The sequence below is a fragment of the Pagrus major genome, chromosome 4, assembly GCF_040436345.1.
Source record: "Pagrus major chromosome 4, Pma_NU_1.0".
Taxonomy (NCBI): Eukaryota; Metazoa; Chordata; class Actinopteri; order Spariformes; family Sparidae; genus Pagrus; species Pagrus major.
In genome coordinates this window covers 34,257,001-34,329,089 of record NC_133218.1, presented here as the reverse complement: position 1 = coordinate 34,329,089, position 72,089 = coordinate 34,257,001, and the positions used below count along the sequence as shown (strand labels likewise).

General features: G+C 41.1%; 1 protein-coding gene across 1 annotated transcript; it reads right to left on the bottom strand.

The window, feature by feature from the left end:
• Positions 1-25,877: 25,877 nt before the first annotated feature.
• tox3 (TOX high mobility group box family member 3) lies at positions 25,878-67,159 on the bottom strand. Its single transcript, XM_073463763.1, has 7 exons — positions 66,658-67,159; positions 44,962-45,027; positions 36,376-36,627; positions 29,125-29,388; positions 28,806-29,036; positions 28,542-28,622; positions 25,878-28,321 (listed from the first exon to the last, which is right to left on the bottom strand). The coding sequence occupies exons 1-7, from the start codon at positions 66,757-66,759 to the stop codon at positions 27,461-27,463; spliced, it is 1,857 nt and encodes a 618-aa protein (XP_073319864.1). The 5' UTR covers positions 66,760-67,159; the 3' UTR covers positions 25,878-27,460.
• Positions 67,160-72,089: the final 4,930 nt, after the last annotated feature.

Genomic DNA, 72,089 nt, shown 5'->3' with positions numbered 1-72,089 from the left:
TGCAAGACAAAAATCAACATTGCTAGTAAGTTATTATAATGAAAGGTTAAGTAGGAAAACAAACCATGATGGAGTCAGTGCTTAATTCAAAAGTGAAATGCTTAATGTTTATTTTTTTCAAACTAAATGATCCTCAACAGGATCACTCTGTGGGTTGGTCTTAATATTTCACAAAATCCTACTGTGCACACTGTTACTGTGTGCTGCTGCTCACTTCAGATACAAAAGATGGTCTTAAACCCTCCTTTTCAGGACGCTGGTGTCGAACAATGACAGACCACACTCCTGCTCTCCACATCCTGTGTAAATGGATCAGACTGAAAAAAACAAAAAAAAAAAACAAGATGTTGTCTGGCACCACCTTAAACAAGCCACATGGCAATATCATGAATGGAGCAGAGCAGACATTTCTCTAATTGGCATGCTGTTGTATAAGAAATAATTGGCTCATTTTAGTCAGTTGAGTGATGACTGGAAAATGTGCCCTTAAAGAGTATCCATTCTGTTCTTTGGGGACTAATCTGGGAAGCATTCATATTTATTGTCTGTGCTCAGATAGACATGGATTTCCTTGTCTCATGCGTCAAGGGTATGAAAGGAAGGGATGATTAATGATGCAAGTTTCTCTTTTAAGTGCCATTATGGGGCGTCATTCACCACCGCTATAACCTCGAGCAGCGCAGCTCTTTATTCAGTCCGAGCCGCCTCTGTTAAGAAGACAAAATTCAATCACTCCCCTCTCAAGAAGTGAAAGGGACAGGCTGGAAACAACATGGCTGTGTTTTGAAAGCTGGTTTGAAATCTGATGTTTGGAAGGAATGTGGGAACAAAATGCTCTTTGGGAAGCTTCTTTAAGCCTTCAGTGGATTTATCTGTTGTAAATATTGGTATTGTAATGATACTTTTTTTGAATGATAAGATGTTTTGTCAGTTTGTTTTGGATGTATTTGAAGGATGTCAAGTGTGAAGTAGCACTTGCGTCTCCTTTTTGTGATGATAAATTATATATAAAGCGTTCTCTCTTCCTCGTGTAGCACATAGTTTCTTTGTCGCCCTGCAGCACTCTCTCGCACAGTAAATAATGGACAAATGATGCAGGTTTTTCCACACAATAGCTCTGCTACTGTAAATAAATGCAATTCTACACTTGTTACACATTAATCTCCACATCGCCTACAAATGACTGTACATCCATTTGCAGATTTATTTGTATAAGCATCAAGGTAACATGATTACTGATGGAAAAATAGTTTGGATTGTTGCAGGGATTTAATCTTTCTGCTGAACATCTTGTGTCAGGTCAGTCCTAAATGTAGAATTTTATCTTGGGTAGGGACGCACTGACACTTTTATCCCACTCCCAACAGGGGATTTAGTTTCATGGCTCTGTCTTGAGCAGGTGCAAAAAAAAAAAAAAAAAAAAAAAAGGTCTGGTAACACACACATACAGGACAATATAATACATCTCTGTGCATGTACACTGCCTCTGTGTAGGAGGGAGTTGCCAGAGACCAGAGGGTTCAGTGGCCTTCTGTTTATCTGCTTATATGTCGGCGCTTCGATCCCAGCTGAGATACACTTTATAGTCTGTTCAGTAAATGTCACGAAAAAGGCTTTTGTGGTTTTGCCTTTCACCGGGCGAAAGACAAAGTACAGTTCTGTGGCACACAATTATTGTTGTGGCTGAAACAAAAGATAAAGGGCAGATTAATAAACCTCTGCGGAAGTGCTGTTACCGTAGAGGCTAATTAATCTGCCCTTTATCTTCTCATGTACAGTGTTTGAACTTGTTTACGGGTTGAGGATATTCTCACTGTGATGACAAGCAACATGCTGTTATTTAGTCGTACTGCACTTTGTTTTTGTGTGTCTTGGAACAATGTGCTGTTTCTCAGGGTGAGTGAAGCTACAACATAAAGCAGAATTTAAAAGCACAACAAATGCAAACACGTTCTCGCTCCCAGCTCGTCAAATTCAACAGCTTGGTCAGTGGCCTTAAGCTTCAAACTATGACACTCTACCTACATCTCCAGCATCCGATTAGGTCAAGTTAGCACTGATACATTATGCAACGTCCGGTAAGACTTTCAAAATATAGGCTCCTCGGTCGAGTTTGCAACAATACGTTAATCACATAACCGGAATATACTTTCAAAATAAACCGTGCCGAATGCTTCAAATGTTATTACCCTCGTCAAACGATTGGGGTTTGATCAGGTTTAGGCAAAATAAAGTACTTTGTTAAAAAAACATAGGTTAGAAAAAGATCTTTGGGTCAAAATAACCAACGAAAGTGACGTAACTCACGTCACCTTACCTCCATCACTTATGTCATTTACCTACCTTCACTTTCTGATATTACAGAAATTAAAAACAACTCACTCTGGACTCTGAGTCATAAATGGACTGCAAACTTCAGTCTCTGGAGGGAAAGTCTTATTAATAAGCCATCCAACCCCCTCGTTACCTCCTGACTCAGACTTTCTGGTAGTTTGTACCACTGCACTAGAGCGGCGCTTCAAGAAAGAGTAAAACTAGAATAGTACTCAGTAGAGCGCATACCTTTGCCAAGGTCTAACAGTTCCCTTTAATTTAATCAAGCCTAAGCCAATATCAAACTCAACAGCTCTGTATCACTCTAAATTTAAAACCACCTATAACTGCTTAACCATAATTTAAGATGACCAGATCTAGGATCAGCATCAAATTGTACTCACCCGTGTAATCCTGCTGACAAACCAACCAAGAAAAAAAAAAAAACAGACATTGGTGAAAACATAACCTCCCCAGCAGAGGTTACAAAGCAGAGCCGAGGTTACAACCACGGCTGTACAAATCGCAATATTATTGAAATGGAAATATAACCAGATGTCATTATAATGAAGTACTGCAGTGCTGCAGAGATGCAGACTGCAAATATTGTTCTCCAGGTGTAAGAAAACATGTATATTTGATAAATTAAATGAAAATTGCAAGTCAAAAATAATCATTCCCACCAATCTTGAGTCATATCCCCATGTCATTGTTTATTTATTCTATTTTGTTGCCGTAATTTGCAGCTCTAGTTACAACTAGCGCATTTTATTCATTCAAAATATCTTATGGATCATGCCTGTTTGATGAGGTTGACAAACATTCGGTTGGTTGGATGGTCAGAACAAGGTGTCCTGGGAACGCTGGCCAGAATATCCATCAAATCACTGTTGATATTCATGTCCTCCGGAGGATAATTATGAATGTTTTCTGTCACCTCTCTGACCTTTGGAACCACTTTCAGGTCAGAATAATTTCCCCTTGACTAACACTGAGTACACTGAAGGCTGGATTTCATTACAACATTGTTGTAGAAATTCAGGGTTAAGAGACTGAATCCTAATGATTCTGGTGAAACTAAAAGTTTTTTTTTTAGCCCGACCATCAGGCCAAAGGCTCCACTTGTAAACACGAAATATAAAAACTAATGGGCAGATTGCTTTGATAATCACTGAATGTATTTATTCCCCATAGCCCTTTCATTGTTATTCACAGTAAGGGCATAGCACACGTATAGTGCTTGTTTGCAGAACATATATATTCACTTTATCCTATATGTTAATGATGTAATTCAGTAAGGATGTGACCTATCAAGCAGTAACTGCATTATTACTATCTAATGGTTGCGGTTGCTGTGGCTTTAAGCTTTTCGAAACTGTTAAAGAGCATCAACTCCGGTCCCTAAAATCTTAACAAACATGGTCTTGTGTTGCCAGGCAACAGACAAATGTATCAATGGATTTAAGCATACCCAGACACACTATTATAAATGGAGGGACTTGTTTGGCATGACATCAGCTCAGTCACGACGGTTCCCAGTGCTGTATCCTTAAGTTCTCTCCTTAAGCAGAGCAGGCAGAGCAAAATGTATTGCAAATAGGGTGTTATGTAGTGTGCTCATCTCTCTGTTTACACCTCAGGCAACACAACATTTGCTTTTTTAGTGTGCGGCTGCAGTAAACATGTTCACTCGCCCCAGTTTTGCAATCCAATACCCGTTAATAGATGTAAGAGGTGGCATAAGGTGCTGAAATAATTTGGACGTGTTAAGAACGGGTCGAGCAACTCGGTGACCGATGTGGGAGAATGGTCAGAATTCTTTTGTCCTCTGAAGTTATGTGCCGTGCTTTCATTAAGCGCTTCTGTTCCTTTCTTCACTTGTCCCAGTAAATCTAATTTGACCAACTGTGATCGTTACAGAGACTCATGAAAACAGTCAGAGGCAGGGTCAGGACCTAATGAAAAGGATTTGTACTGGCATTTTCCCACTCCAGACACAAGTTAACATCTAAATAACACACTGATACACTCTGCAAAAGATAGAAGTTCAAGTTCAATCTGCTTTTCATACAGTGGAGCAATTCGGTTAGATTTCCTTAACAAAAAGTCTAGAGGCTTGAAAGATAATGTTGTGATGTTTAGCACCCTATGCAGTCTAGCAGTCATGCAGAAAGCCAGTAAGGGCAGAGAGTCTGAGTGAGTCAATAAGTAGCTATCTGGATTCAAGAGGTAGAATTTATTTGTCATAAGAATCTAACATTACGCTGCATATATTTCACTAAAATCATAAATGGAATAACTTCATAATACTCCTTTATTTTGGGCCTCTGTTGTCAGATTGGATCAAGTTATAATTTGCCATAATTGCGGCTTAAAATAACACCAGCCAGGAGAGACTTCCTGTTTCACTGTGTAATTCATGAACAAGAGGAAATGTGGATAAAACCATGAGCTGTAATCTACCGTATATTGTTACCACCAAATATAGCTGCCAAAGCACATGAAGCTAAATAATTACTATGTGGATGAATTCAAATGGAGATTGAAAATAAAATTATATATTACCTAGAACAGGTGTGAAATGCAATTCCAAAACCTTGCCTTGCTCATACAAGACAATATGTAATATATAGACCTGTACTTACCATTTACAGCATATTAGCAGGCACCATTTTTTGAGTGTCCTTACATTGTTTTGAGGTGCATGTGTGACTTAACTCTGCAATCCAGTTGGTAAAATAAATTACCAAAAGTTAAAGTGAAGCAAATATAAGTACATTATTAAAGAAACAGTAGTAACTAGCTAATGTTAGGAAGAGCTCAGTTAGCCGGCCGTGCAGGTAAGTGGCACTATTAGCTGACTAGAGTCTTCACGGACAGCTGCTTTGGATCACTGATGGACATCAGACCGGGACTGAACACAGCCTCCGATGTCAGTTGGATGGGATGGAGGTGATTTACAGCTGTGAAAACACTTCCTTTCTTGACATTTTGTGAGAGAACTTGCCTCTCCGAGCAGAACATACAAGAGCTATACAATTGGACTAGCGTTTTCTTGCATTATGAAGGGGTATTAAGAGACAGGACAGGCTAAGGCTAGCTGGTTAGCATGCTAACTTCCGTTGACATCTCTCCAAAACAATACATAGAAGACTTTGACAAAGTGTCAACACTGTTGTTTCTTCACATTCTTTGTTGACAATGTTAGTTTGTTTCTTGAATGTTTTAAACTCAAATTTGATCCATATCGCTTATATTTTAACTTTAAATGTTGAGAAAGTAAACAGTTCCTGCATCGTGTTTCAAAGTCATGATGACTTTCTCAATATTTAGCCGAGATAGTTTCACTGAACATGACCGACTGCTGTGAGTGGCTAAACATCTTTTTTTTAAAAAAAAAAAAAAAAAGTTTTACGATTTAATTGCTACAAGTGGACCTCCTATGATGAAAGCAGATAGTTTGAGAAGGAATAGAAAAACAATGCACATTGTCAGAGTGTTTTGCAGATACATTCAGTGTGAACATTATGCAATGCGGCAGAAATGTTCATAAGAAACATTTCGCTTTGATTAAAAAGTAATCCAGGCTTTACATTTCCCTGAGAGTGTATCTGCTGTTGTACATTAGTCACAGAGAAAAACACAATATTCCAGGAGAGACCAAATTACTTCTCAGGATAATTAATCTGTCACTTTTTAGACAGCAGTCTAAACATTTGATTTTAGACTCACAGTTATGGTGCAATGAGAGCTACAGCTGTACAATGTTGACTAAACAAAGCTGACTAGAACAGATTTGTAAATGTATGTATCAGCCATCCCTTTAAAAAGAGCACTGCAGTCATATGGTCCTTTTATAACTTTTATCATTTACACTAAATAGGCATCTATTTACCTTCAGTGCAGTGAAGAGAAAAAGCAGGGGCCGGTGAAGCAATGGAAATGAGGTTTTCCATAAACATTGGTTACAGTGAACTATTTAGTAGCTGAGGAGGAAGGTATGAGCACGGTGTTCAGAGGTGTACACTGTGGGCGCAAAGTCCTACAAACACCATGTCATCAATCCAGAACAGATGAGTTGCACAGCTGAGAGAAAACTTAAGCAACTAATAATGTGATGACATGCTCACATCAGATTTTGATATATTAGACCCAGAGGGACAGTAAATCAAATATCACATTTTTCACAGTCTTGTCTGGCAGTTACTGCAAAATCAGCTGTTAACCCTTAACAGTGTTAATTTTTGTGAATATAATTATTTGTATACGTTTATCAATATCAATGAATCATTAGCTCGTGTGCCGCCGTTTCCTGAAATTAACGATAACCCGTCTTGTCTCCGATGTTCTGTCATTTCCCCGAAGCAGATGGACAGTGAGCCCAGGGAGAGCCAGTGAAGCATGCAGGAGTCGGGCCTCATGATACAGTAGAAACATGCAGTAGGGAGAAAGAGGAGCAGAGAGCGAACAGAGAGGGCTCGGGCTCAGCACGTGTTCTTGCTATTCTCTTGCTCCAGATGTGCAGTCTCGCTCTTTCAGCATTTTTTACCTAAATCCCGCAAATTAGAAAAAACAAGGATTCCATTCACCACCGTTCAGCTCATAATGGGAGCTCGGCTCATGAGGCAACGATTCATGCATTCATCACTGAGGTTTTTGAATGTTTACATTTTCTTTTCTGTCTGTTTCTCACTGTTGGGAAAAGCTTGCAGCTTGTAGTTCATTTTATTTTTATGACCTTTAGCTTTTTCCTCAAGTCTTGTGCTAACTTTTGCACATTGCAGCAATGTTGCAATGGAATTAGAGAAAAAAAGAAAAGAAAAGAGTTTGTACATCCAAAATGTTATATAGTGCATTGCTCTGCAGAGACATGAAGCACGAGTAGATGAGATAAAATCATGCTAGATGGAGCCAGATTAGATTGAATGACACAAACAAGAGATGACAAAATAAAAGTTTGACGAGATTACGGTTGATTAAATGAGATCAAGTGTATACTTGTGAGAGCAATGTTCACAGACCAGACTTTGCAATGTGCAAGTGTTACGATTTTAGTAATTGTATTTTACAGTAATAATCCTTCACATTTCATTCCTGGTTGATCTGTTACATCTACAGTTATTGGTGGTAAACGTAGTTTAGTATCACTTTTCCTTAAAAACATTATTATGATTGTGGAATATTAATTTACAACATGTTGTCGGCTCCAAAATGATCTCTTCTAGCAAGGTTTGTCAGCCAATAGTATAACACTGTTATTATCATGTGTTCTCGTCAGCATCAAGTCTTGGTAGTTTGTGGAAAATGTTTTTAATGTACAGAATGTGTCCAGCATACTGTACTGCCTAACATTAGCTGTTTACCTTAGTCAGCTAACGTCGGCAACATTAGGTTGTGGTAACCAACTGAGGGGGCAGATGATTCAAACAACAGCGGCGTTGTGACGAGAACGCAATGGTAGGGGATGAGGGAATGCCACATTTACTGGCTGAATGTTATCAATAACACTTTCAATAAATGACCCTGATGACTCTGCAGCTGACCCCATATGTACTGTTGGATGTGCTACACGCATAAAATATCCAGCAAGTAGTAACACCTGTCTGTGCCGTCCAATAGGAGCTCGGTTTTGATGAAAAAGAAGAATCTGTTGAGGAAAAAAAAGCTAAATCTGTGAAGTACGCATGTAATGTGAGAGGGATCACTCACAGCGACAAGCCAACAGAGAATTGCCACCTGACTGCTTTTTCCACTCAGGTCTACAGAGCTTTTTAGCCTCTTTTAGCTCATTGTTTTGGTATAATTGCCTGCAACTTCACCGTTTTGGTTCATGTCTGATCGCTATTGCTGAATACGAGCAGCCCAGCAGCAAACAGCATCAGCAAAAGAGCCAGTTATTTCCCTCAGGGGTTTGTAGAGACTTATTAAGATGCATTGTAATCATCGATCGATGTGTCAGTGCTAACTTGTACGACAGATACATTGGGTTTTCCCGCGACTGCTTCACAATAAAAGCCACCCTTTGTTTCACCAGTTGAATGCTTTTAATGTTAAAATATTAGTTTTAGGAAAGTTGGCTCTGGTGTGGTGCTAGAAGAATAAAAAGCAGTGAGACTGTGAGAGATTAAACTGTAAAGAGTAATGCTGGATCACATTAGTGCATCTTCTCCTGTGAATCCACTGCGCGTCAGTAGACCGTTTGAATCCAGCACAGGAATGGTGGACCCTGCCAGTAATAGAATGACCACAAATAGTGTTGGGTTTTATTTGATGAAATCAGTTTAATGGTTGTTTGATTCAGGTAAAATGTATGATTCTTAAAAGTTTCATGAAATTAAACCCAACTAACCACTTTAAATGATTGAAGCAGTTATCAGCACTTTCACATGAGGATGTTCAGGTAACAAATTAATCAACAGATTATCTAATGTTGTCACAAAATGGGTGTTCTATCAACATGCCGGGATGTCCTACAGGACTGCTTTCGTGTAAATTGGCATCTTGCTCGTCTTTGTTAATTGAACACCTCTCTACGAGCCAGCAGAGCCAAGCTCAGCCTTTCCATCAAACTAACCACATCACAAACAGAAAACTTCTTGCGAAAGATCAAATGAGTGATGTAACGTGACAATAAAGACATTGCCCACCCTTTGTTTTTTCCTCGCTGCCCTACTTTCTGTCAAACGGTACCGAGGGAGACTAGAGGTAGTGTTGCAGTAATTCAAGCTCTTATCCACGAGTGAGGAGGGGAAGAGGAAACACTTTGAACTCAGCAGGAACAGCAAACAGATGCTAATGAACATGATGTTCTAGTACAGGCCTCTGGCAACAGGATTAAAACAATTTTAAAGGGAAGTGAAGAGGGGAAGATATTCACATGAGCAAGGATGAACACTGACAACACTGTACCAGTGATGACTCATACCAGGGCTGGTTAGTGTAACCATCAAAATAGTTTTCCTTATTAACTGCTCTCGTCAACAGTGAAACCAATTACAGTTATTCTTAGAGATTTTTTCCACAATTTAAAAATGAAATAGACGTCATTGTATTGCTGCAAGCAATAATACTTTTGAGGTCAGTCAGTGAATACAGGCTAAATCAAAATTAAGCTTCGGGTTTCAGGTCACTCCAACTTTTCAAGTACTTAATGACCTTTTTTTAATTTTTTTCTCAGTGCATTTCCAACAAGGACAAAATCTTATTAGTTTCAAATGGTCTTTTATCTCAAGCCTTGAGAAATAAATGGAAAATATTAAGTTGTAACATTATCATGTCAAATGTGAATGTGTAAAAGCATTTTGATTTAATCTGTGCATGGCCCGAGGAAAGAATCGCACTTTTTTTAATTTATCCACCTTGTTTTCCTGACATGATGTCGAGTGTCATAGTTGTGTCTATTATTATAGCGAGTTTACCGTCCCTGCCTCCCGCCACAGTCCCTATAACAGGAGAGCCAGGTTGTAATTGGTTATTTGACCAGCGTAGTTTATCTGCAATGGACTGTGATGGATGCCACAGTGAAATATGAGGCATAAAAAATTACATATACGAAGACAGCCAGCCAGCTAGTTGTGGTACAAAAGGTTGGAAAATGTCATAAGCTGCGTCTTGGTGTAGCAATAACAAGCAGTAGCATGGCACAAACAGAGGCATGAATAATGTATTTACATTTACGCACACATGCCCCTCACACACACACACACACACACACACACACACACACACACACACACACACACTCACACACGAGAACAAATCACGTCAAATGAATGCTTGATTATAATGTATGAAATGTTTCTGATCAGTCAGCTGAAAAACTAATTTCATTTTCTCATTAGAAGTCTCTGCCTCAGGCTCATTCTCATGTCAGTGTTTATTACTCTGAAAACAGAAAATTAAAATCATCAGCTTGGTCAGAATCTGAGCTGTGAATCACTATTTATGACTGAGGGAGAGACAGAGAGGCAGAGAAAAATATTAAAGACTGGACAACAATTGAAGGAAACCCATCTCATTTTACTGAGGCGGAGGAGTTATTGCCCGCATGACCTTTTCCTTCTCAGGAGATTTGTTGCTATGCAGTCGTCCATCATGTTTCTAATTTGGCATAAGGTACAGGAGGTTAAAGAAGAGTTTCCATTAAGTTAGTAATATTTTGGCAAGTTAATAGAAGGGTTTTAATGATGAATTGATAACAAGAGTAAGAACCATTTTTATGACCTGAGAAAATATTTCCATTTTTGTACCAGAGAGACTTTCAAATGCAATTTAATGTTTGTACATCACAGCACATAGTTTAGACTCAGCCATTATAAACACAACCAATCCACCTCTGGTGACTGTGTAACTGTAACATATTGTCAGGGGAGTAGACTCATTGCAGAAGAAAATACGCTAGTTTATCCCAAAGCAAGACCAATAAATACAGAACCACGGATATGATCAACAGCAGGAGAGGAACAGAATGTTTTAGAATATTAAAGCTGCTGCAAGTGATATGTTTTTATTAAATATAAGTGTTAAATTGCTCTGTATTCCAAAGGTTTGGTCAGTAACCCATGTCTCTCCTCCCTGCGCTCATGCAGTAAAAGAGAAAAGACATTTTCTGGTATCCCTGCCCACTTTATCCAATCAGGACATAGAACTCCATAAAGAGGCGGTCCATCACATAATGTTGATGTAACCACTGAGTACTTGTTTTGTTTGTTATCAGAGATATACTTAAAGCTGTTCTAATTAATCTATTTTATATCTGCAATAGATTAAATATGTAATGTAATATGTGAAGTGAAGAGGTCTCTCATAGTAACGAAGCTACAGAGAACCCAACCAGCCAATTCGCCATAGTAAAATGTTGGCGACCACCGAGAGGGAGTTTCAGCGTTTGTAAATCTGAAAATATTTTTAACAAACGTCGTGACATTTTCCAGCCATCTCTGCAAGATACAAACAGCATATTTTTGACCAGCTTTGAGACATTTTCCAGCCATATTAATGGCAAAAAAGGATATTTTTGACGAGACATCAGGATAATTTCCAGTAGTGTTGTGCCGACAGAACCACGAAAGCCAAAACATGATCTTTTGTCTAACCCTAACTAATTAGTTGTTGTGCCTAAACCTAACTAGATCGTAAGTACGGCATTGTCACAACATAAAATTGAAAAGTAAACGTAAAGAAACCAGGTATTTGCCTTATTTTAACCAAGTAGTTTTCTTGCCTAAACCTAACTAAACTGTACGATGAAGGTCTGGTACGTGTGTCGCTGTTATGAAGTGACAGCCATGTTAGGTATGAGGATGTGTTGAGCAAAGGCCACAGGTTGAATTCATGTTTATCGTGACAAACGCAGGTATTTTAAGCCAAAACATGATCATTTCCTGACCCTAACCAGCTGGATTTTATGCCTAAATCAGACCAGACCTTAAGCATTGTCACACCATAAAATTGAAATCGTGATCCTAAAGAAACTTTAAGTTGCAATATTAAGAAATGTAACATTTCAGCTCATCTTAATGGAGTGTGGTAGCCTTTTGAGCTTAGTCTGCAATCTTCAGCAGCTAAAGGAGATGGTGGAGACCAAAATAGAGCTTAAAACAAAGTGAATGTTGGACTTCAATTCATCTGTGGCCAGAAAAACACCTTCAAATTGATATTAATGTTTCTTCATGTCGGCTCGATGAGTAAATTAGCAACCCTTTGCTTACAAGTTCTTCCTCGGCTATAACGTGCCAGTGTTGTGTTTACAACTTAGAGTTAAAAAGCTAAATCAAAAATAGTCCTAAGTGCCTAAAAAAAATAAAAAAATGTTACATGTATAATTTTCGATGTGTTTTTCATAGATTCCCCAAAGGCAGCAAACCTTGGCTGATGTTTTTATTCCCTCCCCTTGGATCTCAGTTCAGTGTAAGACATGCTCCAGTCTCCATTCGTGCCAAGCGGCGTGCCGCAGTGATGTGAACTTCTGCAACAGTTTGAACACACATTCGACAGGCATATGGTGTCTTCTTTTATGGCTCTCAGATTTTTCTCCAGACACCACAAGCCTCCCAAATAATTTTGATCTGATTAAGTAAAGATCAAGCCATGTGTTCCTCCCACGGGGGTTGATTAATCAGAGTATTTGTTTTTAACAAGGTTTATCTGACCTTACACATCAAAACACAGGCTGTACATGTGCACTTTTTATTACTAAGTAAGTATCAGGCTGCAGAGTTAGACTACAGGCTACAGAGGAAACCTGAACCTAATTTAACTAATACCAAACATTTTCCTTTCCCTGTTGTTTATCTTATTCTGTGTTGACATTGTGTTAGCTGTAGGCTGCAAAAATGACATTTATACAATGAATCAAATGAACCGGTCATGAATCAACTTAGTTCTGTCTCAGTTACTGTAGTTAAAAGAATCAGGGTCGTCTCCATGAAGCGATGTGTCTGCACTGCCCTCCTCTGAAATATACAGTGGGCTGATGTTATTGACTGCAGCACATTGGCAAATTTCTTTAGCAAATCACTTCTGTTGTAAGTTGAACAATGCTCATATAACTTTAACCTATAGATTGTTACACTTACTAAAGACAGCTAATGTGTTGGACTTGAAGGCACAGTTTGTAACTTCTACCGCTGAGGGCGTCTCTCCATCAAAACAATGAAAACAAAAGACATAGGTTGATGACTTGTGATGTAGCGTTGCATCATGTTGTCTTCATTGTTGTAATGTCATGTGACACAGGCAGAAGTGCTCATGGACGAGGTGATGTATTCAAGTCTTTTTATACTTGTGTTTAGTCACTACCTCTGACTTCCATCCTCAAATTCTGACGTACCATCTCATGTCTTCCTGACAGTTATAGCAGCAGGCGACTACATGAAAAAAACCTTTACCTTTAATAAAACCACGTATTTCTCTGGGTTTGAACATTGCTGGAAAATTTTAGTAAAGGTCGTAACACAAATCATCAAAATATACAATATAGGTCTAGTTGTTTTAATGTGGAAATGTTACATAGTACATCTTTAATGTATGAATGTTACATATTCGATTTTTAACAATTTTTAATGGGGAAATGTTACATATAAATCTATAACTATTGTTAATGTGGAAAAATTACTTACTATATCTTCTTTATCTTTAATGTGGAAATGTTACATACTTTATCTTTAACCATTTTTAACATGGAAATGTTACATATTATATCTTTAACTATCTAAAGTGGAATTGTTAGATATACATCTTTAACTATTGTTAATGTGGAAATGTTACAAACTATATCTTTGATTATTTTGAATGTGAACATCCGATATGTTACATCTTTAATGTGGAAATGTTGTCTAAAAAGTCTAACTTGGTCTAAGTCTATATTGGCTGTTGTCACCTAATATTTCCTGTGCGCAGTGTTACTGGCTTACTGAAGCAAAGCACAAGTTGTACTCACATTAGACAAACATCTGGTCCGAGCCAGTTTGCTGTAATCATCTTTTTTCTCACCAACCAAACAAATGGTCAGTGAAATGTAAATCCAAACAGGTATGAACAGCTTTTCACAGCCTTTCTGCCGGCTTTGATCATTATTAATCTAATGATGTTGGTCATTTCTGATGAAATGTAAAATAAAGAGTGAATGCTTAAAATATTTCAGCTATGTCTGTCAATACTTTTAGCCTTGACTTGTCAACCACAGGATTTTCTTTCACAAATTCCTAAGGCATGAGCGTACACTATATGCTAGAGACTCTTAAGACCCGATTTGTTGTGGCTTCTTTGTATCGGGGTGCAGCCAGCCGAACCTTTGCTATAAACAGACTTTATTCCACATCACAGAAACATGTGTCCTGACCTTTCCACCAAGACCTTTCATTTATTTTCTAATACAGTTTCCCTTGTGAGTTACTCTGTTCTCATAGTCATAGAAAAGGTCAAAGCAAGCACTCATGTCTGATGTCTGCTTGCTGAATTAGCTGTATCACCTTTAATTTCTCCAGAATCAGACCTCACCACACTGCCCACTCTCATTTGATTGTACATTCAGTATTCATGCTGTATAGTGCGTAGGGGACTGTGCATATGAATGTGAAAATACGGTGGCAAAATATCTTAGTTTAATACTTACAGAGGGTCTGCCCGGATTAAGCTGCGATGTGTTAAAAGCTCACAAATATCAAGACATTTGTATTCTTGCAGTGAGTGGGCGCCAGAAACAGTCGTTCTGTATCACTCTTACACACAAAAGGACTGCAGAGAGGAGCATCCCTTCTACAAATTTCAAATCCAAAAACACAGGCATTGGTATCGTACCCAAAAAAACGAATGAGGGCTGTGATTTTCCATTAATCAACCGTGGCAGAGCAAGCTCATTTGTATTGTTACGGAGTGAAATTCTGAATTTAGGACATTGTGAAGAAATGACCCCTTTATGCATGAGAACAGCCTCGGAGAGAGGAGGCGGAGGGGGGTTGGGGCCTGTCAAAGCCATGTTGATCGATGATGCTGCCTCAGATTATGAACACAGAATTAGCACATTAGGACTTGTATGATAAATAGACCGACCACCAGCCAGTCCCCCAAATCACCTCAAAGAGCAGCTATCGGGCAATTTGACTACACCCGCAGCTTCAGCTGATTCCAGGCAGACAGCGTGTGTTTGCATAGATCCTCTAGTTAATCCCCCCTAATGGTAACCCAACTGTCTATAGTGTCGAGTCAGGCAGCACTGGATCCTAAGTGTGAGGACTGAGTCTAACTGCATGCAATACAACTGTGAATGTCTGGTTATAGTGGCAACATTCTGCAGCAAGATAATTACACTGAAATGAAAAATCACCACAGTTAGTGGATAGTTAGTAGATGAAACCATCTTGACTGTGCTGATCTTTTAGGTAATGGGCAGCCAGAGATTTCAGAAGTGGAGGAAGCTATCTTATTAGCTGGGTGAAGTCAAACGTTATTGTCAGCTAGGAAGTGGTTGAATGCTAACGTTAGCTAACGAGTCATCAAGTATGTAGTTTTACCCCAAAATAATTTCCCTCCAGATTTTCATTGTCCAATAACTTTTCAGTTGCTACTGAACCAGTAAGTGATGAAATTATAACAACTTGTCAGAATGCCTACGTGTATACCAAGGCCGTTATCATGGAGTCACCCCCCTCCCCCGGAAAAAATTAAAATATGAAAACTAATTTCTTGCCATTGTAAAATAAAATATATAAAAATACATATGGGATACTTTTGATTTTTTACCATATTGTCTAATAGTGCATTGTACAGTATTATATCACTCTATTTTATTTTGTTTAGCTTTTCTTGTTTAATTGTATGTAAGGGCAGAGATTATGGATTAATAAAGTACAACTATAACCACAACCATATTGATCTATCGATCCATAGAAAGATCTTTCAGCCTTTCTTTGTTAATTTCAGTAGAAACAGGTAAGCTTTATTGCCCTTTTGTTTCACACTCACGACTTGCACTAGCTGCTTGCAGCACAATCAAACTCAGAAGACCCTCCCACTTCCTCCCAGACACCCGCCAAAAGCCCAACCCCAGCGGCTGTCCCATATTGTGGCCAAGGTTAAGCAAATTGTTTTTTTTATTTACATACTTGCAAGTAAACTTAGATTGGCAAGAGAGGTGTTTGCTCTGCTGTTCCCTCATCTCTAATAATAAATAATAATAAATGTCATATGTGGTTGCCTGTTGTAGAATAGCAATGTATTTATATTTTTTTATATCAGACTATATATTGCATATGCATTTTGAGCATATCTGAATATTGGGGGGGATGTGCGGCCTTGGTTTATACGACATCATCAACATCATCCCAGCATTCAAGCTTCCCATCCTGGGCCCGACGTCAGAGGAAAATGGCTGCCTTGTGAATCGGGTCAATGGGGGAGTAACTGGCTCAGCTCAGAGAAACACTGTGTGACTGGTGCTATCACTTCCCAGCTGGCTAGAGTATTAGCTGCTTTAGCATGCCAGCTACAGTGTTGCGGCCAGGCCTTTAGGTGATTAGCCTATTACTGTTGAGGTGGCGAGAGAAATGGGTTACTTATCTTACAAGCTTACAAGGTAATTGACAATACTTTTATTGAGTCGCTGTTAATTTAGCTTCAAAGTACTTCACAGCTATGGCTCAGACACATTGTGTCCCCTTTTTAGCCTCATTAGAGCTCCTCTCAGGGCTCTGCAGAATTGGTTTGATTGACATCTCGCTCGTTTATTAGTTTTGTTGCAGCTGTTAGGGCGTACACCTTTATAATTCTTCATTGTACATGTAGTTTGGTGACCTCAGGTAGCCTAATTTTTAGCATAAATCCACTCAATGTCAACCTAAACACAGATCCCATCAGCCAGAATAGGCCCAAGTGAAAACACCTCTGTGACAGGAAACAGTTAACATATTATTATTCTAAAAGTCTCACTTTATACAGACACAGTTTAGCCCGTGGAGGTCTTTTCCAAACATCTCTCAATCAACAGCTCAACATTTGTTCGGTGTAGTTTCCACACAGTATGTGACTGTGTTTAGCTGTAGCTACAACACTGTTTACTTCCTAGAGTTAATGAGCCACAACAACCGAAGTTTGTCTGACATGATTGGATGAATCGAGTCTCTCTGGGCTGTTGTCAACAGTATTGCTGCGGTAAGCTTGCCCAAGACACACACAGTCTCGCAGCAAAACACAGAAAATGTTTTATGAGAGGAGATAGTACTACTTCAGAGTGCAGAATGAGGATAATTGGCTGCACAACCCACAACTGACAGTGATACTGGGTGAGATAAGGCTGCAAATGAGTCATTTGTGACCTTCTTTAATCAGTGAGATCTGAATTGATTTGAAGATTCAGAAACCTCAATGCTACTTGTATCACTAATGACAATAACACATTTCCCCCCAAATATGCAGCTGTAATTAAGCTCTGTATTAATTTGAAAAATGTGAAAGTCTCGATCGCTCTTTGTTGAATTTAGATTTTATTGATACTCCAACTTTCAGCCAAGTGTTGCAATATTTCAACGTTTTTGCAGATTTCCGGTGTTTCCACTCAAATTCAAAAATGTGCACAAAAACATAGAGAAGGTTTAAGACTGAAGAGATGCTGCAAAGAAGAGCAGGAGACATTATTCTCATTATCAGTCATTATTTATGTAGAAGCAAACACAACAACACCATTAGACAACATGCCACCTCCACACAGAATCATGGGGAAACAGTTTCACCACGCAGCTTCCAGGTGTTACTACCTGATATGAGTAGCACATGTTCGAGTGCTTACGCCATCTTGGACAGCTAGGTATGGCAACACCACTAGGACATGTGCAGAACTGGAGTAAAAGCAGACATTTAAGTTAGATCATTATACAGTGCTGCAGGGATGACATCATTTTGTGGGCTAACCTGGAAATTAGCGTCATCCTGGTTCCTTCAACAAAAAGCCGATGGGATTTTTCCATTGGACTTTGGCAAACACAAGTTAATGAAAAGTTTTCTTCAGCAAGGTAATCTTCACAGATCAACACCACTTTTGAAGCATAATATGAAATTGGCAGATGTAAAAGGCTGATGTTAGGCTGTATATTACAATTAAAACGTGGGGATTTACTGACATATTTAATGGCGTAAAACGAAAATGTGAAAATATTATATATGTTATATAATATATTGGGATTGTCTCCAAATTGTATGATGTCCAAAGTCCAAAAGTCAAAATTTCTTGAAAAAAGACAGATGCAGTCAATTCAGAAGTACACAATAAGTATTTATCTCACAAAATATCAGCTTCAGTCCATAGTTGTTGGCATTTATTCTCTCAAAAACATTTTCACTGCAGTCAAAAACTTCTGTTTGCTTGGTTGGTGCACACAAAGGGAGGCTCACACCTCGAATAACAGCCAAATAAATTATATTTAACCACATTGACACAAAATCTATTTAATCTCTAACACTATTAAAGTAAATGACTTAAGTTGTTGCCTGTTGGTGACTGCACAAAAATGTGGAAGAAATCACCGGTTTGGAAGCAGATGCAGACGAATGACTTTATTCAAACTGAGGATTTTGTTCAAGGATTTTTCTTTCTCAGGGTAATGATGTCATAACATACGACAACTGTTATTAAAATCTTCATTTTGTATAAAGAAAATTGCATTCAGTACATTTCTAAAAAAACTAATCTAAAAAAGTAAATAAAATCCCACTGCTGACCTGCTCTTTTCTGTCTTCCCTGCCTGGATGCTGAGAATGTGTCAATACTTTAAATATTTCAGCTGCATATAGAAAATTCTGATCTGTAGTGTAACTCTGAAGTGCATCCATGTCAATGTGTGTATGTGTGTGCATGTGTGTGTGTACCAAAACACTGGTCCACATAATAACCATTGGGTTGCTCGGCCTTTCAGGACTAAAAGGACTGTAGGTGAGAATGTGTTGAGGGTAAGTGCAGACCCCTGGCACCCAGCAAGACCCCGGCTCTGCTCTGTTCCTCCCCTTTAGCTGGCCCCTTCTCTCTCTGCAGGCACTGAACAAAGAGAGGACCCAAACAATGGATCACTCTGAGAGCTGAATGGCTTTGCGGGTCAAGCACTAACCCCCCTCCCTCTTTGACAGAAACACAACCCACACTTGTTCTGCTGAAGAGAGGCTGACCCTCCCGGCGAAGAAATAATGAACGCTGCCTGGGCATTAAACTGATAAAACTACTGGGACTGGAATCAGTTTGGCAGACAAATCACCTCTAATGGCGTGAGGCTGGAGCCTGTCTTCTGTCCTGTCTCTCCCCTCTTCATTACAAGCCTACTGTACACTGTCCAGGCATCCACGCAGCCATGCTAAGCTGCTCAGCAGAGTTCATAGCTCAGGACGTGACCTTAAAGAGCAGCTGTCCTCTCTCTCTCTCTCTCTCTCTCTCTCGCTCAGCATTGCTCATTTTTCCATGTTATTTCCCGTTTTAGTTCAAGGTTAGCTCAAATGGTGTCGCCCAACAAGGAGACCGTCATGCGCAGCCAACTGAAAATGTGTTGGGGAGTTATTTGTTAGGCAAATTGACTGATCAACTGCCACAGGAGCCTCTGTTTATAAATAAAAACTCCGCCGATGAAATCTCTCAAAGCATCAAGGTCCAAACCCGGAGATTTGCATCTTTCATAGTCAAATTGGTTAAAAATACGTGTGCAAATCATCTGGAGCTTTTGTTTTACGGGCTCCTTCCTGGAGCTTCGCAGCATCTGAAAATGCAGGTAATGTCACACAGGTTATAAATCACATCACAGGAACAAGAAGATTTGATTTTTTTCTACTCCTTTTCTTGTGATCGTCTGAAGCTTTCTCCTCACAAATTCTGTCACTTAATAGCTGCAGACGCACCATCTGGTACTGTGCGGTTAAGGAATTATTATAATGTTATGAATTATGCCAAAATGCAATTAGATCCAGGTCTGTTCATAGTCAGCTGAAGGTATGATAAGATAAAACTTAATTATCCCCATGGGGACAATGGGTAAGATCATCATCATTCACTGATCCCTCCCCCCTCTTCTTCGTCCTCCACTTTAACTTTGTCTCTTCTCTGACCGCTGTTTTAATAGCCACGTTGTATATATACTGTCCGTTTTTGTATACGGCCGTCGTGACACTTCTGCGCGGCTCAAACGGTGGTTTTTACAGCTCCCCGTCTGCATGGGCAGCTGAGGTCTGGAGGCATGCAAGCTGTTCGGTCTTTCACCTTCGCTCGCTGCCCCTCCCCCAGGTCAGCGGCCATACATTAGATCAAGCGAGGCCTCACAGGGTCGAGGAACCAGTGCCAATCACAGCACAATGCAGCATAAAGCAGGGGTGGGCGGACACTATGAGCCTCTCTGAAGCAATGTCAGATTTATTTCTATCCTCTATTTCAGTTTGTTTCTATTACTGGCTGTTGTTAATTATTATTAATTTTTACTCATACAGAACATATCTGAAATTATTGTTATTATCAGTTTTCCTGGTTGTGAATGATTATTTCAGATTTTTCTGTACAGTTGGATTAAATTTAATTATTTACAAAAAAAATCTACTATTCATAATATGACTGAGGTAGAGAAGAAGTTGATGTCACTGGAGATGTGAAACCAAGCATTGCAGACTTAATAAACTGCTTTCAACAGACCGGAGCATAAAAAAGCAGTAAAGCTGAAATAATTAGTTGACGGATAGATCAGTAAATTGTTAGAAAAATGATCCATCCTCAAACCTTCATGACTGAATAGGTCGACTGCCAAAACGGCATATAACCCTTACCATAAAAAACTTGACCATACCAGCCACAGGCACACTGGACCTTCGTTGTCCGGTCGTAGTTTAGGCAACAAAATAACTCACTAAGACTTTTGGTTTCATACGGCAAAGGAACCACCGGGCCCTCCCTACGCACACATTTTGATATTTGGCGATATTTGGTCTTTGAGCCTATCTATTTTTATTTCGGTATTCATATGCAATTGTGTTAGTTATGTACCTAGCTAACGTTGTTTGTGTTTAAAAATGAACTGATACATATATAACATTGAAATACATGTTCTGGCCCCGTAGTGGCAAAGGGCAAGGCCCAAGAATGTCTATGCCTCGATCCCGCTAACGCTTTTAGCTTAGCAGCTACAGTGAAGATGTCGGCTTTGAGGAGGCTGTAAATAACATCTTTTCAAATCAATTTAAGATCTTGTGGCTCTCTGGGACTACGCCGGACGAGCTGTATTGAGCAAGTTTGTTTGTATTTGTTTTGGGTTTTTTTTTTACATTTTAAAGAGGCGAGCATGTACTTCAGTCGTTGAGGAGAATGCTACCACGCTGTTTTGCTGTGCAGCTCCAGAAATTGTCGACTTTTTCGTTTTGTCGACTATGAAACGTCACCTGACTCTCCATCTACATTGCATAGATCATGACTGAATTTTTACTTTTGGGTGGACTGTTCCTTTAAGTACTTTTCTTGATAATACTTCTGTACTTGGCCTCACTCTGCTTGTAATGCTGGAGTTTTACTTGTAGAGTAGGTACTGAGTATTTCTTCTTCCTCTGTAGGAAACTGAATATTTCTCCGACAAAACAAGCACTTTGAATAAATCTAGTTAATATTGATGGGTATTTTACTATCACGTTCTGATATTTTAACAAACCAAACTATTACTAGAGACGATAATTGGCAGATTACTGTATTAAAGAATTAACAGGTAGTTGCAACCCTAAAAATAATAACCCTCTAAAGCCAACATGTACAGTATAAAGAATAGAGTAGCCGGTTTGTGTCTACACCTGCAGCTGCATGCACTTCATACAGCAGTGGTACAGTGTGAGGAGCCTCTATGGCTCATTTGCCTCTGCTTGTGCACCCTGAGAATTGACTGTGTAAAAAAATCATCCTCAGCTTGAATCTATTATCACCTGATCCTGCACCGTCTCAGCTCTGCCAGGCACCTCAGACCGAACGGCTCACGTTTAACCCTTTCCCCGTCCCTCTGCAGGATGGCATTCCACTTCCTCGACTATTATCATGAGTAAATGTTTTCCTTCGCCCTCTCCAATGAGTAATTTTTGGTGTCTAACTTGTCTCTAACCTTTTCCTACCCCCTTTTGTTTGGCTTTTGTTTGGCAACAGCTGTTATCATGGATTTTTTTTTTCTTTTTTCTTTTTCTTTTTTTTTTTTTTTTTGGTCAGCTGTGATTGCTCCGGGCAAAACAGGAGCAGATGGTGTTTTGCTATGCATGAATGGAGCGTTAGAGGAGTTGGACTGAATAGGCCAAGTTTTGAATGGTGTCTACACAGCACCTGCCTCTTGTAGCAGCAGGGACATCCTAGTGGCATGATCTGTCTTGGCTTCATCGCCGTCGTACGGGATGAAAGAAAGAAACAGAGGGGGAACCTTGTTGGGTACCGTCCATATTTATTGATTTTCCTGCAAGTCGTGGCATAATGTGGTGTACAGTCAGTTTGAGTTAATTGGATGTGACACAGCGTGCATGTGTAATCTATCACTCCAGTCTCCTGGTACACTTTATCAGTTTTGTTGCCATAGAAACATGTTGGCTCTGTAATAGCCTATATTAACAGGCTAAGTAAGTTGCAATAAAAGGCAATTTCAGAGTTGGGATCCTCTGCTGAACACAAAGCCCATAAAATACTGACAAAGTAAATCAGACGGTGGCAGTTTTGGGGGAAAGACAGCGAGAAAGCTGGATTTTTTTACATTCTTAAACCAAACAAGTCCAAATAAAAAGAGACTGCTATCATTTCCATGCAATGCAGGGACATCTGTCAACCTCTGGGGCATGATGATCTGTCACAATAAAGAACGCTCTCTCAAATCACTGACAGCTTGCTGTGCTTTTTTTTTCTTTTTTTTTCGACTAACTGTATAACTCAACAGAGACTAAATGCTCCAGATGCATTTGGTCGGCTTAATACTGACGACGCACAATAACACACTGAGTAAAACCAAAATAATCTGAAACAAACCAGCCTCTCGTACGTTGTTAATGTTATGGTGACAACTGCTTCCAATAAACAGTTTTTCTTTGGGCTTTAGATGTTTATTCTGTGACCTTTATGATGTTGACGGCGGATAATGCTGGTTAGCTCATCTGCTCTCATGCTAGCTTGTGCCCGATTGCACATTACACACTCAAATATATATAAAAAGGGAAAAATTCTTCTATTCAAGCATCTAATGACTGTTTTTGAAACAATAAAGGGCATGTAGTTTAGTCTCATCTTCACTAAAATTGAGCCTGCAGCTGTTTTTCCTTCATTGAGTGTGTTGCGAAATTCAGACGCTGTGTTTTAACACTGAATAACAGCGGGCACAGTCCTCTGATTATGATTATGATTGTCAATCACTTACAGGAAATACTGTTATTTATAGCAACTTAACATCCGCACCACTTCCTCCAGCGTTATTAAACGTCTCCTTCTCGCAGTGGTTGGTTTTCCTGTGTGCATCAGAGTTGTGGTGGTGTGGTGGCTCGCAGGGCTGACAGAGGTCAAAAGAGCTGGCAGATCAGACTAACCATCACAGAATTCAACAAAGGAGTGGGATAAGCCTAATGGCTGAATCACCGCGTCACCAAGGAAACATCATCGCTCAGAGATCCAGGGGTGGAAAATGGTGTGTATGTGTGAGTTTGCATGTAGCGTGTGTGCATGCATGTGGCTGTGAAAGAAAAAGATGGAGAAGGAGAGTGCATGTGTGCTCAGGCTCATATTTTGTGCAGAGCAACACGTTTGTATTTATTGAAGGTATTTTTTCCTAGTGTCTAATTTTTGTGTTTATTAGGATTAATTTGCTAACTCAACTCATCTAATGAATGAGAAGTAGAATTCAGATATTTCAGTGTGATCTGAAAGGTTGTGCAGGGGTATCACAATATTTATACTAGCCCCCCCTGAATATACTATCAACTTTGCTCTGAGGCATCGTCTATAGCGCTCCTTTAGTCTGGCAGGTCAAAAGTTCTCTAAACAAACGCTACCATTGGTCAGGGATGTCAACAGTCCAGCAAGCCAATGGAGCAGCCAGCAGCTCCCCAAACAAAGGTCACTATTCATCTCAGAGGTCAATAGTTCTCTCCACGAAGCTCATCATCGGGAGGTCAAGAATTCCTTGAACGTGGTCAGCCATTTGACTGGAGGCCTAGTTCCTCCTTGTAAACAAGTCTTGGCATTGGACTTGTAAGGTCAACTGTGTCTGCACTCCCCTGGACCAGGTTTTCTCAGAAAAAAAAACCCACGTCTGTTTTGTTTTCTAAAGGCGACAAAGTTTAGTGTCAGAGTGTGCAGCGTGGCCCGGTCCCTTCGTCTGCGACCTGAGTCCTGACTGTGAGATTGGCTGCAGCGTGGGTCTGATGGTCAGATGGTCAGTGTCAGCAGGGCCTTTGTTACGCTGGCATTGTATCTGTGCGATGAACGGGAAAACAACAAAAGGGCCAAATAAATAATTAAAATACAGAATCCCCTCAGCTTCCACATCTGACTCCTTAGTCATCGTCGGCACAGCGCCGAGCAACTGACCTCAGTGGGGAGGAGGAGGACAATTAGGTCACCTCGTGATTGCATTACTCAAATGACATATTAATGTCATAGTGCCCTTCATGCATTTCTCCAGCGTTAGTTAATGATGAGGACAGAGAGATATTGATTGCTTCGTGCTTCTATGACTGTATCATGTTGCAAATTATCTATCTTGCAGATGCAACAAAGAAAATATTATTCACCTGTTCAAATTAAACCAATCCCTATCACAGGAGGAGCAGTGTATTATGTATTACAGTGTGTAATTGTAAATTATGTGTGTGAGTATAGCAGTGTTTTGAAAATATCTGTAACCTTTTTATTGCAGAGTCCCATAACTCCAACCCTGGCTGTGAGATATTTGTACACACAGTGACCGCAGTACTGAGGGGTTATGGAATAACAAGGAGCTCCATGCATTATTAATGGGCTCTGCTGTGAATCTGTTCAGAATAATAACGGCGATTTCCCAGAGCCTCATTACTGTGTGTTTTTAAAGCATGTGTTTGGTATCCATGGACACCCGCTCTCACATTCTCCTCTTCTCCCCCTGTGTTGAGATTCAGGTCATGCACGGCACTTGCTGTTTTTAATTTTCATTTCATCATAAGCACTTTAAGACTGTTGCCAGCGCTTATTTGCAGTTTTTGCTGCAGACCTCTTCACTCGGGCTTCTGACAGGACAGATGCTCGCAATTAATCACGGCAGAGAAATGGGCATCGTTTCCATTCCGAGCTGAAGAGTCGATCACCGCGGCAGCAGCAGCAGCAGCAGAGGCAGCGACGGCAGGGCCTCGGCCCAAATTACAAACGCTTTAGCTACAACTAACTAATTGAAAACAAACCAAAATGTAAAAATTCTATCAAGCTGCTATCACAGACGCACAGGAGCAGATTCTCTCTCCCCCTAATTTGTAACAAACAGTAACTCGTGTTTAAAACGTCTCAGCTGCCTTTGGTATAAAAAAAAAAGGCCTTTCTCTGGGCCAGTGGATTCACTGGCTATTGTGAAGATATGATAATTATTGTTTGCCTGCCTTCCCTCCCCCGCTCACCATATTATTCAAGGGAGCTCAGCAAACCCCTGGGGATGTCTTGGAAATGAAGCGATTTTGAAGGGAGTAAGAAAGAGGCAGAATCCAATGCACTGGTGTGTGAGAAGGGGACTGTTATTGAGACAAGTACCAGTTACATGCTGACCTTGTCCAGTATCAACACTGTTTTTTTTTTTTTACACACAGTTACAACGGACTTCCATTCAAATCACTGAGAAACAGCACACACTATAATAACGCCAACATGAATGCTCAAAGACCCCTGTGATGTATTTTTTTTCTTCTCTTATAGAATTACTCCATAGAAAACATACAAATTTATTCTTCAATCTCTCATAAAGAACTGAGCGCTATGAATATTTATCAGTGTATCTAGTTTCAGTAGCTAACAAAGAGACGTGGAGAAATAACCTTCATAGAAATTATGGCTGATATAAATTTGAAATAATGCGATTCCTTCAAATAAATATTTGTGATTGATAGTTTAATTTTGAACAGAGACACAAAGAAATATATAATACTTCATACAAAATTATGGCTACTATCATATTAGTGATGGAATGTCTCTGGATTCGTCTTCATGGCCGAGCAAAAAAACTCAAACATTAAATTACTTTTCCTATCGTGAGCTGCAAAACAAACTTTCCAAGAAAGTCCATGTCGACAGTTTTTTTTTCAAAAGCAGTTGATTTGTAAGCAAAATACAAATAAAATTAAATCGCTGCTATTGTAACTCATAAAAAAGTATAAAAGAGCAGAAATGCACTATGTGATATAGCAATCCACAGGTCGTTTAACAATGTTTTAATTAAAGCCTCACATATTAAAACTTTACAACAGGTGATATGAAAAATGTACAACATTTTCTTTTTTTTTCTCCGCAGGGACTTCTGTACAGCTGGCAAAAATACCTCCGATGCCTTTTTCACTTGGCTTTGGCAGTGCAACAAACTGGCTCTGCTTGTTTTGCTTTTTAAAACAATGACGGTATCAAGGAGCAGAGTAAAAATACATCAATCCCCAAACCATCTGCCTTGATCCGGAAATTTGTATTTACCATAAAATATCCCCTTTGTTACACAAAATAAAAACATAATTTAATTGTTAAACATCTGAAGTAAGAACAAATAGATTAAAGAAGAAGTTTTTTGGGGTGGGGGGGTGCCAGTTTTCAACACACTTTTGGGCAAATCATCTGGAGGGTCGATTACTGAATAAAGGAGGCCTCGTCTCTCCCCACTCTACAAAACATGTACAGCAGATTACAGCTACAGTTTGAGGATGTGATGACATAAATGATTTATGGCAGTCTCTGTCTCAGTCTGTTCAGTCGTTCATCCAGAGATCTTTTATGTTCAGTTCCCCGTATTCCTCGTGACATTGTCTGCGTTTGTGACATGGCTGTAACGTGTTCAAATATCACTGGGCCTCTCCGACGTGATGATTTGATCAGCCATTTCCTTCCATGCCATTGTTGAACAGTTACATCTGTGAGAATGATGGGTGAAAGAGAAAGGTTGGAGTAAAGAAAGTCTCGCTATATACTGGCCAGTGTGGGAACAAAGACTGATGTGTGGGTTTACTGGTTTCCAGCAAGGATCCTGTGAGTCATTCAGTCCAGGCGAGAGCTGATAGAAATCCTTTCCTTGAAACGCATTCAAAATGTCCTTCTGCTGCGCTGAACTGACAACTCAGGTCTCATAAATAAAGCTTTATTGTTAAATAAAACAGTGAAAGACACACGTCTTTCAACATATTGTGTGCCCAGTCAGTTTTAATTGACAACTGAAAGACCTCACAAACAAACAAATAAACAATCACTGGGTGTTCACCCTAACAGGCTTCCGTTGTAGCTACGCCACTGACAGAAATAACCCAGTTAACACGTTAACCCCCCTGTACACGCGTGTGCATATCCGTCTATAACAATGGACAAGTTCTTTGTATAACATTCTAATTCTTACACACTTCTTAAGTGCAACTTAGAAAAGCAACGTGGAATGATGCTTTTATTCTATTCCTGTTCTTTGAGATAGGATTTCCATTTGGCTCAGTAAATGCTGACCTGGGACAGGACCTGGGCATGGGCCTGGATTTGGGAGGGGTGTGGTTGCTGCTGTGGGGCCGACTGGGGGCTGCCGAGGGACGCGGAGCCTCCCACTGAATGGGGTGTACCAGGAGAGTGCTGGGGTGGAGAACACTGGGACTGGTGCTGCTGCTGCTGTTGTTGTTGCTGCTGCTGCTGCTGCTGGAGATGTTGAATCTGCTGCTGATGCAGCTGATGCTGCATCTGCATGTGCTGCAGCTGCATCTGCTGTTGCTGTTGTTGTTGTTGTTGTTGTTGCTGCTGCTGATGCTGCTGCTGCTGCTGTTGATGCTGCTGCTGCTGCTGCTGCTGCATGTGGTGCTGCTGCAGCTGTTGCTGGAGGTGGTGTTGGAAATGCTGATGCTGCATCTGCTGCTGGATTTGCTGGTGATGCATCTGCTGCTGCTGCATCTGATGGTGCTGGAGGTGCTGCTGCATCTGCTGCTGCTGCTGGAGCTGCTGCATGGCATGCTGCTGCACCGGTTGCATGGGTGGGCTCATCTGAGACACCGCTGTGGACTGGGCACCTGCCACCATGCCCCCTCCGGCACCCATCTGGCCGAGCATCTGCGGGGGCATCCCGGAGGACATGTTCTGGTGGGAGACCGTAACCGAGGTCACGATCTGATTGCCTCCTAGTCTCATCTGCAGAGGTTTTGGGGCAATGGCCCGTGGTAGGGCTTGTTGGAGGGCCTGGGCAGCTGCTGACATGGAGGGGTGCTGGTTGAGGGGTGAAGGCAGCACCAGGCCTGGGGACAGACTGGTGGAGGCCAGGGTCTGCTGTACTGAGCGGATAGTCTGGGCCTCAGCTGATTCTGCTGCAGCCTGGAAGGAGAAAAACACCAAAACTTAGGTTTTTACCTCTGACTATAAGTTTCCTCTTTAGTTTCTATACCTCAAATTGCTTCAGTTATTTCTGTCATTACAAAAGAGCTTTCTGCAGATTCACAGTTCACAATGGCATACAAGAATAAATTAGAAATTCAATTCACTTTTCAGTCAAATTCACACATTTGTCAGGTGAAAAGAAGAAACAGTTTCTCACCTTGGAAACCAGGCTGGCACGGTATGCAGCGAGGGCTTTTAAATATTCTTTCTTTGCAGCTTCTGTTTTGCTTTTGTAAACCTGTGATGACACAAAGGTATGTGTGATTAGACAAATAAAGCTTCTCTTTAATTAGGGATAATTCCTCACCAAAGGCAATATGGAGTGCATTACACAGTTCACATACTATATATACATTCGCTTCCTGCCTAAATCTGGATCTCTGACTAGTTAACTTTCTGTAATGATCAAACTTTGTAGTACCTGCTTCTGCTCCTCTCCCAGGCCGTCCCACATGGAGGCCACTATCTTGGACACCTCTCCGAAGGTGGCGTTGGGATTCTGACCCTTAATAGCAGCCTGGGTGTCTCTGAAGAACAGGGCGTACGCTGACACTGGCTTCTGCGGCTCATTGGGATCCTTCTTCTTCTTCTTCTTTGGAGTCTTGGGCTTCTTTGTGGGATCTATGGGGGCGGGTCGCTTCTCACCAATGACCTGCAACCATTGAGATAAGGAAATTTACAAAAATGTCTTCTACATCTGCAGGTTATTTATTAACTGAATGACTTCTAACTTTGCTCACCCTGTTGCCTTCTTCCTGGTCGTCTTCGTTGATGGAGCTGGAGGGAGACGGCGTGGCCGACTTGCTGGCAGGCGGTGACGGGGAAGTGTGGGTGATGTTGGGCCCTGCCATGTTTAGGCTCAACTGTGCGTTGAGTTGGGATTGGTTGATGGTGGTCAGCTGATTCCTTGATAACATCCCGTTGGGGCTGTTCATGCTGATGATGGACTTCATCACCATGGCTGGGTTGGGTGGGTACTGGCGCAGATGGCCTGGTCCAACATTCTGTAAATCGGCAATCGATACAAAAGCTTGTTAAGAAAATAATAATCAAACATAATATTCCGTTGATCCCTTTCCTTCTGCTGTCACGCTTCGCTTAAGGAAGCGGTGGGCGATCTGAAGATTTTGATCATGACCGTTCTTGAAGTAGAAAACACGGTATTTAATGTCCTCTTACTGCTGTTTCCAAACTTAACAGACCTTCATTGACCAGCAGACCCGTGCTTCGTAAACACTCCAATAGAGCGATGTAGCCAACTAGATGGTTATGCTGATTGGATGAATTACTTCGCATGGCTCTTCCTTGGGCTACTTATTATTCAACGTGGGTTATAGCTAGCACTCATACATCTTGCGGACATTGGCACGAGTTACGTTGGAAAGACTGGGAAGACGTTGGTGAGACTTCGACCAAATGCTGACAACGGCCTGACGAATAGACGTTACGTTGGAAAGAGTGTTTGCTAAGTGGGAAGACGTAGGTGAGATGTCAGCATTTGGTCCATGTCCAATCAGTAAATGCTCCCTTAATCACACCTTTCCAAAAGTAACTTGAACTAGTCAGGCCTATGTTTGCAAGACATATCAGGATATCTTTAGTGCAATATTTGTTTTAATGGTGCAAATAGAGGAATTCTACAGTATACAGGGCATCTAAAAACTGAGAAAGAAGACCGCAGTTTAGATGGTGGACCATGATTGCGACTGAATAAATCATGACATTATTCTTTGCGAGATCGTCCACCCCTACCTTGAGGTGCTGCCTGCATAGACTTGCACCTCATTCCTCCATCTCAAAGACATCTCTGTACTCACTAAGACACCCTACTGCCCAGTGTACAAAGCTCAAGAGGCTGTATCTTTTTACCAAAGAGGAAATCGGGTCATTGGATTCTGTGGATTGTTATGTGGCAGATCACATGTCACAATGTCCTGGATCTTAAATGTCTCTATTACAGGCCATGATAAATTATCTTGACACCCGAGGAGCCAAATTTATAAGCCCGTAATAGATGGCCACACAGCTCGGTTGATTCATTTCAGAACTCTATTGTATGGAAATCTGTGACACAGCTTTTGACTGCCCGGTCCCTGGAGGGGAACAGTGGACTCACTTCCCTGCACTGTGGTACATAACTTCAAATGCCACAATAAAAAGACTGAGTAGCAGTTTGCATGCATGCAGCTACATGTCAGTTTAGTTTGAGGCGGCCACAAGCCTATATGCTTTGGTGTAACATTACTTTAAGGTTATTACTCTGTGAAAGAGGCACCTTTCATAGATCATGTTTGACTGCCAAATAGTGGGAAAAAAACTTCTATATAATCAACTCCATAAATCAACTGGCTGAAGGAATGAAGCTTAAGAGCTTTGGACAGGTCCCCTCCCTCCCTACTATCGAGGGGTATAATGTAATAACATTTTTTCAAAATCTCTTTCGCTTTTTGCCTGGTTAAAACATTTGGTTCTTGAAAAGAGTCTCAGAGAAGGGTGCAGGTAACATGTTTGCATTGATTGTGGTGAGGATGAAATTACAAGGACTGCCAGCTCCCCAGAGGGAAGACTGATCAGAGAGCCAGCAGAGCTGACATGGAACAGAGGAGGGGGGACGTGAGCACAACAGAAAAGGTGATTTGTTCTCCCTGGGTACATCCATCTGGTATTCAGCAGCACAAACCCAATCTCTCCCAACATCAACACATCATAAACCCACACACCTGGCTTTATTGAAAGAACCTTATGAATGCCCGTCTTCAAAAACAATATTGTAACACCATTTCAAACAGAAACATATTGGATCTACAATCCATTTCTTTCTCATATGCCACGTCTACTGCTTATCATAAATACAATCTGAGGAGTGAGAGTGGATTTATATTTACATGTGCGAGGACGATTCTGCAAAAAAGGTGTGTGGGGGGGGGAGAAATTGAAGACATATTGATGCGATTCTTTAAATATGGGAGCTTTTCACTTTTTTTTTTGTGCAAATAAAAGCTGCAATAAACAAGCCAGTGACCAAACTGACTGTGATTTACATATCTGCAGCCCGCCATGTTCCGAGTGCTATTGTCATCTTCATTACTGAGAACACGACGGCTCGCAGTTTGCACTCTGCTCGCTGCGAACATCAAAGACGCGCACACTGAGCTCATTAGTCGTGGCCATCTGTATAATAACACTTTCGCTCAATCCCAATGATGCAGTTTTGACTTAGAGCAACGGCCCATTCTGCCATTTGTTTGGAATATGGTGATTTCTTTGTAAATAGCCTTTGGATGTTGTGCATTTAAAAAAAAAAAAATGCACTGATGACCACAGTTAAACACTTGGTTGTATCACATTCAACAGCCTGCTAAATGTCTTATTTTATGACATATTACAGCAATAACTGGAGCAGAAGCAAATTTGTTTTTTACTCTCTGTGTAACAAAAGAGTCGATGGCGGTTACGTCAGTGAAACGCCGTCATTAGCACGTCTGATTTGAATGAAAAGATAACGGCTAATAACACACTAGTGAAAGAAATCATCTTAACAGTTGCCTTGATTGTGAATATGAATCCGGTGCGAGGATGTTTATTTATGTTCCTCTGCCTTTCGCATTTGCATTTTGATTGCAGCATTGTCAGCAGTCACAGCAGAGATCTAACTAGATATTTTGATAGTCATCGTAAATCTGCAAATAAGTCCTTATCTTGAGTGCACAGTGGCCAGATGTGCCCTCCTCAGGTCTGCGCGTCTAGGTCTGTGTTTGTGTGTCAGACGAGAAGCTGAAATCTACGCCACAATCAATAAAGGGTTTTTTTTTATTTAATGGAAATTCATTTTTTATTATTCCCCATTGTGTTGCTTTTAATGTGAAAGCTGAAAGGTGGCAACAACATCATTCTCTCAACAGTATGCTGCAAACAGGAAAAAAAAAGCTTGTTTTTACATTAACGTTGGCCTCATCTACACTTAACACAGCAAACACTCCACACAGAGCCACGCGACGCATTCTGAAAAACCAGCAGATGAGGAAAAAAAAATACAAACCCACTATTGCCAATGTTGTGAAACCCTTTCCACAATAAACGCTGGGGCCAATAAACACAGCAGCTGGACTCTAAATGCAACATTATGCATTCACTATGTGATAAAAATCTCAACACTGATGTCAATGAAAGCAGGATCCAGTCTGTTCTAAGAGATATTGGAAATCAGAATTTGGGCAGAATGTATGAACAGTGGCACCATGTACTGAGCTGTAACAGGCTGAAAAGAATGTTAACAAGTTCAATTTCCATTCAATCAATGCCAGAGCTCTTGGAAATGTTCCATGGCAGGAGAGGGGTAAAATCATCTATATGGTAATTATAAGGATGAATCCCCCAGTAACTTTCGCCAGCATGAAAGGTCAGTCCTATTAAAGATAGTTTATCAGTGCTCTGCACATATTCCTTTACTCGCCTTCTAAACGGGCACATCATTTTATTTTTTTTTCCTCCATTTTCAGCAACCTGCTGAAGTCTGTGCTTAAGCCAAATGAGAAAAATGGAATTTTGAATGCCGGTAAAGGCTATAATAGCATGAAGATAAATTGTTTTTCTTTCCTCTGCCCTGTCTCAGTCAAACACACTTCTCTGTCATTCTCTCTCTGTGGTGTGCAAACTCAGTCCATCTATCTCCCCAACCTCTAACCCACACTTAAAAACAAATCTCTCCCCCGTTCTCCCCCCCGCCCCGCTCGGACCGAGAGGCCAGTGGGTTCCCCTCCCCTCGGTCCCGCACAAGCCACTGACCCATACCCCCTTTCCACCATTTCTCCTGATGCATTATGGGTATTTAAAACTTGTCCAACATGACATCATTTCATTTTGAGAGCTGCCTGAGAAAAGTAAATTACAGAATCAATCATGCAGAAGGTCAAGCTGAGACTTCATTACAAGTATTGCATGCCTGCATGAATATCTTTCATTTCTGACTGACCCAATATGTCACAATAGCTGTCTGTCGAGGGAGAGGAGAAAAAAAGAAACAGAGCGAAAGAAAAAAAAAAAAAATCCACTCTCTTAAATTGATGTACAACTCATGTCAGTGCTTCTTGGCTTGGAAGGGAGATAAGAGGGAAGTGTAGAAAAACATGCTTTCTGCAACAGTGCGCACATTTTCCATTTAATTCAGGATATAGTGGTTTTTGACCAGTCAAAACTGAGGGTATTATACTCTGTGGCAATCTACACAACATCAAGGCATATCAATTCATGTGAACAACAAACTACAAATAGCTTTCTCAGCCCTCGCTTTCATCTTGCATGATGCATGTGCTTCAAACACACTGTTTGGTATTAGATATTAGCACGCCTTTGCTGCTGTAAAGCTGATGGTATGTGAAACAAGCTAGATGGTAATGAAAAATATATAATGCATCGCCACGTAGTGGTAAATGTGATAGGACAGCAGGGCTCATATCTCCTAAATATTGATTTTAACATCTAATCCAACTAGTTGACTCCTGTAGGTTTCCAATCCAATCACAGAGGACATTTCAGTGCATGCTTACATGTGTCAAGAAAAAAAGCTAAAATGTGGTGAAGGCACCAGGTGTTTTTTGAAATAGAACCCAGAGACCCTTGCTGTGCAGCGGGGAGAAAATCGAGAAGAAATTGTGAATAAAGCAATACTGGCAGCTCTAACTCCAGTACTATTTGGCACTATTGAGATTCAATCACAAATCAGGAGGACACATGCTGGGAGACAAAAATGAGAGTCAGAAGCTTGTTAGGAGAGCAGATTAAATAAATAATGACTTCAGATTCAGGGCTTGCCAGGCACATTGCAGCTGAGAAAAAAATGTATTTTCTCTTTGTAGAAGCCTGGCGTCTGTGGCCAATTTGCGAGACATACGCTGAACATTATGGGGAGAGGAATTAGCAGAACACTTGGCAATGTGATGACATGGAAGAAGCTTTTTTGAAAATAGCCCAGGTATATATTCACTGGCTGGCTTTCTCAGTAAGTTGTGATAAGAGACATGCTTTCACACGCACTAAATATTCTCCACCAGTCAGCTCATATACAGAAAAGAAAACCAAGATGAGTGTTTGGGAAATATGAGCACGGAGGCTTGATGAAAAATGTAATTGCAGAAGTGCACGGTTTATTTGTTTGCCCCTGCAGCCATAACAAATAACACAGAATGTAATCATGTATATAAGGTTGTCATTCCTTTATCAGTGCGCTGACAAAATGACAAAACACCTCTCTTAGGGCCTTCGTAAATCATTGTCTCTATATAGAAACACTGCGAACAGCGCCGTTACTTATCTCATTTATAAGTTGCGTTCATCTAAAAACCGCAGATGAATAGAGTTTCTATAAGCACAAGACTTTTGGGGATCAATCCCATTTACAGGAAAAATGAAGGGCCACCACGAGCCCTTCCTGCCGTACAATGTGCGATGACTGATAAGGAGTGAGTAGTGTGCGCCACGACAATGCCACGAGGCGAAGGAGCAGAAACCCACATTCTCCCCTCAGTTTTTTAATAGAGTCTCGGCACAATCAGAGACATGAGCCATGCAAATGGTGTTAAAGAGGAATAATGTTTGAGAATCAAATCTAATCCTCCAGCAAGTCGTGAGAACAGTCAGGAATGTAATTGTGTCAAGGTTCCGTTTCTTCCAGATGTAGAAAGCTTAACTGACCATGAAATGAAAATTCTTTAGGCAAAAGCCTTCTGGGGGCTCACTTACTGTATGCGGGCGGAGATATTTTAAAAGCCGCAATTATTTTACATGCCAGAAGCATGGAAGCAGGAAAAAAGAGCTGTAAAATTTTATGGCCCCCTCCTCGTATGGAATGTAAATAAATATCGATAATATCAGTGATAGGCTGGGGGTCTAAAACACATTTCATGTATTCACTCAGTTATAATGACCTCTTCTTAATGCAATGTGATCTGTGGTACACAAAGCAAAACTCAACATCATCATCATCATCGTCTCTCCGCTCATGCCTTTGTCCTTTCGTTTCTTCTCTCCTAAATGAATCTTCCATTTTTTTCTAATAGGTCTGTAAGACAACTAGTCAGCCGGTGACATTTCCATTTTTCCTCCTCAATGCTTCTATGATTGTGGCATTTGAAAATGCCTTTCCACCCCAAGACAACAATCTAACAATCTATAGCACATAACAGCATCAACATAAAGAGACTGATTACTTCGTGTGCCGGTTTTTCGTGTTTGACCGTTTGTACCAGAGGGAAAGAAAAGGACTGAGCTAAAAATACAATCCATCCAGTCCAGCTTCCTTTAAGGGTAACGCTCTGTAACACAAAGACAAAGCTGATCCTAAACTTCCAAACAAAGCGTGTGTCTTTTTCCTGAAGACCTCGTGTGACATTGGACAGAAGCATGCCTCAGCATTTACAGCACACACACAAAAAAAGGGGCTTCTGGAGGCAACATGAATTAAATATGAGCATGTGAAACTGTGGCACTTTTGGGTCCCATTTTCACTGTCCTTCTGGGGCTGAATACACTTTGTACTCTAACACCTGTGATCTATTCACATCTGCTCACCTTACAGAGGGGAGATCATCCACACTCTGTGTGATTTAGAAAAAAAAAATCCTCACAGTAAGTAACATAATATCATGACATTTACTCAATGTGATCATATACCTCCTGTGTTGTAAACAAGGCCAGATGCTGAGCCAGATGCACTGACAACAGGAGGCGTACAAAAACGGTGAAGGTGACATTACGGTTCAGTAAAAGGGGCTCATTTAAGGACTGTATGCTTCTGATATTAGAGTCTCCGGTAGTATATATTTATGATTCTGTCCTTTGGTTTGGATGCACCATCATAAACCACATCTGGAGCTGCAGCTAGCAGTAGGACACATACTGGAGTAGTGCTACTGTAGGATTACTGTGTGTTGACAAATGGATAGATTTCTTTGATTCTTGATTTACTAGCGGTGTACATGCATAGCAGTGCTCACCACAGGTTGGCCGTTGTTGACAGACATCCCTTCCTGGTCCATCATGTTGCGTGAGATGGTAATAGAGGGCAGATCCAGGCTCTGAGGGGGGAACTGAGGGATTAAGGGACCCCTGTGTGGGACTGGAGGCTCTGGCATCACTGGGTAAGGTGAGTCCACTTCTGACAGACCCAGACCGGACTCCGTCTCAGGTGGAGGTGTAATGGGAGGAATCTCGAACTCCTCGTCTCCCAAGCTGGGCGTATGAAAAGTCTGCGAAAGGAGGGAAAAAAGGAAGAAGTCATGAAATCCGGCAACACAAAACAGTCAGCAAGCGTTCGCTGAGGTAAGCCTTATCTCACATGCCGGAAGGAAACCTTCAGGGATTAAATCAGACAACTTTGTTTAAGAGAGGGAGTGTTTTAGTAGAGTGGTAATACACTTGTCTGTAAGTGCACTAAGATGTAACATTTCCTAAACCTATTAAAGTCCACTTTGAGGAAAAAAGAAGGGAAAAGGCGAGCGGCGGAAGAAGACGTCAAAAGCAAAAATATCAAGCAGCAATCACGGGAGAGAGAGAGGATACATGATAAAAGCCCTTAATCTTGAGGATGGAAGATGTTGGGTTGAAGTGCAGTGAAAATACACGTCACAGGGAGATGGGTTTAAAGAACATTTTCAAAGATTATTACGCTTGGCCAGAAGTGTTTCTTTTTGTTCCCCTTGCCTGCACCCTTAAATCTGCTCATCAAACAGCCTAATCCTTCTGCCTTTCGAATTAAAGCTTTTGGTCACACTTAATTTGCTTATGCGCCTTCTTGGAGATGGGACTGTTCACCTACTTGGGTCTTGTTTTCATCTGCACATTGCATTAAGCTACACTCTGGAAAGCCAATATATTCATATTCTCACAATGACCACACCGCGGGTCCGCATACGTGCAAGGCTGAACACAGGGCCGAAAACAGCGTGCTATCCGAGGCGCTGGGCTTGGCTGCTGCTGCTGCTAAGTTACTGAAAAACCTCTTCAAAGCGCGGGTCTCCTGCTAAAAGTGACACGATTTTAACTGCTAGCACTTGGCATACTGCTTGAAAGCATAGCGGCATGACGCTGCAAATCAGGTTAAACTCTCTGCATTATTGGGTGTGTTGAACAGCATGTGAAATGAAACAAAAAAAAAAGGAGTCAGCTTTCTTCAAAAAGCTACACGGAAACACAAAATGTAAGCGCTTCAGCTTGATCTCAGACACTACTCACTTGGCCTTGGGTCACTTTTAAAGTTTGAAACCTGGCTCTAGTGACCTCATCAACTAGTTGAGACTTCATACAATCCTGACAACCTGAAAATAATTGGCTTGGAGGCCAAAAACGAGAGTAAAAAAAGGCATTTATAGCAATTCGAACAGGCACCGATGAGTCTCCTGCAGGCTGATTTTCACCTTTTCACACAGCTGTGTTTCATTTTCAATGGGATCGTGAGTCCTGGAGATGATCATGCCACACTTTTTCAGATAAACCCGTCTCCTTTGAAAGGGGAGCTGGTTTTTATCACCCTCTCTTAAGAAACATGACAACATTACAGCTTTAGTTTTATGTGAAGTATCGTCTCATGGCTCGTCCTGAGGAATCAAACTCCCGCCCCGACAGAGGGTGAAGTTCTGCTCACCTCAAACAGTGTTTTAGGTCACTTTTCAAAACTCTCTGAAACTCTTTGGTTTCTGTGTGTCCGTGTTGACACGTAGAACAAAGGAACAAGGGAACAATGATGTTATCACCCCAACTTGTGCATGCCCGTTCTTGCTTTGCATAATGACCACGAGCACCTGAAACAACAACAACTGCCAACTTCCACGTAATTTCAGTTCGGTGAACACTGCAAGGCTGTGTGCCAGAAAGGTAGGGCTGGGTATCAAACTTTATGGCACCGACCGAATCGCCTCCTTACTGGAGTTGATGCAGAGTATCGAAAAATGTCTCGTCGTTCGATACCTAATTTCAATACCTAAGAAGCTGATCTCGTCAGCGTCAGTGAGCCAATGATGATTGGCTGTCTCGCGGCATGCAGAGAAAAAGACTAGGTTGAAAATAATATTGTACAGGAACTGGTATGAAGTCAAGGTAGCGGTACCGGCATCAAAAACGATACCCAACTATACAGAAAGGTGTTAAATTACTACGAAAAAAATATTAATTAGCTTGTTTTTGTATTCCAAAGTACACATAAGTTGTTTTTTTTCAATGAAGGTATGAAAATATCCATTCAGGAATATACCTTATAGGGTTAGAGTTGCACGGCTGCCAGCAGAGCTAACTATCGTCAACAACAAAGCTTAACCAGGCATGTCTTCCCTGTCTTTGTCTTTATGTCTCCGGTAGAGGATAGAATAACAGAAGGGAGACAACGGAGAGAATATGCCAACACAGCTCCTTGATTAGGGAGTATTAATGTTCCCCGTGCTTGCTTTAGCACACAGACACTTGAAACTAATTCATTGCCTACTCAGGGCAGCTGTCTTGACAAGCACTGATGAATTCCAGTGGCAGAGGAAGCTAATAGAGTTTTCATCTCCCCCTTTTCTTTCTCTCTTCCTGCTCCCTACCAATGTTTCACTTTTCAGTGCTTGTTTCACAGCTAGAGAATCAGTTCTCCTTTCACAAGGAGCTAAGGTCATATTCATCACAGGCCTGGCCTCTGGCTCGCAGAGTGCCGAATAAATCACCAGCACCTTCAGTAGGAACCATTTACTCGGAGTCCTCTGCTGTCATATCATGCTTCAGTCCACTCAAAAAAAAAATGCTGGAACTAAGTTCACAATAAAGGCCTGTTCGGCAGCATGTGACATTCATGAAAAAATACAAAACAAAACCGTTGTGAGTCACGGACAGAAAGTTCCAGTAGCATATGGAAAGGATCGAGGATTGTTCTTCATTCATCTTTTTTCTCCCGCGGAGCAGGGTCAACCTCCACGCCAGCCTTGAGATCTATGGTCTCATCTGTATCATATCATGTGCTGTCTGAAAACAGTGGCACACTATCATAATCTCTCTGAAAGAAAAAAAGTATCAGTGTTGTCATGGTCTCGCCTCGTCCGGTACAGTCAGATACACTGCAGGCTGGCCACATTTATCCACATAAGCCCTTACAGGAATGCTTTTGAGGAAGGAAACATATCACTTGCATTCTTCTGCTCTTGCTCTACTATGGACACTATTTGCTGATGTAAGAAGGTTTCCTGTGGTGTTACACTCTGCAAGGTAAACCAGGGCAGAACTATATAGGCCACTGGATCCTATAGGCTGGCGCATTGTGGCCTGGATTACAGAGCCAACCTAGAGATTTGAGATGTCAAAGAAGAGGGCTGGCTGAGGTGAGCTCCACTTTTGTAGGAGTACAGCACAAGCATGACTTTGACCTTTAAGCAAAACACAGACATGTACTTGGACGAGAGGAATGCCAGTGTTTAGTGTCTGATAAACAGAGTGGAAGTAGAGGATAGAAAGAGAAAGAAAATGACTGTGGGGGAGGGATGACAGGACAAGATCAGTATCAAAGATTGTGCTTGTGTGCCATTGCCTCCCTTTGTTAATGATGATACGAATTAACATCTGCACCACGGGCACTGATAATGGAGACATGGCGTTTGTGTCTCATTTGGGGGGTATGGAAGATGTCAGCTGTCGGCCAAGAAAAAGGCCTTCTCCCCGGGGAAGGAGGTGCCAGATTTTACTGGAACCCACAGAGTGTTACAGTGTTGCACACTGTCTAGTGTCATTTCACATAAAGCCAGTCTAATTCTGCACCAAGAGCAGCTTAGGGGGCTCTGATCGGAGATTAAGAGATGCACAATCCACTTTCTTTGCATCACCAGCCTGATTATCCATTTAAATTGTTCTGAACGGCTCAGCAGAGCCAAGTGCCAAGCCAGATGCTGGCTTGGGATGTGCAGGCATGTACATGTTAAAGGGCGGGCAACAGAGAGGGGGGGGGGAGCAAAGTGTGTGTGTGTGTCTGTGTGTGTCTTTCCATTGGCAGCCACAGGGTCCAGTGGTATGAGGGCAGAGCCAGGGCTTGTAACAGAGAGGCCTGATGTACCCGGCATGAGCATCCTGAGCCGATGCGTGGGAAATCTCCATGTCTTAGTGCCTATTAGAGGTGATAAACCTGGACCAAACTACGCCGTACTGCCAATTTTTCTTAATCATATTCAGCCTGAGAACAATGGCTGAGGTTCATCCACTATGTAGACATACAAAATGATCACTTATTCATTTATAATAACCCAAATTACTTGATTATGCACCACAGTACAGTGAGCACAGCAATGCTTCAAGTTAAATGCTAATGTCAGCATGCTAACCTGCTCACAACAACAATGCTAACTTCTGATGTTTAGCAGGTATAATATTTATTATCGTCACCATCTTAGTTAGCTTGTTAGCATGCTAACATGTTAATGTTATAAACATAAAGTAACACTAATGATTATGGGAATTATGTTAGCCTCGCAGGTATTTAGTCATACACTAAAGTATTGAATAAGTTAAAATGTCGACATTTGTGAACATCTGTACAATCCTTTCAATAACTTAAGAGACATTTCCTCTGAAATCACAAATGAGATGAGGGAATCACTGAAGTCAGATCATCTGGGAACATGAATATTTGTACAAAATGTTGTGCCAATCCATCCAGCAGATATATTGACATATTTCAAGGGAAGGGAGAAGTGAAAACTTTCATATTACACTAATATATGCACCAAATTTCATGGCCAATTTCATTGTCAAGACACATAACTCAAAACCAAAAAAGTCACCCTCATTGTGGCGCTAGAGCAAAAGTCAGGCGATAACCAAAGTCCTCAGGCTTCATGTTTTGGGGACCAAGAATATCTATACAAAGAATTCATCCAATAGTTGAGATGTGTCAGTCTGGAACAAAGCTAAGGGCCACTCAACCATTGCACATTGTTTTGACCCTTAAAAAAAAAAAATATATATGTTTTACAACAAAGTGCATCAGTGAATTTTTCTCTTTCTTTCCTGGTGTTTCATCCCTGTGCTGTTCTGTGTTCTTTAAACATCAGGACAAAGAGCAAGAAAAAGCTTTTCAGGCAATATTCCCAGTCCTTCAATAAACGTAGTAATGCAATTCACAGATGCAATAACCAAGACTTGTTAAAGGCAGCAGCATGCAATTACTGCATATAATAGGCCTCAGAATCAATAGAGGCAGGATTGAGGATCCAGTTTCAAATATCTAGACAGGCAGAGTGCAGCTACTCAAATGACAACATCAACCATGGCACCCCTAATCAACATTATTTCAAATTTGGATCATTTGTAGTCCATTTCTACATATTTATAGTTCATTACACGTCCCTAATTTAATTGGGAAAGTAAAGCGATACATCTGAGTGGAACACAATCTCAGTGTACAGTATCCTTTTCCCTGAGGGAAGCAGTCAAGCTTTCCCTGCTAGGATGTACGCTTTACCAGGCACACCAAGGTCATCTTATCTCATCCTCTAAGTGCATAAGGTAAATGATACATTGGCCATCTAAACAGCAAACACAGGTCTGCTGTTCTAATGCAGAAGCAATCTGCCTCGTGAACAGTACGTACTGTGTGCCATTTTTTTAATAAACAGTATGTCTTGTGCAGACAGATAGTAGCTGAATGTAAACAGGTTTATATTGAGCTTTAAAGCATCATGGTAATGTTTATAATGTTTATCGTCTACTGAAAGCCCCGACAACAAGTGGTTTAAAGAGACAACACACTGTATATTAGAAGTAAAAGTTTATTCTTCTTATCTTAAAAGACAGAAATAACACATTGTTCCTATCATAAATGAAACGTTTAATTCATAAATACAGTTTGGTTTTGTTTATTTTGCTGTGAAAGACTAACTTGGCCTGCTGGTGGTCGTGGCTAACGCTAATGTTAGCAAAATTTAGAGAAGTATTGCTTAGATGTTGTTGTATCATTTAATGAGTCTACTCGTCTTACTGTTGCACTATATTAAGCTAATGCAGTAAAACAGAAAATATATTTTCTGGTATCCCTGCCCACTTTATCCAATCAGAACACGTCGACTGTTGTCATTCAAGCGATTGAATTTCACCTGGCTGAAGCTAGCTGAAGCTAAGTACTGATGCTAACTTACATAGCCTACTTTCTTAGGAACAACATGGCAGTTACAATACTATTGGGAGAAACAAACAAACTTGTTACAGTAAGTGATATGTTTCTTAGGGAGATACATTCTGAAGTTTGTTAAAATAGAAAAACATTTAGAGAATTCATGTGTCAAGCTAGCTTATAGCTTTGCTAACAACTGACCCTTTCTACACAGGCATTTTGTTCATGATTTCAAATAATGACTCCAAGCTAATGCTAATCGTCACAGTCTTATTTTGAGAAACACGTGTAACTAAAAAGAAAAGTACATGTGAATCATCATAAAACACATTAAGGGCGCATATCTTTTTGCAATAACCGCCTGTATTGATTTGAAAACAATAGCTAACCACATGTGGTGGCATAAATTTAGCCTCGCTGTCAAAGTTAACTGTACATAAGAGAGACTTCCTTTCCCACTGTGCCCACAGCCCAAGCCAGACACATTAAGTAGATTAATATAGCATTACAGCAGAGATAGTGCGAAACCTCACCACTCAATGTGGAAGTCACATTAATCTTCCTTTAGCTCAGGTTGCAACAAACAATACTTTAGACACTCCATCGCTTGAAAGGAAAAAAATCTATGCTTAAGACTTCTTCCCTCTCTCCTAAGCACAATACCATCTGTGCCCTAACACTGGAAACAGTTGTTCCTTTTGATAAAATGCAAATGAGCAGCGCTGTTTCTTTTTCTTTTTTCTCTCAAGGAGCACCCCCAGCCCACCCCCACCTCCCCCCTTTCCCTGACTGCCACAGTGGGCCCTCACAGCTGGGGGGCTGAAGGCTCTCCAAGCAGCTTGTGTCGGCGTGCTCCCCTGCTGCAGTGAGGCCCCAGCACCCGGTGGATCCAGAGGATGCGCCCACTCAGCGTCAATGTAGGGGAAAATTAAACTTCTTCCATAACACTCTGCGAAGCCACTTTATGAACACGGAGGTCACACACTGCCTGAGCGTCAACGTCACGGCAGCATCCCGACAGCCCCAAGTGACATAAATGACAACAATGAGGTTAACGATGACATCCACCGCAGTATTTCAGAGCTGTGTAAATGTTGCTTTGTTGTGGGTTTTGAAGCCAGATCAATCTCCCCCCTGCTAAACTAGATGAGATTGGCCCGTTTGAACCACAGAGGATGACGGGTATTTTTGGTGCACTTGTCTCTAATGACAGGGCAGCGGAGTGGGTGGAGGGGGAATAGAGCGGGTAAATTTAGCACACTGTTAGGACTACTATGGCTCAGACTGGCGGTTATATACCCTCAGAGAAACAACTATTCCATTTTCTTTCTTTTAATGCGACTGTACAGTGTACAGAGTTATTCCAGCAGCACCACTGACTCAAATTGTTGATGACATTTCACTTTTTTTTTTTGTAAGCGCCAGCAGATAGAGTGGCACCGAAAGTGACAGAACTATAGAAATCTCTTTGGGCTCCTTCATTATATCTTTTGGAAAAGAGGAAGAAAACAGGTGTTTATATCCTCAGCTATCTGGGATATCACTTCATCTTACAGGGCGCAGTCAAGACAGTCAGATCGCATCAGCGTCAGCTCTCAGAAGTTACTATACGGCAATATAGGCTGAGCCCAGCTCATCTTTCGGTGAGCTTATTGTCTTGTGCGGGTCTCAAGACAGGCGGCATTCCAGGCAGTAATAATGTTGCATATGACAAAGATGGAGAAACTGAAATAGGAATTAATCATTCCGGATGTTTCAGGGGATTTTTGGTGTGAAATATAGAGCTTGTGCTTTTATTGGCTGTTACTGTTTCCAGCTGTCCGCCTAAATTTCCTTAAATAATGATGACACCTGTGAGAGGGCTCAACAGAAATGCAAATATACCGAGGTATTACCAGTAATGGAATGTAACTAAGTACATTTACCCAAGTACTGTACTTAATTACAACTTTGAGGTACTTGTACTTTACTTCAGTATTTCATTTTTCTGCTGCTTCGACTACATGTGGAGGCAAATACTGTGCTTTTTACTCCACTGCATTTATTTGATAACTTTAGTTATTCATTACTTCACAGATAAAACTTTTTTTATCTGCAAAACACTGATTCTGACAATCACAATAAAGCTGACTATGAGATCCGATGATTGTCCAGGTTCGATACAGAGCCAATGACAAGTCAACACCAAGTACACAGTTTATACATACAGGTAAGTACAAGAACTATTCGTATGGGAGACTTTCACTTTTACAAAAGTAGTATTTTGACACAATATCTTTACTTAAGTATGACTTTTGGTTACATTTATACAAAACTGGGTGTTACCAAGTAAGAAAACAAGAACAGCACATCTTCTCCACTGTACTTGTCTGCATTTGTATTAGACAGTATGTTTGGATTAGGTAAATTTCCATTGCGCAAAATTTTAATATGTAAAAAAAAAAAAGTAAAGCATACTCACATCACCAGCAGCGAGCAGGGCACCGTTGGCCTCCGCCATGTTCATGTAGTTGTTGTTATTCTGGAACTGCAAATGAAGACAAACACAAAAAAAACCACAATGAGCCGACCAGTGTCCAGATAATATCCAGCGCCACTCGAGCACTTCTTTTCATAACGGACACCTGTCAGTCACACAGATGAGTCGCACTCCTGCTCTCACTGTTTACACACCGAGTTAACCCCCTTTTCTCTGTGTGCACGAGCGCTTTCTGCCACCCTGCCATTATCTGTGACATGACGAGAGGCATGTGAGAGGCCCAGGCCAATTCAAAAACCAGGGTAATGAGAATCTGGTCTGGCTATTCAGCTCTTATGGGATGGCAATTAAGGATATGTTTGCATCACAAAGCCAAGTATCAAGATGCGGTGGCAGGTTATTAACTTCAAATAATCTAAGGGAGAGGAGTGATACTGAGGGGAAATAAGGAGGTGGAGGAGTGTTTTTAATATAGATGGAGGACATTTTTTGGTTGATGGCAGCTGGTGTTACAATTTATTTCACCAAGAAGAATCTGATCACAAACTTTCTGACATTTTTGGATGCGTTGCATCGTACTGATCGTTGTATCGTAAAAGTGTATTCTACTCAGAGTTGACACCAGAGGTAATAATAGAGTAACCAGCAGTGATGAAGTGCACACATGAGTGTTTACAGACAGTTGATAAGCTATTAAAACCCTGTACTTTGGGAAGAAATAACATGTTTTCACAACACACCCCACCCCCTCCACCAACCCACACATAGCCTGCTGGCAAAATGGCAGCCACTTCCTTTCTTTGGAGACACAACCATGCTGACAGGTAGGAACAATGGGACATAGAATGAAGAATTATGGGCTAGCAGCTGGGCCCAGGAGCACAATGCACCTCTCTGTGAGTGAGGAGTGCAAAAAAAAACCCAGCCTACACGGCACGGAGGAAAAAGAATCGCAGCGCGTTTCGCGTCTTCATGAGGTTCCACTGAGAACACACTTTCAACAAAGCTCGGCAGTAATCTCTTTTGTGTGTTTATTACAAAGTCACTCTCTTAAAACATTATGAGAAGAGACGAAGAACTCCAATAGAGAGAAAGAGAGAGAGAGAAAAAATGGCTTCTTATCTGAGCAGAAGCCAAACAATAGTGGAAACAAATTAAGATCAGAGCGAACTGAGAAGTGCATTAATATATTTTCTAGCCTTTTGTGTTTTTTTCCCCCCTTCTCCTTTTCTTCTGAGTGGTTAGTATGCGAATGTAATTACCGAAAGAACTGCTGCTAATCAACTGCGAATGGTATCCATTAATTAGTCTATGCCCTGGAGAGAGAGTGGGGAATCAGCAGCAATGTTAACAGTGTTACGCACCAATGAGAAGGAGAGCCACAAGCTCTGCTGGCAGTTGCTGAAGCAGGTGGTTTTGTTCTGTCTAGGCCTCCGGTGCCGTCTTACCTGGAGCTGCCCCACTAAACTATATCTGACTCGAGCGCTGGCGGTTTACGTGTTTGCACAAATGCACATACAGACGTACAAAAGACGAACACACACGCACACACACACTTCAAGTGAGGAACATCTGTCGATAGAGAGCACCCCTTCATTTCCCAGCTGTGTGTAACTTTGAGACATGACATGGCTGGGTTACATCAGCCACTCGGCTGGTAATTAACCTTATGCTGGGGCTTATCTAGGAAGTGTTACTCCGTCCCCCTTCTTCTTTTAGATAACAAATTGAAGTCTCTGAGATATCCTTCTCTATCCAAGCACTAGAACATTGTTCTGATTGTGGGTGGAGATACGGCTCTGTGCAGTGCTGTCTCTGTTTTTTTTCTATCCATGTATCTCTGGATAGGTTTTAAAGAGCGAACACACAATTGCTCTTCGTTGTAAACACTTTGCCGAGACTCCCGGAGGAATACAGACAGGTCTGAAATCTTTATGCTACTTTTAATATAGATGCTTGTATACTTCCCTGCCTGTTGCGTGGAAGAAAACAAGCTGAGAAATGTTTCTTTAAGCTGAGTAGCTTTGTCTCCGGTTCCGTTTAAACTTCTCGGTGGTGTTGTTAGTTGCACGATTTCAACTCAACTGCATGCCACGTTGCATATGACTGATTTACGTGGATGACAACTTCACTAGCGTGTAAATCCTTATGAACCAGGAATTAAAACAAACACCACACAGAGGCACGGTTGAATTAAATAGTGCAAAGCACAGACATTAGCTTCATTAGTGAAAACAAAATCAAGTCAAGTCCAATTGCTAATTAGTGGTGTGAAACTCCCTGGGCTCGGTCTCTGTGAGTCATCTTTTATTGGGCTTCCAGGGCTCTTTAAGAGCAGTTCCACATCTCCTCAGAGGACTGTGACTAACATCCCAAGAAATGTCCCCAGCCACCGGTATCAATCTTCACCATTAAAGGCTGTACCATGTGGTGGCACAGCCTGGGCCGGAGGCCTCAGCGGACGACCAGAGCAGTGAGTGGAGATTATTATTGTTATTCCCAATTCATTTTTTTTTTTTTTTTTTTGGGTGGGGGGTGGTTGGGGTGGGGGCATCCGGCGCTCATGTTCGCGGCAGTGCCGATTGAGTCAAGTGCCAGATGAAATTAAGTGTGATTGGAGGGACCACGCAGCTGACGGTAAGGGATCGCGCTAAAATGGGTCAGCGCAGACAATGAAGGCTCTGTAATTAAAATGATGTGACGAGCTAGACGAAAAGCTGGGGCGGCCGTGTGAGGGGCTAAACCACCGCGTGTTTTGCGGGGTTGAAATCCTTTGATTTTAGCTAAATAAATGCTCCTGAAAGACAACAACCTGGCCTGAAGTGTCTATAGCAACAGCTCAAGCAATGATGTTGCACTCTCTCAAGAAACCAACATCAAACTGCTTCACATTTCCAAAAAGCAGCCATGTACTTCCAGGGACCCGAAGGGAAGCCATAGAAAAGAGTGATTTAAAATAGCTGTGGGTAGGAGGCTTTTATTAACAGAGTGGATTCATGGTTAAAGGTGCTCTGTAATATGAGTCGCTCTAAGAGCCAGACATGGCTACATGGCAGAGCAAACACTGGGCACTCAGTGTTTTTATTTCTCCTTCTGCACCAGCAGCACATTTCTTCAATAACTGTTTAACAGGAGAGAATTAAGAGCTTACATGGACCCTGATCCGAACGTGAAAAGACTCCACTGTCTGCATGATTGCAGGCAGACTGAAAACCAAGCAGCCTCGCAGTGAATGGGATGAATATGAATTTCTAAGGTTTTTCTGTAAATGCACAGTGCTGCCCTTTTGTTTATAATATTCAGGGATTCTTTGGGTCATTGTGAAAAGCATCAGTTACTCATTATCAGACAAAACAGTTACAATCATATCTTAAACAAGAAGATCAGCATGCATACTGCAAAGCCAGAGTTATTTTGATGCTTGATGTTTTTTTCCCTCCTCCTTTAAAATCCCAGTGCAGGAATATTTGTATGAAAGAGTGTCCGGTGGGAAATAAGGTGTTTTACAGCTATTATAGCAAACAAAATTATTTCAACCTCAGGGCGAATGCAATATTGCACCAACATGACCCCATCCAACCCCCCATATGATGGAGTAACCACACAGATCCTATCAGTAAACATGAACTGGACAACCAAGATCCACAGAAAAACACGCCTGAAGAGCCTCTGATAGCACAGCTGCCATCTCTGCATGCATACAAATGCAAAGTAAACATGTAGCTATAGCTTCTCATCCGAGCACTGAATACTGCTTTGTCAATGGTGATTAAATGATTAAGAATGACGGGGCGAGATGGGAGGTGACAATGCCTTTCATCATAGAAAAAAAGAATGAAAATTAGATTTGCATGGTTAAAAAAGAAAATCACCCTCAGCAGACTGTTCCTTGGTTTTACAGCCCGATCAAAAAGTCACAATATCTGTGCTGTCTGTCAGCAGGTAACCAAATTGGACACATTCTTTCTCCCCTCTGCAAAACCACCAAACTAATTCAATCAAGAGCCCGGGCCTTTTCCAGAAACATATCAACTGCTGACAAGCGATTTTACAGTTCAGCTTGAGCTCGGTAATCACAGCCTAGCATGTGTTCTCTGGAACATGACACTTGTGCTAATATGTTCTCCAGTGGTCTCCATAAAAGACAGCGAAAACACCAGAGTAAAAAAGCTCAACCTCCAATCCCGAGAAACCCGCCGTAATTTGCTGTGTATTATTTTATGCAATTTCCTTTCGAGGCTCTCGTTCTGTGAAAGGAGGGTTGGAAACTCAAAAAGTGCAGCACTGTTTCCTTTCCTGTTGCCTCTGGAAAAAGTTATCTTTCTGAATCTCGAGGTCCTCCTCACCAAACACATGCTCATTTGCAACCCAATTCGGCACAAACACGCCGCAGCTGCCACTCTGGTTATCACAAGTCCTATTCACGCCCAGCAGGCCGCCGCGCAACCAGCGCCGGGCTGACATATATGGATATATTTCCTCCTATGTGTGCAGCAGTCAATTTGTAAAGCGACTCCACAACACAGCATGTCCACACAGTCGGCTCGCAACCTGTGTTCTGATCTGCAGGCCGAATCGATTGGTAATTCAGTTTAAAGCTAAAATCATTACTCCCCCAGCCCAGCACTGTCTTCCACCATTAGTACTGCTAGTCCTCAACTGCATAAGGTGGAATTGAGGGGAAGTTCATTGTAAGCATCTCACTCTTCCACTGCCTCTCAGTGTGAGTAATATTGCAGCAGTGCAGAGGATCCGGCGTGAGAAAAAGTCAAGGTCTTATCTGGGATCTGAATCAAGCTGATGACAGTTTTGTTCAGGCTGTGTGATGATTATCTGGTCTTTCACACCACGCTGACCACTGTGGCCTGCACTAGGTGTGAGCACAGCTTGCTTTGGTAAACAAAGACCTGGAGGAACAGTTTGAACTCTTGTGGAGATATCAAACATGTTTTGTGGTGTTACAAGAATGACGGGGAATCAGCTACCTCTCTTTTGAGTTTCATCAAAGTTGGGGGTTGAAATTTGGACGTTTAACAACCTGAAGATGTCATCGCAGAGGTCTCCTAAATATGCGAGCACAACATTATAGATGGAGACTGCCATGAGCAAAACCCAAACGCAAGAGCCTCTGTTCTTCAAATTCTGTCACGGGCCATGAAACCAAGTTTGCATATCCAACCAAAATGACAAGCTTAACTATCAAAATAAAGGGAAAAAACTTTAAGCGATTTCACAGCTCGGCAAATATGTATTATGTTTTGTCAAGCTTCCCCGTCATTACGGCGGTGTTGAAAGACAGTAAAAGGCGAGCTGTAGTTGGTGTGTTCAGCATATTCCTCGGGGCTACATTTATATTCAGCACAGATGCAGTGTACAAGAGTGATAACGTGGAGACACAAACAGACCAGGGTGAAACAGCATTTGTAATATCTTTGCGTTTCTTTTTAAGTATTTGAGCACGAGATTAGTTGAGTTTACCGCATTTGGTTCATTATTTCAGGCAGAGAAGTCGTCATTCACAGAAAAGCAAGCTTTGCACACACGCTGCATCGTCAGAATGCACTCATCTCTACAAGGATCACACGCTATCACTCATCTCTCACCAGAGTATAGTTATATGTGACTGTGGCTAATGAGTAAGAACACTATGCAAAGTCATTGTGGGATCTTCAGCTATGTGTAGAAATGTAATAATGAGTCTACCAATTTAAAAACCACAATTACAGCTATGCTAACAGCTAGGAGCCTGCACAGCGGTGCTTTGAGTTAAATGCTGACATGCTCATCATAGGAATACCTGCTCACCATGGAAATCCATCCAATAGGAACGGAAATTGAGCTTTTTTAGTGGTGGACTGACCGACCGACTGAGGCTGCTATTGTGACTGAGACACTTTTCATTTTGAAACGCACCTTACCTAATAAATTTAATGATCAAGATTAAATGGGGGTCTCGCACACCAGGCTTCATGTTGAGTAAACACGGTGACAATATAGCAACACACCATAATTTTGTAGCACAGCCACATCTCAACCCCACACTACACAATGGAACTAAAATACACCGAGGCTCACCATAGCTATGTTTTTCTCTGAGGCCTTACACTTGCAAATGCTGCCAACACAAAGATGGTCTCAGCGTTTGTCATAATGGACCTGTATGCCTGAGCCCTGAAGCCTAAATACTATGCGGGTCAACATCCAACATCCCGTTTTTTCTTCCTCTCCGTCGAGTCTGCTCTGTACTCTCAAGAGCAAATCCTAAAAGAAAGCGCAAGCTAAATGGGGTTCCATCTTTGATCTGGCGGGGTGCAAAGCCACTGGCCCACAGCCACAAAGGAGCTTAGGCGATGGAGAGGGCCTCAGAAACATGGTGTAGCTTTCTCACAATGGCCGCTGTTGCATGGACACGCAGCTCTTGAGGAAGCAACATGAGAAAGGCTTGGCTTGGTGGTGTTGTCTTTGCTTTTACCGCTAAGCCACGTCTCAAGGCTGTTTACTCTCGGCAGCTTTGAAGCGACTCCAACTCAAGATGGTATCAGAGGTGTGGATTTTAACCGAGCTCACTGGGCTCTGCGCCGCCGTTCTTTCTCTACTGAGCAAGAGGTTGCAGTGGGGTTAAGGAAGCTAATAACAAAAAATGACACGGTTAAATGTCATACAGGAGAATAACAGCTTTCTGCCACTGGATATTGGTTTGTTTTTTGGCGCTGCTAATGGCGCTGCTCCTCTTGGTTTTGTAGGATGGCTATGAGCTCTGGTACTTGGATTCACATAAAGCTCCATTGAAAGCTTCTGGGAGTTGAGTCCTCTCTTATTGCTCTAGCAGCACAGATGCATTTTTCTATTCCCTGTGCACCGTTACTGGCTAATACACTCATTATAACCGGCTTTGGGAATGTGCACAGTCAAGAGCTTTTAGTGATGGGCTCGACACAATTCTCTATTCCTTGTGTAGTGATGGCAAAAAAAAAGGGAGATGTTTTTGTTTTGTGCCTGGAATGAAATGGGGAAGATAACACGCATTTAAAAACAAAGTATTAAAAAGCAACAGCATCAAGATTTTCAAGGCCACTAGTGCATGATAAATCATCCTTTTGGACACGCTTTCGCCCTACTTATTTTCAAGTTTAAAGATATCTGATACTAATGAACATAAACTGTCGGCAAAATGGTAAATAGATAACATGAAACTATCAAAACTCCTCAAGAAACCCATTAAATTAATCTTGTTTCCTCGTCTTTTCCAATCAAAGTCCTTGAGTCCAGTTATAGATTTTAAACCTCGGTGTGTGTACTGTGACAATACTTTCCAGGTCTGTGTGTGTAACCTGTGTCTTTTCTGTTATTCTTGCCATAAGCCCTCAGTAAGCGCAAACCGAACCAGTTGTTCAATCTCTATAAATCTGAAAAACACAAACTGCTGAGCGGTGACTCATATATCAGTCTATTATATACTACAGGGCTGACTGTATTAAACAAATGGCTGGGCCTGCAGCTGGAAAAGAGAGGCAATATAGAGAGAGCAGAGGTTATTGTCTAATTTAAATCTTGGCTGCTTTCCCAGAGCTGTACCACATTCCAATTTGTGGCTGTGTTGCTTGGCGCTACTGACAGAGGTCCGGCTGCAAATACTCGCGGGCTCCTCTCCAGAAATGTGTCTCCAAACTGACAATCAACAAGTTGGCAGAGATTAACAGAACGACTGGGGCGTATTAGGTGAAATAATGAAAATGCACACATGTAAAGATATCGTCCTTTTCCCTACACGTGCCGTTTTTTTCTCTCCCTCTCCGTCTGCGGTTGCAATAACGCATCTATAATCATTATGACTTGATGTGCAACAACAAAGGCTCGTAAAGAAAGCCGGTGCATTGCCTCTGTAATGTCTTTGAGTCCCGTAATGAAATAGCAGATGGAAAAAACATCTGTGAACACATAGTAGTTAAAGAATGGTTGAGCGGGCTCTTAGAAGCAATTAGCTATTTCAAGCTTTTCCTCCTTGGCGCACTATTGTCCGTTCATCTGGTAGATTGACAGCACACCAGGACATCATTAGCAAACCTGACGGCTGTTGAGTCGCAGACATTGTTTTTCTTGTGACAGCTACCATCAGGCTAAGTGCCTCACTAATGTTTTTAACAGTATTTAAACTCAAAATGTCACTTTAACATTTCCTTGCTTCAAAAGCAATGTGAGATTAAGATACCGGGCTTTGAAATAATTACAAACACTAAGCTTCAACTTTGATTCCATATCATTGCGCTGACATTTCAAGAGATCGGGAACAAAGAGGCTACACTACACATCTTTCAGTCATAATGAAAAAAAATGGGTTTCTTTCCTCTGTGTAAAATGACAGGTTGGAGATCAAAGGCAGGCAGAGACCTGGAGGTCTGCTGTCGAGAACAAGGTAAGTTAGCAAAGTGTTTACACAAGAGGGGAAAAAAAGGAAAAAGGCTCTATGCAAAAATCTTTTCTGTTGACGTCTGTCAGCGTGTGGCCAATCAAATGCAGCCATTTTCTCTCGATTGAATTTCCCTATTCACGCCATCAGTCAAACTCTTGAAAATGCAGTTACATAATTATATACACAGACGTACATATACAATACTGCACGAACAAAGGGTTTATCTCAGTTCTCACATGTTCATCCAACATTACTGCACATGAAAACATACAATAACCCCTGAATCTGTCTCTCTTAACAACTGAAAATAATCCTATACCTTGTATTTGTACAACCCCCCTTCACAGCTGTATTGATTTCCTCCTTTGACCACAGCTCCCTCATAGCACTTTTATCCCATTTCTCCAGTGCAGGCGGTGAGAAAAAAAAAAGGGGGGGGTCACTGACATTTTCTGTATTTGAGACTTGACCTCTATTTTAGGACCATGCTGCGACTTTCTCCACTGAAATAAATGAGAGCGGGGGCACAGTCTGCTCTCGCTTGCACTTGTTCTCCCATCATTCTTCATTTGTCTCCATTAGGGGTCATGTTTAACCTGCTTCTCCGTTTCTCTGCCAGCGTATATAGTTTGCAGAGAGCGTCACAAGTAAATAAGTAACTTAAAATACATGTAAAAAAGGGTTTTCCATTCGGTTAATAAACCCCCGAAAGACAAAATGTCACCAATCCAATGAATCAATATACAAACAAAGCCTGTAACGACAAAATTAGGGGTTTTAAACAGGCGTGATAGTGCTGGAAATACTGACTGCAGGTTTAAGTCGGAGCGAGAAACAGAATTCCCACTGTCAACTTGTCATCAGCTAATTTACCTGGAGCCAGAGGGGGAGATTCACTGGACACATAGGGAGAGTTAATCTCTTCATTCATCTTCACTAAAGAGATCGACCCAATTAGCTTGCCACATTGACTGACAGCCCTTGTGTTTGCTTTCTCTCCCTCGACTTCCCCCCCCCCCCTCGTTCTTAAATCGGGAGTTATGCACTTCATGCTGGCTCTGGCTGAAGGCCTCGAAAATTATTCGAGGGGTACTGTACAACAGTGAAATAATCATGATGTCTTTATTCAAATCTGTCGAGTCTGAAATATTCACCACTGCAATTTGCTGTGACTGATTAGCCAATGGAAGGGTTGCTTGGGGATAGCTCTCCAGAGCTCTGTAATTGAGCGGATTTGACTTGGGAGAGGTTTTTTTTTTTCTCTGCTGATAACTACACACATTCACCCCCTTTTTTTAATGTACTTTTCTTTTTTTAGCCTCTCCTAAGAGCCAGTGCACATCAGAATTATGACGCTTGCAGAAACAGCAGTATGTAGGACAAGTTTGTATTGCGATTTGCCGTCCCTGGAAGATCTGATTCCGTATTGTGTTTCGTCAGATGATTTACCGAAGCGTCTCTGGCTGTAGTCCAGAGACAAGTCACAGTTAAGTTGGCCAGGTCACTGCAGAACTGTCAGATCTAGAAAACTCAAAGATCAGGGACGACAAATGCCCTCAGGAGTGCCAGCGTGGCCTCTGACATCCTTTAATACACACAATATAGAGAACGTCGATGCAAATGTGTGTGTGCCACTACAAGATATGAAGGTAAACTGCACAATATTACATTTATTTCAACATTTGGGCCTGTTTTTGAATTCTTTGGGGGGATTTTGCTAGTAGTTATTTAGCCAATAACCAAAAAAACCTTATTTTGTACTCACCATATGTGGTCTTGTTTTAAAGTGAGACCATGTAATAACTGAAACGAGATATAACACAGTCTCCCTCTTACAAATCAATAGTTAAACATCGTTGCACAATTTAATCCACTCAGTTGGTTTGCTGAAACAGTCTGGTTCGATATTACCAGCGGCTTCGGTTAGCAAATGTTAGCAAGATTTAGCGAGACTTCCTGTTTATCTCCCGTTCTGACTAAACAGTTACACAGGATCGCTTCAAATAGCCGAGGCAACATTTAACGATATTGATAAATGATGGGTATTTTGACTATGGTTATATTGCTCAGCTGACACATACATGTGAGGGATTGCAAGGCTTAAATAGGATGATAAACACTGCACTGAAAAGGGGTAAGCCATCAAATAATGTCTAATAATGAGCTGTTTCATTATAATCCTGTATGGGTAATTAAGAGATTAATATGTCAATGCTGGCTCTGGCAGGTTCTGCAGCCAGGCAGGGCTGTGTTTACCACAGTCCGTGTGCCACAATGCTCTGAAAACAAGCTTTCTTTCACATTAAATCTCATTTATATTGTACAGGAAAGAAAGAGAGATGCTGTTATACTTTTCCAAAACACACCACTAATGCTCTGGGGCATGATTTGTCATTGTTATTCAGTGCTCGCTCACCTACACTTAAAACATGATCCTTCTGGATTTTAATTAAGCACCAAGGTACCTCCCAGGGGGTTCTGGCTTGGCAAAGGAAACTACTTTGATTTATGTACTACTTTGTTGTTCCTGCTTGAAGCTTGCCTGTTATGAGAGGCCGTGGTGATGAATGAACGAACGAACCAGGCAATTATTCTTATTTGTTAATTAGTTCCCTTTAGGAATGTATTCTTCGGGAAATATCAATAACCACCGATAGTAAAGCCGAACATGAGCCGTCTGTTTACGTGTCATCTGCCCACCTCGCTGCAATCAAACATAAACCACTGATTATGTTAGGAGTGAGTAATCTTACTGTAAAGCCGGGTGTGTGTCGATACATGTTCAGCTAATTTTGGATACAATTCACTGTTAAATCAACAGAAAGATGATGGGCATGCGCCTCTGTTCAGCACACCAATAGGATAATACTTCTATTCATGCATTGATGCACATCATCTATACAGCAGCAAATAGCACAAATCACTGCTTAAACTAAAATCAAAACACTAATTTGAAGAGTACAGACTTTGTATTCATAGACAAGTTACTGGCTTTTAAATGAGTATTTATTAGCAAACATTATGTCAGTTTAACACAATTCTTAAGCAGAATCGGACACATTTGTCAATTATTAATGCACCTCTCAGTCTTTTTGGCTTGATACAGTTGTCTATTTTTAAAGCACATATGATTTAACGGTCAGAAATATCAATGGACGAAGCAAAACAATAAACTTCCTAAAAGTACAAGTACTATACAGTGAATGGTGAGAAGAAACAGGATAATAAGCACATTCACATGGACTCGAACATCCCAAACGTAAGATATACTTGTCAGCCAAAGATAATATTGTTTCTTTTCCTTCTACATAGGTATTACTTATTCAGTAATCATATAGCGTGAACGGCAGCCAGTTTTCAATATGAAACCTAAAGTATCGGCAGGAGTGTAATCCAGACTACCCAGGTGTACAATATGCAGCTGTTTTTAATAACAGGCCACATGCCCTGCAATAACAGATGACAAATAATCACAAGTGATGTAATATTGTTCAATCATTTTCTTTTTTATGCAGTCTGGTTTCTAAGGCACTATAGCTGCTGATTGCGTTACAGCGTCAGAACTGAAGTTTCTTTCACTTTTTATTCATTTACTTTTCTCCGTCAGCTGATTGGTGTCGATGTAAAAATCGCTCTCTTTCTGACAGCTTTATCTTTGCCTGCTGCGCCGCAGATCCGCATTGACAAATCAAAGCAGTAGCTGAAGACGCGTTACGTGACGAGAGTGAGAAAGTGAAGATGCTCAGCCACCTCCGTGACACAACAGTGGTTACAGACACAGACGTTGTGCGAGGTCTGCTCTCCTAGACGCATATCAGAAGCTAATGGAGTCTCGAAACCACAGGGGTGCTGCGGGATCGCTACGGTTAGCTCGTGGAACTGGTGAAGGTCACCACTGCTGAGCTGAGCAGCCACAAGCCCTCATAAAACCATGCAGCGTATCATTATTTTCAAAGTGTTTCATTATGGACGGTTAACCTTGGCTAACTCCGACCTAACACTTTAATCAGCTGCCTGTAATGCCTTTGAAACAGTGTAATCATTCTGCTTCTCTTCTTGTTTATCAGCAGGAGAGAGACACAAATGTAGAGGAGGGAAAAAAAAAAAGAGAGATCCCTTTCCCCTCGGCTGTGCAGGTATTTGAAAAGTTACACCGTGAGTAAGAACCTCCAAAGATGAGGAACTAGATCAGTTTCCTTGGAAGGAATGTCATTTGAAAGAATCGTCAGTCAGTGGCAGTCCAGGGAGGGAAACCCTGCCAACGCAGAGGCCTCACAGACCTTGATCCTGTTTCTACTTCTGCCATACCACACGAAGACCGCACACTATGACCGCGTGCGAGAGTCCACGAGCCAGCAGAAACACACACATCACAATAAACAAGGACATGCTGTGAATGAGCCTCTGCTTCAACTCCCTGAAAATATCAGAAGTCGGCTCAAGAATTTCATGGACCCCATTCATGATCCCAGTGGAGGTTTCAGGGGACTGGACCTGTATTATGTGGCTGGAGCTTTTACCGAGGCCGTGTCCATTGTTCCTTTTGATCATGGAACTGAATAAAAAACTAGACGGGATTCATGAATACTGCATGATTTTTCATCTAGCTGGAAACCTGACATAAAGAATCCTCAAAGCGTTTCGGTAACATGTTGAGAGCTTTGCTCATTCAAATGAAGATGATTGTTGGGCAATTATAGCCAAAAGAGTGATGTAAGAGTGATGTAATGAGTCAACAGTGATTTTCTTTCTCTACGGAACATCTTTCATTCGTCTTCCCCACAGTCCTGGCAACTAAAGCATTAAACATAAAATTTTATGGTGGCGTTTAGGCAACTCAAAGCTCTCGTTTGAGGGTTAGGGGGAAGATTGTGATCTTAGTTCAATATTGAAATAGGTCAGAGCGTCCTGGTCCCATGTTTCAAGTCAGGTTTGCACAGTCTGAATATAAGGTCTGGGTGTAAAAATGTTAAAAATATTAGTGCTAGTGAGCGAGGGCTAACGAATACAGTGTGATTGTTGTTTAATTGCTTTGCAGAAGGCTCTTTTCACATGAAGTCTGTTCTCTAAGATGGATACAAACATTTAAATTAACAAGCATAAAGGGCAACTATATTCTAGTAAGAACAGCTGCCTCATTCATCACAGCACAGCGAGCCAATCCTCCACCAGTGCACTGTATTGAGATCCTGACATCATTCGAACTGAACATGAATCACAGTAAAACAAAGTATTCATGTCAGAGAATATTCTTGTCTGTCTAATGCATTTATATTAAAGATCCAATCAAACTGTGGCACGGCGGGATGGCAGTTTTCCAATTCATGGAGACTATTAAAGCTCATTTAGGGGGTGAAGTAGGTTTATAGGCTGCCGTCTTATTGCTGTGGCAGTAACCACTCCGACAGAGACCGCCACAAACAGACTGTATATTTGAGGAGTGTTTGACGATCACGTCTTACTCGATAATACTCAGCAAGCCTGTACCGGCAGGGACAGAAGCATGGACAAAACGGTGAGCAAGGCTGGTTGTTTTACCTGTAAGCAGCGATTACATCACTATATCTTTAAAAGATTTGTTTTAAAGGGGCACTATGTAGTTTTGGAGAAGATATTCAGACTCAAATCTTTAATATTTACAATATTAACTCAGAAACATGTTGTTTTTTTTCTATACCTGAATAAACAAGCTGTTCTCAGAGGGAAAATAACACTGGTTGAAGATGGAAAGGTGGCAGGGTCCGCCAGATATGAACAAAACAAACCGGATGAAATTGTGTTGTCCTTTAAGGTCAGTTTGTTTATTTAGGCATAAAAAACTGACTAAAATGTCTGAGCCATAACTTCACAATGCACCTTTAAGGTGACACAACACGTTTTTGTTTTATGATTAACAGGTCGTATTTTCAGATCAGTCTCCAGATCAGTTTGCTCCTACATGCCATCTATTTGACCATTCAAATACAACTTTTATTTACCCTCATTGTTTAAGCTCTTTGCCCAACGGGTCCAAGGGATATTTGCACACCTGCTGCTATTGTCAGGCCTTTTAGTGCAACCTGGTAACACACTGCATTATGGGAATGTGTGATGTAGGTAGGGGAGGGGGGGGGGGGGGGGGGGCGGGTGAAAAGGGCTGGATTAATCACGCTGCGTAACATGTAATACTACACACACCTGCAGCCCGTAGGCCTATAATGAGGAAGAGATTCACAGTCAGCCTGGTGATACATTAACAATGTGGAGCAGTGACTAATATTTGTGAGTGGGCTGCTTCGGTTTGAACGGTCACAGCTAAATTAGAGGATAGAAAGAAATCCTACGCGCCGACAATAATTCTTGTTTGGCTGACAGGATTAATTAATGCGTTACAGGAACAACATCTAAATATTGAAAATGTGATATCCTGCATTTACCCGATTGCGAGCCGACTCATGAGCGCCATGCAACAGCTGCAAGAAATAAGTGTAATATACAGAGATAGCAGCGTTGAGTTCAACTTGTCCAGACCAGGAAATATTATCCAAAACTGTGAGAGACATTCGTCAGCGGCCCGTGTGCTCCTTGAAAAGAGCTTAGGAGACGGGTTTTAAGTCGAGCATGTCAAGTTAAAAGGGAAACAGCTGAATGTTTTTGATGCAGCCTGTGAGCCCATTAAGAGAATTGGACATTAGATCTATGAAACATGGAATGGCTGCCTCTCTGGAAAGCTTTAAAAAATGAATGTGTCTTAACAGCGAGGCTAACCACTAAGGGGACACAACACTTATTGAATCAGCCAACCAGAAGTGATTGACTGGTCCTTTTGAAAACTGCTTAATTCACGGTAAAAGCAGTTTTTCTGAGGAACGGGGAGGTTTTTTCCCCTTTTCCTTTTAATAAGTCAGCGAAGGTTGAGGCTGTCAGAGATGTAGTGAGCCAAAACCAGATTAAAACAGTTTATCATGGCGGAAAAATATCTCTTGTGGGGGCCCCTGCTCTGAGTGGAAGGGGCGCACAGTTTGACTTGACACAAAGTATATATGAGAAGACGTCTTCAAACACCTACAGGTTAATTTAAACTTTGACCTTACACGATAAACTAACCCAAACAGGACATTTAGTATTGTTCCTGTCAGTGATATATATACACAGCTTAGCAAAACTCTGGTAACTGAAGTGCTTCAGGTACTTGACACAAGTTGAATCTCTTAAGATCATCAAACCCTAAAACTAAAACTCAACCCCACGCTGACCTCCACAGTGTAATCTTCTCTTCTTCTCCAGGGAGTGCAGATAAGGTTAACAACTTTTCTCAAAAAGGAGTCCAGTCTCAGCGTGTGAACTGTGACTTATGGATGTTTTTTGGAGAGGGCTTCGCTTTTGTAGCTTTTAACGCATCTACTCGCAAAAAAAAACAAAAAACACTCCAGTTTAAATAGGTTTGTGTAGTGTGTAGTGTGGTGTAGTTCTCTTTTTATATACTATGGATGGTTCAATCTGCATCAAAATAAATGAAACGTTTAAATTACTACTGTCATGTTTCATTTGCGTTGTAATGATGCGTCAAATAATGAGATGTTTTAGAGAAAAGTTAAAACAAGGCAAGGAGCAATTCTGGAGTACCAGATTGTACTCATTGCATTCCAAACTCTCCGGTGTGTATCTGATGATCAGAAATTAGTAATAAAATAGTTATTAAAGCAATCAAAAAGAGAACTAATGTTCCTTTACAGGATATTATAATTAAATATCCAGACAACACTATAAGCAACTACGACTGAACAAAACAATCGCCTCTTTCATGACTTTGGGTGTCAAAATAAAACAGTTTTTCCTCAGGCATTTCCATGGTTTGATGGATGGTGTAGTGATGTTGTGTACATGATCAAAATCCAATAACAAATGTGGCTCTCTTGCGGATTCATCCTCCTTGTATCACTGAGAGAGATGTCTTTGAAACAGCCGTGTAGCTACAAATAGTCCAGAAAGGGAAGGTTGTTTTTGTTCAGTAGCACTGGCGGGTTAAACCGCAAGGAAGAACATGAAGTGATGCACACATTGTTGGAACTGTGTAGAGCATGTCAACATGTAAGCATATGTTATTGTATGTATTATATATGAGCTCCAGTCTGTACTTGGTAATGAGATCTCAACCTACAGCTCATGTCTGCAGCCATGTCAGAAGGACCCATGATGCACAGCGAGTCCACAACCCACCAGTTAAAAACAACTTTAGGACACAATGTTGCATTTTTGATGCAAACTAAATACATTTAATGGCTAAAACGGGGTTTGATTTCATGAAAACAGAGGCATTATAACCTAAAGTAAAAAAAAAGGACCCATGATGCACAGCAAGTCCGCAACCCACCACTTAAAAAGAACTTAAGGACACGAGGGTCTGCCTAAATGAACCACGCTGAGTAATGTATGGGAAGATGGTAATGAAGTGGATTTATGAGCAGCGATGGCAGCGTCACAGAAGGTCTTTAACGAGTGCTGATCTGGGTAATGGTCTATGTCTGTCCAAGATTTCAGAGCCTTTGTCGTAGCCACCTCGTAAACAAAGCCCACAGGTTCAGACTGTTGGTCCAGATCATCAGATTATACCTCTAACATAGAAACAAATTCACAAAGGGGACTTGGTAGGTGTGTGTGCATGCGCATACATGCCATACGTCAACACCTCAATGTGATCAACAACAAAAAAAGAAAAAGATAGTGACAGCTGTGATGATGTGGTGCCACAGGAATCAGAAACCATCAGGCTCACGGTTTAATACAAGACTGTTACAGCTCTCTAAAGAGGCAATCACTGCAAACCCCTTTAGAAGTCTGTTTTCATTAACATTTATAGAGTTTCCACCACTGTGTCTCTATTGCTAAGGCATCGGCGAGGGATCATCGCAACTATCCTCAGATTTGCTCGGTAGAAGAAGTGTGAAAGACATCGCAGATGAAGTGGAGAGCTGTGCATTAACAAAATGTTAACATCTGCCCCCCGTGCAGACATGTGGCAGCGTCGGTCTGTCAGACAGAGCAGTCATTCTCACAGGCAAGCAAGCAAAACTCCAAAGTACAGTGTGTCTTCGGAGCAGGCGGACTAAAAATAACGCTCTCTAATCTCAGTGGGAAAATTAGGTGTTTAATAAATCTGTTGAACTACATCTCCTGACAAGCTACAATTAAAAGACTCAGCAAAACACATCAGCTATTCACGTCCTGGACATTTAAACATTTAACACGCACCTTGAAGTCATATCCATCAACTGCTGAGTCTGACAAAGCAGACAGCCTGTGAGGTTACACCCCAACCCCCCAACACACACTCACACACACACACACACACACACACACACATTTAAAGCTGTGTTTGGATATGTTTAGAATGTGTGTGATGAAATGGCACCAGCTGTGTACACTGGAGAGATGCACAAGGCCCCCTGGTTGAGCAGAGTTAACCCCTTCCCTCCCGTTGAAAGCAGCAAAAGACAGCAAAGACAAAAGAGGCCTGGCCCACTATGCTTCGGCCACAATAAGGAGGTTATTGCCCCGGGTGGTTGGGGGGGTTGTTGCTGTAGAAGTACAGTAATTCACTAGAGTTCCTTCCCCTGGTTCTTTAAATCTTTATTGTTTTTTAGTTTCCTTACATATGCATGGGTCAGCAGGGCCCAGATGAACCATGAGCTGGCTCCTGTGTCACCTACACTACATTTTACAGGCTCAATAAAAATCCACTGTTGATTGCAGCCCTACATCATCATGTCAGGTCTTACAGCCTGTACACTTCCTATTCATAGGCTTTCATATAGTCGAGAGGATGATATAATACAAAGCAACTGGTAAATAAACTCTCAGGAGTAGAATATGTGCAGCGCTGGAGGATTTGACTTATTATGAAGTATTTAGAGTTGTAATTCTTAAAATTTAATGCTAGACCTGGTTGATTTGACAACAACCGTTGTTATCATGGCAACAGGAAGTGTGGTTTAATAAGTTACCAGACACACCTTGTCAGAAAGACAACAGGAGAGCAATCTGTCTCCAACATAAACAATGAAACTAGGTGTTAATAAAAAAGTCAGTCAGTCGTAACTACAACTGCAATCTGACTTCATGCTGAACAGAGCAGTGACTAGTTTTCCACAACAGCACAGTAGAGTTGGTTGTGTGCATCCTGTGACCTCGTAGACATATTTTTGATGCATGAATTTTGAATCTGGTTCAGGAATGGCAGACCCCGCCACTACCAATCAAAACTCAATACACTGAATGGCTACTGTACAAAAAAACTACAGACTAACAATAGTAAGAAATCAGAGGAATTATAACTTTAAGTCCAAAGAATCTGTCATCAATTAGAAATTTGGGAACTTATCACAAAAGTTATACGTTCCCTGACAAAGCTCAACACCAACAATGATACAGGTCCCACACAATGACTTGAGTTTGCACCTTTTCCCATCTACAATGTGCTATTTGTCCATATGCTTGTCTACAGTGCCAATAAAATACTCTGATGTATGTTCAGTTCCCAACTACAAAGAATTATGACGTCTCAGTGGTGCCGGCATTAGTTCTGCAAATAAACCTCAAGTGTTAGCACCAGTGCAGGTGAAGAGTTTGTATTAACATCTGTTGGTAATTTCAGCCTCCCTGCGCCTGGAGGTAATGAAAGCCCACATTAAATGGATACTGTATCTGAACATTATTAAACCTTAAGAAAAAAAATGGACCAGATGGTCATAAATATGAGCATAACACTGGGTCCCTTTAATGAAACCCTTAAAGTCAATTACATTTGACTTTTACAAATACAAAAAAAACAGTTGAATCCAAACTGCTGCTTGTCTTTGGTTCATGTTGTGAACAAAAAAACACATTACTTTAATTCTCCTGCATCCCCAAAACTGGACAGATGACAACTAGATGCGTACATTCGTAGTATTACTTAAAGTTTTCCAAACTTTTAAAGGCAGCTCGTGCATTTTACCGACTACAACCAGGTGTTTTTTAACAAGAGAGCCAGTAAACTAAGAGTCATTATCCCAGATAAATTGAAAACAATGCAACTTGAAGTAACAACCAATCAGTAAAAAAACTAGGGCCCCCGGCGCGTATGCCCTTGAGCACAGCTGATCCGTGTTCAACCTCAAGTCAAGGTAGTTTACGAGAAATGGACCCCTCTGTGACAGCCCTGTCGCCCACACGAACGCTCTTTCGTTTAATGTTTTAAGAAAAACTCACAGAAATAAACCTCGACGGAGAGTTTCTGATCGAGAGTCTGTGTTTAATTTCTGCGAGATTACAGCGAGTGATTCTTCTTGCTACATTTATTTTATGAGCATTATTCAGCTGTGTGAAGTTGTGGCATGTTTCTCTTCAGCACCGCTGTTTCTCCTTCATCTCAGAGCCAAAAAACCAGGCAGCTTCATTAGTCATGACTGCAGTACCTAATTAAGTTTGTGCCACTCGTTTGGATTTTTCTGTAAATTTAAAAGAATCTGTGATGTGTCAAAGTGCCTCTGGGCCATTCTGTCTCTGTTGTCATTAAAATTGAACATTTCCTGTGCCAGCGGTTCTGAGAGGGTATTGCCTGTTTTTCAAATACAAAAAAAAAAGAAGAAAACTGAATCTACTGAAAGTTTTTGCTGTTTGCAAAAGGTGCTGTGACAGCTTATAAATAGATTAAAGAAGTGATGCTTCAGTTCTGTGTGACTTGTGAGAATGCCACATCTTTTGGGATGACAAACCGCTCGGCACCGTGCTACCTTTCAGCGTGCCGGTTCAAATAAATTGGGAGGGTTATTTGAAAGATGCCTGCAAAAGAGCCCATTTGTTCGCCATGGAAAGGCATTGTAATTAGCATGAAATGCATGCTTTGTACTCTCTCTCTCTCTCTCTCCAACGTAACTGGTGGAGATACTGGATAAGCACCTTCTCACCACCCTCCCCTCCCTCTCTCCCTCCCTCTCGCTGCCTCCTTTTGCATTGTGGCCAATTACTGTTACAGATGGAAAATTTCACTTGACCTGGGGAATTTATGAGCAGGAATAAAAAAACAAAGAAATCGTACTCAAACTCTTACACCGATTCAAAGCAATGCAGTTAAAATTTCTCAGGGCTGATGAAGACATGATGAAATTGGGCACATATGACAACTTGGCCACATGACAAAAGAGCTGATGAAACAGTGAGACAAACCTGGTAACTGTTTTTGAGCAGCATCAGATTGCGAAGGGGGCAAACAGAGAGCTGCACTACAGGGCTGAATAATTTGGGTGGGGGTTGTGTGTGTGTGTGTGTGTGTGTGTGTGAGCGAGAGAGAGAGAGAGAGGGGAGGGGTGGGGGGGGCACCATTGTTTAAACTTTATCAAAACAGCAAGCTGCAGTTGTGTCATTAGTCCGTCATAAAGATGTTCCCTCTTAAGGGGCTCCTGAAGGATAACAGGCTGAATAGTTCAAGTGTTACATCACTGACAAACTATCACTAACTATCATCTGTGTTTTACATAACCTCTGCCCCTCGTTCGAGGAGCTAATAAACTTGTAATACCTCAGCAATGTTCCTTTTCACAACTCGGGAGCTGGCCTGCTCCAGTACAGATGTGGGGAGGAGAATTAAAACAGCCTGTGAACAACAATGAAAAATAGGCTGTCTAACCTGGGAGAGAGTGGATGAAACTGTTGTGCAGTGTGACAACGTGAGGGGGTTAAGATGAATCCACAACACAGCGCAAAATGCTGACAATGAATACATTCATACTGAAGAGATGGAAGGTTCGCTTCTCCGTCTGTGTTTGTCTGATCATCAGCAGAGTTCATCCATAAAGGCTGCTCTAAAGTTGTGACACACCAACACATCCGCATCCCAAAGTGCTCCTACAACATGGCTGCATCATGAAACAGGATCACAAGAGCTAGTTTATTATCTGACACTGGATCTTACCCATCATCACACTGTAGTGCATGTGTAACGTGCTGATACAAGGATCCATCACTGGTGTTTGGGAACATGTAAACTGTGTAGCCAACAGCGCCCATGTCTGTGGATCACATCACTCTGGTGAGAGTTCAGCAGTGCAGCTGCTTCGAGCCGGACAAAAAAAAAAGTAACTACACCTGACTGCTGCTTTAATTCCCATTACTAATACACAACAACAAAGTTTAGTGGCCAGAGAGGGAGGATTAATTAAAGCAACTCTAGAAAAGGCAGTAATGAGCAGTGGCTCAGGTCAGGGAGGGGGGGGGGCAACAACTGAGAGAATGAATATCTTTCTCTTTACCTTGTTGAAGTTGTAGTAGCCCAAACAGTGGGCAAAATCCAGGTTCGGTGGTTCTCCTGGAATAGCATTCCCACCAGCAGACGGATAAAACCTTACATCCATGGTGTGTGCGTGTGATAGAGAGACAGAGAGAGGGGAAGAGAGGGGGAGCCGCGCAGCTGTGGCTGGAAGCCTGCTCTGCCCGGAGATCAGTGCGTTTCTGCCGTTTACAATCCAAAGCGCACGGAGAAGAGAGGCGGAGAGCTGACCCGAGCTTTGTCGGGGCTGAGTGAGAGACTGCGGTGAGCGGACACACAACACACAAACACACACAAAACAAAAACAAAAACAAAAAAAAGGCTTCGGGTAAAAGTTTTGATATTCCTCTCCTACACCTGGTGCAGCCGCTTCATTTCTGAGGAAGCCCACACGAAGGTTGGACCGAGCCGAGTGCGCTGTCCCTTAGTGAGCCCATGCATTTACACACAGCTGCTGCCGCCGCTGCTGCTGCCGCTGCTGCTGTATACAAAGAAGCCACGAGACCGGCGACTGAGCCTGAGCGTGGGTCCACCTCCTTTTCCCTCCCGCTTCACATGCGGGAACACGACAAAATGAAAAAAAACTGCAATAATAAAGTGGAGGAACGATGAAGAAGTCCGCGCGTCAGAGCGCAGCGCGCACTCAGGATTCGTGTCCGTGTCCCTCCGTCGCGTCTCCTCAAGAGAAGTTTTTTTTTTTTTTTTAATTCTCCACCAACTTTTTAAGAAGAACTATTGAGCGAAGCAGTTTGAGTAAGAAGAAGGAGAAGAAGCAGCGAGCGGAGCCATCTGCTGAAACAAGGCGATCGGAAGGAGGTTTGTTTAAAAAAAAAAGAAAACAAGCACAACGCAACAGTCCACAGATGGTGCAATTAGTGGATGTGATGTAGTACACCGGGTGTACGAGTCCAGCCCTCGGCTCTGCCTGTCGTAGTGATGAACAAGGCGAAATGTGTGAACAAGCCAGCCACTCCCCAAACACACCAAGCCACTCCCATGCAAACACCGCATTTAAGCTCCATGTGACATGTTGAAATATGATAATTAATTACAATTACAGGAGGCGCTTTTTCATGTTTGGGTGCATTTTTTTTTTGTAGCTGTCGTATTAACCCTTAAAGTCCCACACCATTCTGCTCTGTTTGTTTTTAGTGACATTAACAGTGATGCTTGTCTGCGTTAAAGGTGCATTATGTAGTTTCTGTGAAGAAGTTTCAATCAGAAGAGAAAGATCTCCACTGACTGAACAAACTCTCTTCATTTGTTGCCATGATTGAATAAACTGAATAAACAAACTGACCTTAAAGGACAACACGACTTCATACTGTTTTACTTTGTTTATATGTGGCGGACCCTGCCACCTTTCTACATTCAAACAGTGTTCTGGGACCTTATTTTCCTCTAAGAACGGATTATGGAAGAAATAAATGTTCCTGAGTTTGTATTATTACCTCATTAATATTGTAAATATTAAAATTCAGAGTTGTGCCCCTTTAATGAATGACAGTTACTCTTGTGTCTTTTGCCTCATGACTTATTACATATTCAGTAACAGTTTATAGACAAGTATAACTTACTTACACCATCAGTAGAGCCAGTTTTCTTTTTCTGTGAATTCAGCTGCCAGCTTTTGAATTTCGTAGTGTTTTCTTCTGAAAATCTTATCTGGCTTTATTGACATTTCACCACTGGAATATTTTTGCAGTCCCTGTTTGTTCACCCACCATCAAAGCCAGGCCCCCACAAAGAGCGGCAGGCTCTGAGGCCAGTTTTCTTAGTGGCCAAATGATGTAATTACATCGTCACGTGATGCACTGCAGCCCATGAAGACTTTTATCCATAGTTTACATCATAAAAGAAGCGCCTGTAAAACGGTGGATCCATTTATTCTTATTTAGCTATTTCAGTCCTTTCGCATCACCTTCATGGTCTGTCTGAACATACATAGTTTCAACCACCACCTCAGAGTCACATCTGCAAGTGAATGAAAACATACGATAGAATCATTTTTGTGGTAACCAACCTTATCTTATCAAGTTGTAAAAATGTAAGGTCAAGCAAACCACTGCTGGATCTATCTGCTATCTTCTGACGACAGTTTATAGCCAATTATCTTGACCAAGACTTCTTCTTATATACGCCGGTCATTGTTTACAGTCCGATATCTTCATATGAAGATATCTTTTGTTTTTCACTTGGACTTTACCCGCTTGCAACCGAAGCATGCTGAATCGTGACTGGTCAGTACTGGCCACTCGGACTACAAACAGAAACCAGAGAGCTTCCTAGACCAAAATGTTGTCCCTTACCTACGGATTCTGCATTCATATGTAGATATCTGTTTATAGGATTATGTCATGGTAGAGTTGGCTAATTAACAGTTTTACTGTTTTTTTGAAAACTGCCCCTGGCTGTGAGTATCGCTATTGCTAGTAACACTAATGTTATTACTATCAATCCTCTTTTTTTTCTATTTGACTAGCTGTTGTTTGATAATTGCTTGCTGTTCTTCTTTATTACTATTTATTGTCTTCCCTTTGACCTCGCCATCTAACTTCAGTATCAGCTACACTTCCTCTTTCATTTGCAGTATCTACAATTTCACTGGTCACACAACACTTTTCTCTACAGCAGGACAATGCATTCATTCAGATACACGTCATTCATCTCAAATACGATTTTTTAAGTTATGGCATACTTGTGCTCAGATTGCAGAGACTTTCTGAGCACAGACCAGACATCAGGTAGAAATTTTGCGCAGATCTCATATAGAAGTAATGTTCAGATGCAACAATAATAGTCAATTTATTAATTATGGAAAAAATGAGGGAGGAAAGAAACATACTGTATGAGAAAGTAGCCTACTTTGGCTAATGAGAAGGGCGGAGGTGGTCGCTGGGGAAACAGTACACCCTGTGTTGTTGCCCTAACTGTAGTTTATCAAACTATTTTTTAACTTTCATGATATGATACATCTCATGAAATGTGACTTTATTATTGTATTTGATGATTGTAGTGATGATTCAGTGAGGCAGGTTTCATTCCTGCCCCAACATTTGTGTATCCAATCACAACTCATTATCTATGGAAATACAGAATAGTCCTCATGTATCGCTGGCTACCTGACACAACCATGCTGTTGTTTCACTGTAAAAGAAAAGCTTTACAGCGTGCATACAGCCTGTGCACAGTTCTCTGTGTACCCCTCTCAGTTTTCTTCTCAGTCTCTGAGTCAGCAACAAAAAAAAAATATTGTGCAAGTGTTACTTTTAGGTGGCTGCTGGAAACTGTTATTTCCAGGCAACCAGATCAGATGTATTATTTTTGAGAAGAAGTACTTCACAGCGCTGGGTGTACACGAGGGATCCATAGAAACCCACCGACTGTAAGAGCATCTCATCAGGTTTATGGGTAGCTGTATTGTACGTGTGGAAATAAAAAAGTAAAAATAGTTTATTGTTTACTGTCGAAGCATTTGAAAGGTTTGAGTTAAAAGAAAGAAATAGAAAGCAGAGGCTGTAAATCTGGATGCAATAAAAAATATTGACATGATGTTATATTGAATATGTCACCACTTACTGAAGAGTTATAGAAAACAGAACCAAGACAGAGGAAGTTGTTTTTTTTTTATTGGAAACTGTACTAAAATCAAATAGTACATGTCTTTGTACTGTCATGTCAAATGTTCTACACTGTTTCAATATCAGACAAGATGAATAGTTAATTAATGGAAAAGTGATAATCCAGTGTAATCAAATTCTATATATAGCGTCGCCCTTTTCACCGCACTAAGCATAGCTGGAATTGCACAGGTGTAATTAATAACATTAATGATGGCTGTGTTAAATTAAAGTGTCCCAGTAAGCCATTTCAGTCTGACAGCACACGGTACCAATACCTGGGAACATACACACCTGAATGGAACACGGCCATAATTAATGCTATTAATTCTTGCTGCGACACGTCAAAATGTCTGCGGTGAAAAAAAGGCTTATAATCATGACCCTGTGCACTGCGAATTTCTAACAAGAGCTGTCATGTCGGTTTTGAAATAGTCAGAAAAAACAGAATTTCACAAAAAGAGAGATGAAATAAATAATGCTCACTGTACTCCTGGCTGTGAGGTAAACACAAAGAGTCTTTCCATTCACCCGTCACATTCAACTCTCTACAGTGGAGAGGGGAGGTCGGAATAAACATGAAAATCAATGTTATCTGTCGGCCATGAGAATACACGAGCAAAGCTCTGCTGTTATGTCTTATTTGTTTGCAAAATGTCAGATTTACTTTATTTACCATCAAATCTCTGCTTGGCAATATGTTCAAATGTATTTTCTCTACATCTTAATATATATATACATATATATATATATATATATATATATACATATATATATATATATATATATATATATATATATATATATATATATATATATATATATATATATATATATACACACATACATATATAAATATATATATAGGGTTATGGTAAGTTGTTTTTAATTGGATACAGTGATATTACTGAAAATGTACCTCCTTCTGGTCTGTAATAGAATTACACTGTGTGGTCAAAGGTGCAAATGTTTAAAAATGTCCAATTCATACCCAGAAGAAATAAGGGGGAGCATATATTATCAGAGTACCCGCTAACTGCTGCTAGCTGCCATTAGCACGTTATCCTGCGGTTTGGAATGAGAGCTCAGAGACCAAGGTAGTGTTAGTGTTTAGGACAAGTTGGAGCTAGCTGCTTAGCATGCTAACTTGAGTAGATATCTCTGCGCCACATCATGAAGTCAAAACTGCCATTTCTTCACATTCTCTCAAAATGTTTTGTTCATTTTCGACCGATTCAACTCAAATTCTTGCATATTGCCATTTTAAAATTCAGACGTGCAGAAATAGAATATCCTGAAAATATCTATGTTCAGTGACTTTAAACCTTTGTTTTCTGTGAGTTTTCTGTTTGTGCACAAAATGAAATAAAAAGGTTCAGTTTATAAACTTATGATAAATGTCTTGAGACCTTTTACAGTTACAGTTTGAAGTTACTGCGGCTGGATGCTTCTCTGAACAACTTGAGTGAGGGTTTACATGAATCGATCTTTCAGCGCTTCTTTGGGTGCATTTGCATCATGATGTTTTGTATTGTACTCTCCAATAACAATACAATTATCCAATGATATTTTGTTATTTTTTACTCCTGTTATCAATATATCAATGTTTGTATCCTGATATACTTTTAAAAAAAATGACTTATGCAGCTGGTATTAAAATACATTTGGCCTACAGCTAAGCTAGTAGCACCCTTCTCTTCATTGAATACAACTGTATTGGGACTCATGATAGAAAGTCTGTGGATATAAAACAGAATATAGGTCACTCATGTTTCTAAACCTGTTAATCTTATGC

Coding starts and splice junctions, on each gene's coding strand:
- tox3 (XM_073463763.1), bottom strand. CDS start 66,759: ATGGATGTAAGGTTTTATCCGTCTGCTGGTGGGAATGCTATTCCAGGA. Junction 45,028..66,657: donor GCTACTACAACTTCAACAAG/GTAAAGAGAAAG, acceptor CTTCATTTGCAG/TTCCAGAATAACAACAACTA. Junction 29,389..36,375: donor TCAACAACGGCCAACCTGTG/GTGAGCACTGCT, acceptor GCCGATTTACAG/AATGTTGGACCAGGCCATCT.